The following is a 72089-nucleotide window of genomic DNA, read 5'->3' as shown; positions in this document are numbered from 1 at the left end:
TTACAATTATTAGTATGTCCTAAACATTGTCACAATTTTTCGTGCTTAAGTGGACCACAATACCGGCGATCGACCAGACAAAGACGTGAAGATAGAAGGTACCGACAAGCGGATAAAGGTTGTCTAAAAACTTTGATCCCAAATCATTCTTAAAGTTAGATATCATTTTATTTTTGTTAAATTTGTTCATAGTTTCTTCTAATTTAAATATTAAGGGAGAATTAAAAAAAATTAAAAACCAAACAAAAATCAGAAAATTAAAAAAAAAATAGTGCTATTTATGTTTTATTTCTTGTTCAAGAAAATCAAAAATCCAAAAAAATATTTTTGTTTCTGTGCTAAGTTTTCTTTTAGTTTTATTTTGTCTTGAAAAGTGATTCCAGGTATAGATAAGACTCATAATGTTTGTGTCGAAGATTTCTGAGCCAAGGCTTCATCTGTGAGCATCGAAGAATTCGCATTCGAAGGAGCAAGAAATGAAGATTATTCTTTAGACATTCAATCTTTCAAACCGAGAAGCAAGGTGAAGCTGTAATTGAATATTATGTGACAGATTGCATTGAAGCCTCCTCAATCAGTTTGTTGGTATCTTTGTACCTGCTGAAGTGATCTAGAAGTTCAGTTCTCTCTGATGTTCTCTCTGAAGATTCTCAAGCTGAAAGCGCTATCTTTCAAGAATCAGTACGTCAAGCCTCCTCACCCGACGTGCGTTCAAAGCCAAACTCTGAAGAAAGCTGTGAAGAATTTGAAGATTAATGCTGAAGCCAAGTTCCCAATGAAGATTAACAAGAAAAGCCAACTACATTTTAGGGGGAGCTTGTTGGGTCATTTAAGAAAAGAAAAGAAAGCTATAAACCAAGGGAGAGATTGTTGGGTCAAAAATATGGTTTATACTTTGCTTTTCTAAGCATTTATTGTTTTTATTATTTGGGCCAAAATAGTATAGGATTAATTGTAGTTTGGACCGAGCATTGGATTATTTGTATTTTGGGCTTGGCCTTAAGTCCATATATATATATATATATATATATATATATATATATATATATATATATATATATATATATATATATATATATATATATATATATATATATATATATATATATAGGGTGAAGAGTGCATGTAAGGGTAAGAACCAAGGAGCCTAAGTGTGTGTATTCTAAGGTGTGACAGAAACTAGAGAGAAGAGTGTGTGTGAACTATGTGTATGGAGCTTCAATCATTTCATTGAATACATCATAGATTCATCTTCTTCTTCTTCTCTTTCTCTTCTATTTTATCTGACATCATCCGTTTGATTGGGATTCCACACCATCAAACGGATCTGATTGATACACAAGCAGATTAGGGACTTACAGTTGACCAAGAGCACCTATTTCCTAGCCATACGGGAGAGTACATTGGCATAGAAGTTGGCCGACCAGTACGTCGGGGAGATTGTCTCTCGCCATGGGGTTCCAGTTTCTATCGTTTCCGATCGAGATGTTAGGTTTACTTCCCGTTTTTGGCAGAAGTTCCATGAGGAACTGGGTACACGATTGCAGTTTAATAGGCGTTCCATCCGCAGACTGATGGGCAGATTGAGCGGACCATTCAGACCCTCGAGGATATGTTGAGGGCGTGCGTTACTGAGGATTTTGACTTTGACCAGGGGTTGACTAGTGGTTTATGGAGTACCTTGTAAGGTTAAGGACTTATGAGTATGATATATTATGATGATAGGTGGAGGAACCTGTGTCATGTGATCCGAGAGTTGGAGTTTACCTTTCGTGTCGACATCTGCGAGGTGAGTTATCCTCACTATATCGATAGGGTCTACGGCACCAAGGCCGGCCCTTTAGTTGTTGTTATGGTATGTTGCATGTGGTTATGATTTGTTAGTTCGGAATCGAGGTAGACAGTATGTCATGCTTTTATGATCCGTAGGGATTGGTGTGTTAGTGACCTGATAGGTCGGTACTCTAGTTACAGGAGAATTCTATGATTATGATCAGTGAGATAGATATGCTTGATGTTTGTATATGCCAGTATATGATAGCTATGACCACATGGTTATTTGCTTGTTGGTTGGGTTGAGGCGGTCATGCTTTGTGCTGAAGGCCAACATACCCTATGAGCGGTCCAGGGAGATTGTAGGCCCACATGGCGGACCAGTCATGCCGAAGGCTCGGGATAGATTCAGACAGACTGTAGGCCCAGTAGGGCGGTCCAGTCAGGCCGATGGCCCAATATGCATGATGATTGATTGATTATTACTGATATGGTATTGTCAGTGTAGTATTGGTATTTTGGGGGTAGCTCACTAAGCCCTTGGGCTTACAGTTTTTAGTTTATTGTTTCAGGTACTTCAGGAGTCCATGGAAAGGCGAAGGCGTGACCGTACCTCTCCGCATCCTTATGTTATGATTTTTGGGACCCTCTGATGGAAAATGATTTGAAAACATTTTGTAAACGATGCTTTACGGTTTTTATTTATGATTGAAAAAGTTTAAATTTGACATAAAATTTATGGATGTTACATGTTCGCAACAACATCATTCTAAATATTCTTAGTGATATGAATATCCACTACTACAAAAATACCCTTTAATGACATGCATTGCATGTCGTAAAAGTTACATCTGACACGCAAATGTATGTCAAGGAAGGCCTTGTCATAAAGAAAGATGACACGCTTTTGCGCATCGTAAATTTACGACGCGCAATTACAACACGCATTGCATGTCATTGAAGCCCGTGTCATAATGGAAGATGACACGCATTTGCATGTTGTAACGATGCACATTTACGACTCACATTGTGTATCATTAAAGCCCATGTCATAAAGAAAGACGACACACATTTTTGCATGTCATAATTTTGTATGTTTTAAAACTATATATTTTGATAGATTTAGTAATTTTCAAATTAAATAACACATTAAAAGTTTCATAATACAAAATAAAATACCATAAATAACAAAGATAATTCATTTCACTAATATGTCAAATACAAATAATTATTCCAATAGTAAGTAAATGTAATACATTGCTAATATTTATTATAAAAAAACAAAACAAGTACCACATCAAAAGGAACCCATGAGTAATTTCTCCTTTGACAATCTCCATGACATCTTTTAATCCTTGCAACTTCACCACTTGTGCTTCTATCTTGCAAAAAAGAAATATTAGGGTAAAATGGTCATTTAGTGATTTAGTCTCATGCAAACACTTTGTTGTTTATTTGGACTTGAAAAGAAACAGATGTAAAAGTGCTATATAAACAAACTAACAAAGAATGTTTCTTTTTGGGACTGTATGAAAGATATGAATATGAAGAAGGTAAAATGACCATTTTACCCTTCTTTCTAGACAAAAGAAACCTGTAACCAGTCTCATTTGATGCTCTACATGACATCCAGAATTGTATTAAAATCATATAAAACCTATTGTGATAGCCTTCATATTTCTTAGTTAAGGATTATGATGATAAGATGTAAATCTTCATTATTTCTCTTATTAATGAACTTTAGTTCCACTTCATCATCTTCATCAAATATAGACTTCCAAAATAATCTGAACATTAAAAGAAACAAGAAAATATAAGCTCACCTATAATCCCATCATGCAAGTCGGCTGGCTAAAAAGTCTATCACCTCATGTATTGTCCTTGGTATATTATTACCACCAGCAAAAAGAAGTTCCTAGATAAAGGGTAGGTTGTTAACTAGCTAAAACCAAATAAAATATGAGGACAAAAATAGAAAGGCAAATTGGTGAAGGTTTAATTATTGATTCAGAAAAAACAATACTTAACACGGGTCCCTGAGACAACATCAATACCATTTCTGGCAATACACAAACAACCATATGCAAAAGAAGCAAAATATATTCCCTCAGTCAATATTGTTGGGTTTTGGTCCTAAGAACATCCTATGTGCTCATACAAACCCTAATGCTTGGATCTAGGTTTCTCTATTGTACATGTAAGTTATCCAAGACTATAAACCCTAATTCTAGCATACAAGTAATCATATTAACATAAGAATAGGTTTAAGATGTTACCTTGATTGTTATGTAGTAATAACAATCCCAAATCTCCTTGTATTGACTTTAGAAAGCCTAGAGTCACAATTGTCACTCCTCTAATGGTTCACAAACACCATAAACAAGAGGATGAAGAGGAGAGAGGATGGAAGCTGCCCAAAAACGTCTACAAACCCTAGAGGAGTCTTACCCATGCTTTTAGGTCATAAGGGATCTATATATATAGGAGGCTCTTAGGGTTATCTAACAAGGAAACCCTAAATTGGATGCTTAAGCCCTAAGCAACCCATGGAGCCTTTTTCCTTAAGGCCTTGGACGATTTTGATGGGTTTTGAGCATTCTAACACTTCCTAAGTGTACATGCAACCCTAATAACCTTGGATCTATGTTTGTCTAATTATCATGCAAAGTTGAATTCCAAGGTTATATTCCTATCTAGCATACATGGGGAACAATTTTAACTTGAATCATAGATAGAATAACTTACCTTGTTGTTGCTTGTGTTCCTTGAAACCTTGTGAGCCTAGCACCCCAAGTGTGATGCCTCAAATGCTTCACACAACACCAAATGCTCTTGGAAAGACTCTTGAGATAACACACACTTCTCAAAATCAGCCAAGCCCTCTAGTTTCTTAGTAGTGCCGTTTTTGGTGGAGAATGGGATCCTTATATAGTGTTGACACATCTAGGGTTACACCATGTAAACCCTAATGTGTCATGACTCTTCATTTCCATGACCCATGGGTTTGTAACTCCCATGGAGCATCCATGGAGCATCCTATGGGTAGAACCCAACTTGATAATCCATGGAGCCTCTTAGCCCACTATACAAGATATGGATGAACCCATATATTTAATTAGTTAACCTTTGATCACTTAATTAATTCCAAATTAATTCTTGATCAAACTAATCAAATAATATTATTAATATATTAGAACTTATAATATATTAATAATCTCCAAGTGTTATTTCTCTCATTTAGTCTAACCAATTGCATGGTGCCATGCAACCCAAATGGACCATGCCGGGTCGGGTCAAGTACAAGCCCGAAATAGTTATGGACTTAGACACCTTATCCAACAGTCTCCCACTTGGATAAGTCTAATAACTATATCTCTAGTACTTCAGGAACCGACCGGCAATCGTAGCTCTTTCAAGGTCTCTCGGAACTGAGAAGATGATGGTACGCCATTTAAGATAAGTGATCATATAATCCTCCGTTCTAGATATCAGCCGGACAAATACATGGAACATTGTCTTGCTTATTGTCCAGCATTTGTTTCCCGATTTCCGATTTGTTTGACATAGAACTTAATTGAACACATCAACTTAGTTCTGACCGGGCCCGGTACATGGGTCAAAACAAAATCATCGAGGGGCCCAGATATCAGCTTCTAATCCAAGAAGGAACAGATAAACTTCGACTCATATGTTTGTTCTACCACTCATTGAATTACACACAAAAGTACGTTTTATAACATCGAGTTACCAATGCAGTTTCGTACAGTCAATGCATAACCAACTCGTAAGTAACAAATCATATCTCTAGGTTTGAAGACTTATATGATATTACCGTCTCACGATCACTCGAGATAGAATTCCATGAAGTGATTCCAGTGAGCGTGGGTTGAGTCCAATGCTCAGAACATATGAGCACTCATGATTGTTGTAGCCTTGTCCAACACCTTAGACCTCTACAACCAATCATGACAGTCTTGATTCATACCTACTTCCGACATATGACCGACTGTGGAGGTTTGAATAATATGTTACACCAAACAAAATTATTCTGGAAGTCAAAACATGCAAAAGAAATATAGTAAACGATCGACAAGAGATAGCAACACTTTACTCATAAATAAAACTCCTTTTATTCATCATCAAATGTCAATTACACTTTACAAATTTCTGGGTTATCTAACTACTAAAACTTATATCATCCTTCAGCCCTATGCTCCGAGCATGCTGGAGATGCTTAACCCTACTCAGTCCCTTCGTGAGGGGATCTGCTGGGTTCTCATCCGATGATACCCTCTTTGCCACGAGGAGTCCTTCTTCGATCCGATGTCTAATGAAATGGTACTTTCTGTCGATGTGTCTGGATCTCCCATGATCCCTTGGTTCCTTAGCTAAGGCAACAACACTTTCACTATCACAGAAAATTTCCATTGGCTCTTTAATAGCTGGTACAACTCCAAGGTCTCCAATGAAGTTCCTCAGCCATATCGCTTCCTTTGCTGCTTCGCTAGCTGCAATATACTCTGATTCACAAGTAGAATCAGCCACTGTCTCTTGCTTGGAACTCTTCCAAGAAATTGCTCCTCCGTTTAGGGTAAAGACCCAGCCCGACTGAGAGCGGAAATTATCCCTATCAGTCTGAAAGCTAGCATCACTATACCCTACAACTCTCAAGTCATCACTTCCACCAAGGGTAAGGACCCAGTCCTTAGTCCTCCGTAGGTACTTGAGGATATTCTTTACCGCAGTCCAGTGTGCCTTGCCAGGGTTCGCCTGATACCTGCTAACCATGCTCAAGGCAAAAGCTACATCGGGTCGAGTACACGTCATAGCATACATGATCGATCCTACAGCCGAAGCGTAAGGTGTTCGACTCATTTCTGCTATCTCAGCCTCAGTGCTAGGGCTTTGTGTCTTACTCAATCTGGTGTTACTCTGGATGGGTAACTCTCCTTTCTTGGAATCCTGCATGCTGAATCGCTTCAGCACTTTATCCAAGTAGGTACTCTGACTAAGTCCAATTAGTCTTTTACTCCGATCTCTCAAGATTCTTATCCCTAGAATATAGGCAGCTTCACCAAGGTCCTTCATAGCGAAACACTTCCCAAGCCAGGACTTTACTTCCTGCAGGGTTGGAATGTCGTTTCCTATGAGTAGTATGTCATCCACATACAATACCAAAAAGCTAACTATACTCCCACTAGCCTTGACATACACACAAGATTCATCTTCACTCCTAGAAAAGCCAAATTCCTTGACCTTTTCATCAAAGCAAAGATTCCATCTGCGAGGTGCTTGCTTCAATCCATAAATGGATTTCTCAAGCTTACACACTCTATTAGGGTACTCGTTGCTGACAAAACCCTCTGGCTGACTCATGTAAACATCTTCAGCCAACTTCCCATTAAGGAAAGCGGTTTTGACATCCATCTGCCATATTTCATAATCATGAAATGCAGCTATGGCTAACAGAACCCGAATAGACTTAATCTTGGCTACCGGAGAAAAGGTCTCATCATAGTCCACTCCAGGAATTTGAGAGAAGCCCTTTGCAACCAGTCTAGCCTTATAAGTGTGTACTTTACCATCCATGTCGGTCTTCTTCTTGAAGACCCATTTGCACCCTACTGTCTTACGACCTGGTACATTTTCAACCAAGTTCCAAACTTGATTGTTATACATGGATTGTATCTCGCTATCCATAGCCTCTTTCCATTTAGCAGACTCGGGGCCTGCCATGGCTTCCTCGTAGCTGTTAGGGTCATCTTGACTTACTAGTGTTTCATCACTAATAAGTGTCTCACCTTCTGCAGTAATATGGAATCCATAGTAATGCTCAGGTGCACTCCTAACTCTCGTGGAACGTCTCAGAGGTACAGATTTGTCAATTTGCTCAACAGGAGTTTCCTCCTCAAGTTGAGGGCTAGAGTTTGAAGATTCTTGAATTTCTTCAAGATCAATTTGCCTCCCACTGTCTCCTTGGCTTATAAACTCTCTTTCTCGAAAGACTCCTCTTCTTGCTACAAAGACCACATTGTCACTAGGTCTGTAGAAGAGGTAACCAAAGGAATGCTGTGGGTAGCCGATGAAAATACACCTCTCGCTTCGGGGTTCGAGCTTATCATGAGTCTCGCGTCTCACGAAAGCCTCGCAGCCCCAAATCTTGATGTGGTCTAGTTTAGGTACTTTACCAGTCCACATCTCGTGAGGAGTTTTGGCAACTTTCTTTGTAGGGACTAGATTAAGAATATGGGCGGCAGTCTCTAAGGCATACCCCCAGAATGAGATTGGTAGCGAAGCTCGACTCATCATGGAACGAACCATATCCAACAAGGTTCGATTACGCCTCTCAGCCACACCATTCAACTGTGGTGTCCTGGGAGGTGTCAATTGTGAGACTATCCCACATTCCCTTAGATAGTCGAGGAACTCTGAACTAAGATACTCACCACCACGATCGGATCGAAGCATCTTAATATTCCTGCCCAATTGATTCTCGACTTCCTGTTTAAATTCCTTAAACCTCTCGAAAGTCTCTGACTTATGCTTGATCAAGTAGACATATCCATATCTACTATAATCATAAGTAAAAGTCAAATAATAACGATTAGCATCCCTTGTGGCATGTTTGAATGGTCCACACACATCCGTGTGTATAAGGTCCAACAAACCTTCACCCCTCTCACATGAACCTGTGAAGGGTGACTTTGTCATTTTTCCAAGTAAGCATGATTCGCAACTATCATTTGACTTTAGGTCAAACGACTCCAAGACTCCATCTTTTTGGAGTTGGCCTATGCGTTTCTTGCTTATATGTCCAAGACGACAATGCCATAAAGATGCTTTATCCAAGTTATTATTAGTAGAATCAATGCACAAAACATTATTTCCCAAGTTATCTACAACAGATACAGCTTCATACACACCATCACAAGGTAATGCTTTAAAATAAAAGACATTATTATAGAAAACATCTATAGAACCAACTTCATTATTAAATGAAAAGGTAAACCCTTGTTTGTACAAAGCATGAAAGGAAATAATATTTCTTGCCATTCCTGGCGAATAACAACACTTATTCAAATCTAAACTAAACCCACTACTTAGCGATAAAGTATAAACTCCAATCTTGGTAACAGGTATAGCTTTCCTATTCCCCATGATCAAGTTTATCCTTCCTTGCTCCACATCCTCACTTCTTCTTAGTCCCTGCAAGTCACAACAAATGTGAATACCACAACCGGTATCAAGGACCCAAGAATTAGAATGGGGTGAGTTATTAGAAATGATAGTGTAAATACCTGCATGGTTGGGTTTAACTTTCCCATCCTTCACATCTTGCTGGTATTTTGGGCAGTTCCGCTTCCAATGAGCTTTTTCATGGCAATAGAAGCATTCAGCCTCTTTTGGGTCAGAAGAAGGAGTAATGAAACCTTTCTTGGTTCCACTTGAAGAAGAGCCATCAAGGGTCCGAACCTTGGTACCCTTAGAAGAGCTCTTTCTCTTCCTCCCTCGACTTTTCCCGATTGCCAAAACCGGAGTAGAGTTTTGAGTAGGAGTGATAGCAACCGACTTCCCCTTAAGACCTGATTCTGCGGTCTTGAGAAGTCCCTGAAGTTTGCTGAGTGTGACTTCTTCCTTGTTCATGTGATATGTCATGCGGAATTGATCATAGCACGATGGTAAGGAATGCAAAATAATATCTATTGCAAGATCCTCCGGGAAGTTCACATTAAGCTTCAGCAAACGATCCACATACCTTTGCATTTTCTGCATGTGGCTCGTGACGGATTCCCCGTCCTTCATCATGGTTGTTATCATGGAGCTGATGATTTCATACCTCTCTTGTCTTGCACTTTGATGGTATCTTTCCATCAAATCTTGGTGCATTTCATAAGGGTAGAAATCCTCATAAGACTTTTGGAGTTCTGCTGTCATCGTGGCCATCATGATACAAGCCACTTTCGTAGCATCCCTTTCATGTGCCCGAAATTCAGCGACCTCCTGAGGAGTTGCAGTGGACTCATCAGTCTCCTTAAGCTCCTTGTCAAGGACATATTCTTTGTCCTCGTAGCGGGTAATCATCCTGATGTTTCTGATCCACTCATTGAAGTTGGATCCATCAAAGGTGACTTTCCCACACAAGTTCATAAGGGAAAAGGAGCCATTAGGATTAGAGCCAGAAGCATTGTTGAAAGACATCTGAAGGAAAGAGGACAAGATTAGTTTAGATATAAGAGAGTCCTTAATAAAACACCCAAATGTAATATTAAGGCTAGGATCCAATCACAATATAATATAACTTAGAAGAGGTATGCCGTAATCTAAGCTATATCATATTTGAAAGGTAGGTGAATGACGATTCACCAATTTCCACCACGAAAACCGCAATATTTTAGTATTAGGTTTTTGAATGGTTCTTAGAAATTCCTAGATTCTTTGAGATTCAATGAACTTTTCAAAGGCATGTTTCAATCTCGAGTGTGCCCTCCAAGTTTTGTGACTGGGATACCGAGGATCACAAAACGAAGTGTGAAGTAACCATGCAAATCACTTGGTACCCTTAAAGTTTATCACTCAATCGATGTGCCGGTTAACCACACACGCTCCATCGATACTATAATAAACCCTAAGTCACCCTTTACCTACCTTGTTAAGTCCAAGTTAGTGTGCCGGTTAACCACACACGCTCCACCAACGACTTAATCAAAGTGTAAAGTGTAATTTCATGGAATAGCACCTTATTCACATTTTTCCTAAAGTAACTAAGATTGGGAATTTAATAAAACATTTAGTTACTTTATAATATTCATCATACTTTGAATGAGAATTAATAAGACCTTGTCTTACCCGTTCGGCTAACGACCCTCCACCGATCAAGCAAGCGGTGGGTGAGAGTGGACACCCATTAAGTCACCATTTTATAGGCAACAACCTTATACCCACCTTATAGACCGGCTTCGTGAATGAGGCGTACTAGCGGTAAGACGACTTTGTTCTTATACATATATATATAATTATTAAATCATAATAATATAAGTATAAGGGTTGAATTTTAACTTTTAAAATTCTAGGGGTTGGAACTAAAGTTTTAACTTAACTTTACTTGTTCCAAAACTTGAGGGCAAGTTTTGTAATCTTTCAAAACTTTTCATTTCTTGTAACTTATGAGTTTAATAGAGTAATAAAATGAGGACTTTTCATTTTTCTAACTCTTGTGTTCTTTTAATGGTTTTTTTTTAATCCAAGAGACTTTTGGTTTTCCATAACTTGAGGACAAGTTATGGACTCCATTAAAACACATTATGATCATGAATTAATCTACCACATAGGTTACAAATAATTCCTATGATCATCTAAACATCATAAGAACAAGAATATGAATATGAACACTTTCAAGAATCAAAATCACATTTAATCTTTGTAATTTTGATAATTTGTTGTTGTAAATGAGTTAGAAAGACATTACACCTTCTAAAATAAGTTTTCAAGTACCTAAACATTTTAGGGTAATGATTCTAATCCATTTCCAGCAACACAAGTCGAAATTCTGCACTCTGTCGACCCTACTCGCCGAGTGCATAAACCTTATACTTATATTAAATCATAATAATATAAGTATAAGGGTTGAATTTTAACTTTTAAAATTCTAGGGGTTGGAACTAAAGTTTTAACTTAACTTTACTTGTTCCAAAACTTGAGGGCAAGTTTTGTAATCTTTCAAAACTTTTCATTTCTTGTAACTTATGAGTTTAATAGAGTAATAAAATGAGGACTTTTCATTTTTCTAACTCTTGTGTTCTTTTAATGGTTTTTTTTTAATCCAAGAGACTTTTGGTTTTCCATAACTTGAGGACAAGTTATGGACTCCATTAAAACACATTATGATCATGAATTAATCTACCACATAGGTCACAAATAATTCCTATGATCATCTAAACATCATAAGAACAAGAATATGAATATGAACACTTTCAAGAATCAAAATCACATTTAATCTTTGTAATTTTGATAATTTGTTGTTGTAAATGAGTTAGAAAGACATTACACCTTCTAAAATAAGTTTTCAAGTACCAAAACATTTTAGGGTAATGATTCTAATCCATTTCCAGCAACACAAGTCGAAATTCTGCACTCTGTCGACCCTACTCGCCGAGTGCATAAACCTACTCGCCGAGTAGGTTGAAGATACACATGAACTCGTCGAGTCCTCCCCATGGACTCGCCGAGTCCATCAGTCAGACAGCAAGATTTTCGACTTTCTTCAACTTTTAAGCACAAATAACAAACAAACAAGCCTAGGCTCTGATACCACTGATGGGTTTTGAGCATTCTAACACTTCCTAAGTGTACATGCAACCCTAATAACCTTGGATCTATGTTTGTCTAATTATCATGCAAAGTTGAATTCCAAGGTTATATTCCTATCTAGCATACATGGGGAACAATTTTAACTTGAATCATAGATAGAATAACTTACCTTGTTGTTGCTTGTGTTCCTTGAAACCTTGTGAGCCTAGCACCCCAAGTGTGATGCCTCAAATGCTTCACACAACACCAAATGCTCTTGGAAAGACTCTTGAGATAACACACACTTCTCAAAATCGGCCAAGCCCTCTAGTTTCTTAGTAGTGCCGTTTTTGGTGGAGAATGGGATCCTTATATAGTGTTGACACATCTAGGGTTACACCATGTAAACCCTAATGTGTCATGACTCTTCATTTCCATGACCCATGGGTTTGTAACTCCCATGGAGCATCCATGGAGCATCCTATGGGTAGAACCCAACTTGATAATCCATGGAGCCTCTTAGCCCACTATACAAGATATGGATGAACCCATATATTTAATTAGTTAACCTTTGATCACTTAATTAATTCCAAATTAATTCTTGATCAAACTAATCAAATAATATTATTAATATATTAGAACTTATAATATATTAATAATCTCCAAGTGTTATTTCTCTCATTTAGTCTAACCAATTGCATGGTGCCATGCAACCCAAATGGACCATGCCGGGTCGGGTCAAGTACAAGCCCGAAATAGTTATGGACTTAGACACCTTATCCAACAGATTTCATATGGGCTTCCCCCATAGAATTCGTCCACCTTATAATATAAGGCAATCCATGGCCCAAATTGCAATTATCTTATAATTACAATTCCAGTCCCTTAAGTTTTATTAATCCCTTTTAGTCACAAAACTAATAACTAATTAATTATTGACTAATATTAATTAAACAATATGATTTCTCCTTTAATATATTATTCTCATAATATATTAATAAATCATATTTAATCCTTTCTCTCCATAATTCATCCTATCAAGTTGCTTTGGTGAAGGCAACCCAAAAGGACCATGCACAATCGGGTCAAGTACATACCAAAATAGTTATGGACTTAGACACTAATCCAACAGTCTCCCACTTGGATAAGTCTAATAACTATTATGCGTATTACTTCAGATCCTGATCTGTAATCGTAGCTTTCCAAAGCCGTTGTCAACTCTTATCCTATCAGATACGCATGTCCTTTAGATAAGGGATCATATATTCCTCCATTCTAGATATCGTATAAGACATGATTTCTAATCATTCTCTTTGTACTATATCTCGATTCCCGATTTATGATGACTGACTAATTGAACAAATCAAATTAGCCCTAGCCCGACCGAGCATTTACGTTTGTCATCACTAAATCATCTAGGGGCCCAAAGATATCGCTTTTATCCTACTTTGGATAAAAGGAACCAATAAACTTTGATACAATGCTTGCTTGCACTCACTCACCGAATCACACACAACAATATGTTTTATAACACCAAGTTACTAGTGCGTTTACATATTATCAATGTGCAACCGATTTGCAAGATACAACTCACACATCTCGGTTTCAAGAATATAAGATGTTATCGTCTCACCAATCACTCGTGATACAATTCATGGAGTGATCCAAGTGAGCGTGGGTTTAATCCAATGCTCAAATCATATTCATAAGCACTCATTAACGTTGCAGCAAACATTTGCTTATGTCTAATACCTTATAGACACACCAATTCACGACAGTCTTCATTCATATCTACTTCTAACATATGAACGACTGTGGCCCGTTCGAATAATTCGATTATTCTTAATAAACTCAATTATTCTGGAAGTCAAAACATGCAAATTGAAACACAAGAATCAACTTCTTACTTGAATTACAACACTTGTCCCATGCTCCTAGCATGCACACAATGTTTACCTATGGTTCTTACTTTGTGAAATAGATCAAATTGAACACATTTCCAATCATTCTCATTTCTCAACTTCAAATCCTTTTCATAAGTGTAAGAATATCAAATTCTTGCCACTTATGGAATATGCTAGATTCTAACATTTTATGCAACGATCCATTTGTAATATCACTGCATCAAAGTCACAAAGACTATTGCCAATGATATTAAAAAGTCTTCTATCGGAGATTGTTACAATACAATTCCTTAGATATGATGTCTCTTACTCAAAGTACATTCCTTTGAACATCCTTTTGCATAAAAGTTTCTAATCTAGTCATAGATTTTCAATATTCAATTCCCAATATGGACACATTTCCATAATTTCCATATGACAACTTATTCTTAATAGAATCTTATCTATTCATAATAATGTCGATATGGTCCATCCAATATGGAAACATTTCCATATTTTCCATATGACAACTCATTCTTAATAGAATCTTTTCTATTCACAATAATGTCGATATAGTCCATTCAATACCATGCTTCCAACTACTCACAAGCAACCAATCCTCGTCGAACTTTGGATCGTCCTTTGATAGTTGTTTAATTATTTTAGTCAAAACCGATTCTAGTCCCTTTTACCTCTAAATGCGCTAGACATTTGGAAAATTTTAGAATGGTCAAATATTAAAGCATTTGCAATCGATCCTATACCCAAAGCGTATGGGACACGATGCATAATGTCTTACATAAAGATTTGATACTTTATCAATCTTCTGCCATAATATTTTATTTGATATGTTCTCAAAATTCGAATTATGAAGAGGAATGTCGTAATCATAATCGAAATTTATGAACACACTATGTACCTTTGACTAAATTTATTAACATTCCACAACCTAAGCCTTTAGATTTGAAATGAAGCATAATATTCTCCCCCTTAATTATAGCAAAACAACTATTCCATCCTTATAACTTTGCAAAGAATGACTCTTGTTTTCTATAATTAATATTGCTAACTTGCAATACTTGCCATAATAATCATACAATCATAACATTTATTCTCCCACTATCATGATGATTATTATAAACATAACACTTATGCTCCCACTAGCTTTGACATGTATTCAGAAACAGCTTAACTTTCAGAAAAACAATGCTTATTGAATTTATGAAGTTCATGTTTCTAATACTTAGTGCTTTGATAATCTTTTATCAAGGCTTCTTGAACTTATACACCTTTGCCTTAGATAGTTCATATGTGTGTGTAAAAAATTGCCAAACCTCACAATTCAATGTATGGAAAGGGATACTGTAACCATAATCGAATTCGAGAATGCAATTTTACAATCACTATCTAAAATCTTTCTTAGTGAAAGTATTTCCTCACAATCATTTTCATGAAGGAGGAAATCTTATGACACTTAGATTTAAACGGTGTATTTGTTCCTATCCATGTGAATTTGTCAAAAGCAAAGTTTACGACAAATTCAAACTCATATGGATCGAACTTTCTTAATCTTGATTTCTTGCCTTATGGTAGCACAGCTGCCCACCATGTCTTCCAAGTAGTTAAGCAGCTCATCCTTTCCTATCAATGTACCTTTCATTGATTAAGGTGCCTTGCCTTTTATGCGTTCAAAATGAGAACTCATAGAACTCACATGCATAATTAACTTAATTGGAACAGCACAGAAACAAAATAATATCAACACGATAGATTGCAAACCTCAACTTGTGTGCTAGTGATGATCGATAAGGTTTATTTGATTTGTTCTTGAAATCTTTCAAGACCATTAAGACTCCCACTTACTCCTTGACATATAAGATTCTCTTGTTAATAACCATTTCTTGACAAACAAATATTCAAGAGTTAGCATAGTTTTTATCAGAACATTTCATAAATTGGTCCTGTTGGTCTTTGTCTTATTCAAGACATCACAACTTTTCCATATTTGATGAATTCTATAAACCTTCTTAATACTTATCACTCAATGTCGCAATCTTAACTCTAAGACTTGTTTTGGAACGAAGTATGATTGACTTCTTGATTTAACCATTTCTCCAATCCTTGATTCCTCTTCTTAAACATATAATTGTACTAAGACTCACTTAGAGGATCAATTGAGATATGGTTCTTAATCATTAAGACCTATCATAAAGCATAAAAGCTACTCTCCCTTCTTCTTAGAATGGAGAACCTTTTATCTTTCTGCCTACTTGATTCTTCTTATTCATTTTGCAATTGATTTAAACCTTTTTAATCAATTCCGAATTACACTTAATATTATAAGTATAATCATATTTACTAAACCTTTAGTAAATCATGATGAATATCTTTGTTACTCTTATGGTGGACTTGATCAACAAGCAATTTTGTGTATTCGATCTCCTAGTTCTTCACTTGACACTTTGTCAATGAATTAGTCTAATTTCCAAATATGAAATTTCTCATTCATCATGCAACCAAGTTGCATGATTCCAAGTTTCTGTCAAATTGAAACTTGGGCGATGAGAAACTCTCCATATTTGGTAAACTCTCGACTTTCCATAAATAACATAATAAGAATCAAATCCATTATTGCTAATAATAGAAACATTCAAACATCAATTTTTCATATATGCCATTGCAAGGATAAATAAATAATATAAAATCAAAATTTATTTTATTGCGGAAAAATTTTGTCCTTACAATGAAATTCATTGAAAAACTATGCTAATACATCTTTCTTAGCAATCTAATTCTAACTCTAAGTAGTAGCTCAAGAGTCTAATCTTCGAGAAATGCGATCGAAATCCATTCCTTCACGGTTAGATTTTGCTCACTTCTTCCCTTAAGCTTCCTTTCTTTTCTTCGATCCTACAAAACATCAATTGTAATCTTATCACATTATGTATCTAGAAGCTTAAAAGAGTTAGTTAATGGATTTTACCTATATTAGAGCCATACGTTTCGACGCTCCCATCTCTTAGATCTCTTAGGTAAATGGGGCAGCTTCGTTTCCAATGCCCTTTCTCTTGGCAATAAAAGCAAATTGAATCTTTTGGAACATGACATGGAACTACTTCAGACATTGCCTTTCTCTTATGATCAAACTTTTCGATCATAACATGTCTTTCGTTGCCATTGTCTATATCCATAGAGGTCTTGAAGGCAGATTCACCAATCAACTTTGCTTTTCTATTGCGCCAAACCATTGCTGATTCAGCAGCAATAAGCATATAGGTGAGATCTATAAGGGTCACGTCGCGGTTCATCATATAGTACTCTCTTACGAACTTACTATATGAGTTAGGAAGTGACTGAAGAACCCAATCAACATCCATTTCCTCACAGACAACGGATCCCAACATTCTTAACCTATCAATGTGTGACTTCATCCCTAGGACGTGTGCACACACCTGCTTCCCTTCTTTATGTTTACTTGCCAAAAGCGCTTGAGTGATCTTGAACTTTTCAAGCCTTTGAACTTGTGGGTTAGGGAGAATAATTTGAGGAGGAGGAGGAAGTGAAGCATGATCTCTTGTTCCTCGATCGAGTCGTGGAATATCATCTTCATGTGGAATGCTTGTTCCATGAGATTTGAGAGGACCATAGTTGTCAAACTTCGACATCTACAAAACGGGAGAAAACGAATTCAAGTTAGTTGATTGATTGAGTCCTTAGTAAATCACCCAAATGAGATACTAAGGCTAGGACCCAACACAATATTCTACAACTCGGGAGAGGGATACCGTAACCCAAATTGCAGAACATTTGAAAGTAAGTGAATGACGATTCACTAATTTCCACCACGAAAAACGAAAAAGAATTTAAGTTTTAAATCTATGAAAACTCCTAGATCCTTTGAGATTCATTGAACTTTCAATGGCATGTTTAAATCTCGATATGCCCCTCTTGTTTGTGACTGGGATGCCGAGGATCACAAAGCGGGTGTGAATAACCATGCAAAGTACATGGTGCCCCCACATGTTACAGTCACATATTCGATGTGCCGGTAAACCACACACGCTCCACCGAACTATGACAAACATTGAGTCACCCTTTGCTACCTTTGCTTAGAACCATTTAGTGTGCCGGTTAACCACACACGCTCCACTAACGTCTTCGCAAGGGCACAAAGTGTATTTTCATGGAATTGCATCAATTCACTTTTGCCTAAGTAACTAAGATTGAGAATTTTATGAAAACATTTAGTTACTTTTATACATTATTATACTTATAATGGAAGGTTTTGTCCTATCCTACCCGTTCGGCTAACGACCCTCCACTACTCAATTTCCTTAAACACCCTTATAGACCAGCTTCGTGAATGAGGCCTACTAACGGTAAGACTGACTTTTACTCATACATATATATAATGTTAGACTTTTAATGTTATACATAGTATAGGGTGTATTTTATACTTTCAAAATACTAGGTGGTCTAATTTAACAATTATACTTTTAATTCAATTACATTGTAAACCTAAACTTTTATGGATTTATTAAACCTCTTTTAATTATACACCTTAATTAATTAATAAAACCATAAGGGTGTGATTTGAAATTTTTCAAAACTATACTAGAGTTTTAGAATTTAACATTCCTAATTAAACTTTTAATCAACTTTTAAATTCCAAAACTTGAGGGCAAGTTTTGAAACATTTCAACACATTAGGGTTTAAATTTAAATATACATCAAAATTAAACCATTTAATAAAAATTTAAATTCCAAAACTTGAGGGCAAGTTTTGAAACCTTTTTCAAAACATTAGGGTTTTAACTATTTAAATTTCAAAACAACAAAACTTTTGGGTTCAAATTTAAACTATAAAACCTAAAGGGGAAAATATGAAACATTTCATAACAACAAGGATCAAATAACAAATAATCTAAATTAATAATTAATCACATAATTATCTATATTTGATTTATTTAATGATTTCTTGCAAAACAATTTATCAATTTAGTCAAAATAATTAAACAATTATCTTATTAATTGATAAATATCTTCAATTAGATCAAGAATATAGTCAAATATATCATAAAATCGGATTTATATTGATCTAATATGATAAGGTAACAATCCCAAAGCAAAAACAGCAAGAAATCCTGAGATATACTCCATCTGACGAGTCGACTCGTCGAGTCAAGCTTGGACTCGTCGAGTTTGCATGGACTCGGCGAGTTCAGCTATGGACTCGGCGAGTCCAGCCTCCAGAACATCAAAAATCGAATTTTTTGAACATGTAGTGCATCAATACAATTGAAACCAGTCTAGGCTCTGATACCACTGATGGGTTTTGGTCCTAAGAACATCCTATGTGCTCATACAAACCCTAATGCTTGGATCTAGGTTTCTCTATTGTACATGTAAGTTATCCAAGACTATAAACCCTAATTCTAGCATACAAGTAATCATATTAACATAAGAATAGGTTTAAGATGTTACCTTGATTGTTATGTAGTAATAACAATCCCAAATCTCCTTGTATTGACTTTAGAAAGCCTAGAGTCACAATTGTCACTCCTCTAATGGTTCACAAACACCATAAGCAAGAGGATGAAGAGGAGTGAGGATGGAAGCTTCCCAAAACGTCTACAAACCCTAGAGGAGTCTTAGCCACGTTTTTAGGTCATAAGGGATCTATATATATATAGGAGGCTATTAGGGTTATCTAACAAGGAAACCCTAAATTGGATGCTTAAGCCCTAAGCAACCCATGGAGCCTTTTTCCTTAAGGCCTTGGACGATTTCATACGGGCTTCCCCATAGAATTTGTTCACCTTATAATATAAGGCAATCCATGGCCCAAATTGCAATTATCTTATAATTACAATTCCAGTCCCTTAAGTTTTATTAATCCCTTTTAGTCACATAACTAATTACTAATTAATTATTGACTAATATTAATTAAACAATATGATTTCTCCTTTAATATATTATTCTCATAATATATTAATAAATCATATTTAATCCTTTCTCTCCATAATTCATCCTATCAAGTTGCTTTGGTGAAGGCAACCCAAAAGGACCATGCACAATCGGGTCAAGTACATACCAAAATAGTTATGGACTTAGACACTAATCCAACAAATATTCACACCAAGGTTGTAAAAATCGCTTGACGGTAGCTCGACGGTCGACTGGTGTTAAGGGATTAATCGGTCTTGGCGGGGATTAATCGGGGACCATAGATTATTAATAAAATATTAAAATTAATTAAATATTAATAAATCTTAAGAAAAGCAAGTACTTCAAAATTAGAAAACAAGAAAAATTGTTATTTGAAAATCTGGAAATACGAAAATATGAATATTTTGGTATAATATTTGAAATTTTGAAAATTTGAAAATTTTGGAGTAAAAAGAGAAAGTTGGTTTTTTGAATTTTTAAAAAATTTTTGACTTTTTTTTGACATTTTTTAAACATTTTTTCGACTTTTTTTCAATTTTTTGACTTTTGTTGACCAATTAATCCCGCCAAACCCGATTAATCCTAAATTTCCGATTAATGCCCTAATCCTCGACGGTTGGAGAACGCCAAGCGATTAATCGCCGATTAATCCCGATTTCTGCAACCATGATTCACACACATGCAAGATGATCGTCCATCAATTAAGTGCTATCTCAATGTATATTTTTTGTACAAAATAAGAAGAAACTAGAATCCTAAAACCCTCTGGTGATCCCGTAAGAATTGTGTCAAAATCGTCCACACTACTAGAAAAACAACATTTTATGACACACAATGCGTGTCGTAAAACGCTCAGACGACGCGCAAATGCACGTCAAGGAAGACCCTGTCATAACGAGAGACGACACGTTTTTGCGCGTCGTCTATAGACGACGCGCATTTATGACACGTAATGCGTATCATTAAAACCCCTGTCAAGAAAGGCCATGTCATAAATGAAGTTGACACACATTTTTGCGTATCGTAAATTTAAATGTTTAAAAAAAATATAGTTATATATTTATTAATTTTTAAATTAAATTTGCATTAATGTCTCATAATAGAAATAAAATGCCATATACAAAAAATACAATCCATTGCATAAAATTTAATGTCATACAATTCTATTTTTTACAATATATAAATTTGCATTCATCTAATCTACTCTGTGTTTCATACTAACAATTGAAATAAAGAATGCGACACTTGCATTTGTAGCATCTTATCTCTTTCAACTTAAGCTTTATTTTCCTCTTCTAACTCCAGAGCTATTCGCTTTCATCAAACCTGTAAACACAACACAAAATCACTTGTCATTTTCATTCTACTTTTAAAATTAATTCTTATTAGGACATTCTACTTTTAAACCTACCAATCTTGAAAAAATTTCAAAAAATATAATTTGTAAATTTTTTATGGAAAGTACATTGCTATTTCTTGAATACAAGATGTTACAAATCAAGAAACTTACATGGACTGTTGACCACCCGTTTCCTGTATCATCTTATTTTGCCAAAGCAACCTATTTCACATCAAGTTAAAACTGATTTTAATCAAATTTGTATTATAAAAATATTAGTCTTATTTTGATAACTAAAACAGATGGACTCACCACTACTAGGCAGCGACCTTCTCTTCTTTCCCTAATTACCCGAAATTAAAGATCTTTCTTTTGGATTGTTGTGGGATCTTGAACTTGAGCTCCCTTCATTGACTTCAATAAGTAATAAGTTATCCACCATGGCAGGTGGTGGTTCTTGCATGTTACTTGACTTTATAGGTGAAGAAGAATCAAATCCATTAGATTAAGATTGTCCCATTTTGTCATTTGTAAGTTCTGATTGGATACTTTTCTTTCCATTAGATTTCATTAACTGATTCTTGATGTTGTCATATTTATCTTGTGTAGAAGAAGAATTCATCTTGACTCCATTGATGTCAAGGAAGCGATTCTCCCATGGACGAACAACCATCCATCTTTCCAACCACTTCCATCCCCAATTTGTTTTATCTGGTTCAAATCCAGATACAGCTGTCGCTTGTTGTTGTTGTCTTGATCCTGCTTGCCACATTATTTTCAAGCGTATTTCAATAATTTTAGTCGAAAAAGAAATGATATTATTATTATTATTATTATTATTATTATTATTATTATTATTATTATATTTACCTGTTGAGCAAGAGCATATGTCATGGCTCTTTCACGTTTAGCAGCTGCCTCCTGTCTCTTGATTAACTTTGCTTGAATTTGTTTAACAGATCCAACACTATCACACCACCCTCACAAGAGCCTGTAGCCTCACCAATCCTTTTAAAGCTCGTAGGGCCCGCCTAGCCTAAACATATATTATTATAACAAATATAACTCCAACAAGGTTGATGCATGATGGAAGTATTTTACTATTAATTATGAGTATATAAATGGATAGAGGTTTATTATTAAGTACCAAAATTCCTAGAAAAGCTGTTTGGATTCGTATAGCTGCCCACTCTTGTGTAGTTTGGAAATTAGTTTGAGATGAATTTTGTATTTGAAGTGAAGTGGAATGAGAGTCATCAATAACATCTTCAACTAATTCAGCAGGATTCTGGTGGAATTTGTTCTGAAATCATTAAAAATTTCATATCAGATCTTAACTGCAATCATTAAAAAAATCATTAAAAAATACCCCTTATCATTTGATCCCCAACTATGGTATCAACACAAATGTCCAATCCCAATAACTGTAATCATTAAAAAATTCATATCATATCTTAACTCATTTTCTGTATGTAACTATAGAAATGTTGTATAATTATTATATCTTGAGAGTATAATCTGTGACCACACTAGCTTCTTGCCCTACTGTTGCAGCAGCCTAAATAATAAAACAACAATCATAAGATTTTGATAATATTCATGATAATATTCAGAAACTCGTTATTTACCTTCATGTAAATATCGATGTCAGGATTAAGCTTAATATTTGCATCTTTTTCTCTTCTTAACAACTCTGCCAACATCTCTGTAATTCATATGATAAAACATTATTAACCATTCTTGAAATATGATTTATTTTTAAATATTGTAACACGATGGAAAATGAAGCCATGAAACTAACCATAACGTGATCCAACCCCTAGGTCAAGGCGCTAATGTGGGCCAAAGTCAAAGACCTTGGAATTGTTTCATTTGGAAAATGATTAGAGGCATTCATCCTTCAGTCGTAAGGCATGTCAAAGCCAGGGGCTTTGTAATAATTGCTTCATGAACCGGACCCCACCAAATCAAAATCTCCTCCTTGGACTTCTTGACTGATTCCCACGAGGTGATTTGAGCACATTAGCTACAAAAAATGAAACTTAAAACATGAATTTTATTTCATGTGTTGAAAACATAACAAGAAAAGGAAATAAGAACATATATACCTCCTCATATTGTTTCTTCATTTGAAAGGACCTTTACTGAATGCCCAATCAACATTCACATTCTGAGTCAGCAACTCACCTCCATCCATTGCAGCTATAGCTTTCTCTGCTTCCTCAAAGCTTTCATACTCAATCAGTGCATACCCCTGTTGCAGTATAAAGCCAAATTACAACTTTGCCACTTCCATACTTTATACATCAAGAAAATACAACTTACTACAAAATAATATCACAATACCTTGACAAAACCAGTCCTACGATCAAGATTTATATGCAAGTTCTTAATCTCACCAAACTCCCCAAATGCATTTTGTAAGTCGTCTTCTTGGGCTTCATCATGTACCCCTGTAACCAGAATAATCCACCCCTCAATTGCTGCAGATATTCGTAGATTTATTATAAACAAGATAAAAAAGGGTTGCTAAATTGCCTCATAGACTCCATACCAACTTACTAAATGATCCTTTTACCCTCAAATAACAGAAAAAACAACAACAAAAAAAGCCACAAATCTTTTCAGCATAAATCGTGAAATCTATGAATCAAAATAAATGGTACCTGAACTTGATCAGCGTTGATTAAAAGGTCCAGTTAAAGCAAGCTCTTCGATAATTTTCAGCAACTCCAGCTGAAATTTTGGAGTAAAGAGCAACAATGAACGAATGAGGACCTTCAAAGCACTAGCATTATATATCCACTCAATCAGCCCTTTATCTCCTTAGAAACTATGAAGCGTTGTTAGGAGAAGAGAAAACCCAATGACTTCACCAAATACTCTCTGAGCATAACTATTAGCTCCTAAAACCCTCCATAAAGCTCCAAAAACATCACATTTTGCATCATATTGAAGGCGATATTGAGATCCCAAATAACTGGTAACCATCCCACTCTTTGATACTTCAACCAGCATGCTCAGTTCCTCTGAATGAACCTAATTAATATACAACTTTTGGTCAGTAAGAAACTTAACAAAAGATTAAAGGTTAGAAAAGTATGCAAAGATTTAGATTTAAATTTAGACTACCTGTGAAGAATCTTCAATAATTAAACATGATATGACACGAAGGACACCTGGACGATGGATATCGAAGACCAAAAATGGTAGAGGTGTAGTTACACCATTTGCAGCTCGGAATGTTACTTGATTCAGTTCTGCTTTCTTCAGTAAATAGAACAAATAATTCCAAGAAGTTGAGATTGTGGCTTCTGCTTCAAAAAGAGAGAGAGCTTTCCAGAACCAGAACCCAATGATCGAGAAGATGCAGCAGATGCAGGCGCTGTTGTGGTGCGATGTTGGAACGGTGGAGTCCGAGAGAAAACACAAATTGTGATGGGTAGCTATCGTTGTTGGTGATGTCCGATTCATTAAAAGCCCTAGTTCTTCGGTCAATTGTCTATTTTGTTAAATAATATATTACCATTGAAAATGTGTTATGTTTGATCAGGGTTTGCACAGAGAAGGAAGTGAAAGTTGATTGTAGAGGAAGGGGTTTGCAGAGAGAAGGAAGGGAGAGAATGAAGTCGATCTGGTGGGTGTAGAGAGTACATAGGAAGAGGAAGCGGGTGTTCAAAATTTTGTGGGATTTCATTTTCCCCCTTACTTGAGTCCCAGAAACGCGCGTTTAATAAAAATTATAAAGTGACATTTGTAGAGGACACGCTCTTTATGAGAGGCGCCCTCCGTCTTTTTCTTTTTTTTTATTAGACATTAATTTTAGGGCGCGCAAAAATACGTGTCCTCTATCCTTCACATTTTGGAAGGCTGACATTATTTTTAAGGTCACACAAAAATGTGTATCGTAAATCAGTAAATGCCATTGTTTGTGCGTCATTAAAGGGTATTTTTCTTGTAGTGCCACTAAAAGAGTGGGAGAATTATGAAAAAAATGCAAAAAGTTGGTTGCCTGAGTTCAACTTTGGCCTTTTTATTTAACTTAAAATGCAAGCGGTCTACTACAACAAAAGTGGTGTTATATCGTACAAGTGATGATACATGATGCCCCATTTGTGGGACCCTAGCATTCCCATATGCACATAATGACAACGTAACTAGTTCAATAAAAAAACATTGTGCATACAAGCACTTCATTCCCTAAGAAAGTATATTATCAAGTATGGTTTAGAATGAAAGCCAATGTATGGCTCTTACAGCATACAATACAAGTCAAAGTCAAATCCATGCATGAATCCCAGATTTGTCTATTGATGCTATACAAATTACATTCAATAATAATTCGTACTATATCCGTATGTCACCACCCAAGCACCCATGAACACAATAAAAAAACAAAAACAAAATCAACATTTACAAAAAACATGTTGAGAAGATCCGAAACAACATATACGATTACCCAGCTAGTCTGATCCAGGTACTTCCAGATCGTTAAATGAATCGGGTGGCGGATGTGAATGTGAAGTAAATGGGCCAGATTGAGATTGGAGTTTCTTGATTCGGACCAAAATCATGGTCATATTACCACACCCTTCCCCAGCAAAGTTCAGTGCTAAACACCTATCAAATACCTTCTCACACACCCCTAACAGCTTACTTTCCTACATCAATCATGACATAACATAAAAGAACAAGTTGTACTGTATTTGAATGAAACTCGTACTCATGTCAATGGGACAACATTTTGAAAAAAGTGGGACACTTGACTCACTCTCTATCTCGTCTATGCAAAATATAATGTCTTCCTCATCCTCATTCTCATCATAGAAGTTAGAAAATATAATGTGAAATACAACATTAATCCATGTCTTATATCAAAACTTATAGATTTTTTCCAATTGTTTCATTTGTTATAGTGGTAGTTGCTAAAGTTTAGGTTGGCTGGAAATTAAGTCCCTGACACTAATGGTGTACCTGGGATGAACTTTGCAACAAAACCAAACTTTAATGAACACATTTGCAAGAAATGAAATATTTTGACTAAACCCATAACTTTTGACATACCACAGGAACTAAACTTGTAATTTCCTCTAAGGAGTTTGTTTGGTGTGGTCATGTGTAATAAAAGCAAAGATTCTAGTTTAATTTGATCTCATTTATAAGTATAATGTTGTGTTGATGGACTTATAGTTTTTTAGTTGTTCGTGAATAAAGTCTACAGGTTGCTAGCTTGACATGTAGTCCTTCTATAATAAATAAATAAATAAATAGACTTTAAGTAATACATGTAGTTTATAATATACTGGTTATGAGATCTAGCAAAATGCAATTGTAGACTTAAAGCGCAAGTTTTATTGACAAAATTTTGTGTAATCATATTGTAAGCTAAAATCTAAAAATGAATGAAGTAAAACAGAAAAAGATTACTATATTCCATCATAGGCAAGAAAAAGAAAATCATCATCATCACTAACCTTAACCTAGTTGGAGGAAGAATGGGAAAAGCAAATCATATTATCTGGACCCACAATCATAATCATTTGATCAACAAATTTTATGTTTTTAAGCAACTTATGATGTTAATGCAGGGTTTTGAGCATTCTAATACTCTTAAGGTGTCCATGCAACCCTAGAAACCTTGGATCTATGTTTGACTAAGATACATGCAGAATTGATTTCCAAGGTTCATAATCCTATCTAGCATACATGGGGAACTTTTCAAAGTAAAAGTTAGCTAGAGAACATACCTTGTAGTATTTTGGATTCCATGAAAACCTTGAGAGCCTAGCACCCCAAGTGTGATGCCTCAAAAGTCTCACACAACACCAAATGCTTTTGGAATGGCTTGAGAGAAATGTCACACACTTAGAAATTGGCTATGCCCTCTCACTCTTGCTTAAGTGCCCGATTTTGGTGAACATGTTGATCCTTATATAGTGTGTTACAATTAGGGTTACACCATGTAAACCCTAATTGTCATGACCTTTCATTTCCATGACCCATGGGTTATATAACCACCATGGTGCATCCATGGAGCATTAGCCCATTATACAAGTATGGATGATTTACACAATCAACCCACATATTTAATTATCCACCTTTTGATCATTTAATTAATTCTAAATTAATTATTGATCAATACTAATTAAATAATATTATTAATATATTTGAACTTATAATATATTAATAAACCATAAGTGTTATTTCTCTCATTTTAGTCTATCCAAATGCATGATGCCATGCAACCCAAATGGACTGTTGAGAGAAAAACTTTGAGACACACTTGAACAAACGTTAGAACAAGTATATTGCAGAATGGTTAATCTTGAAGGATATGAAAGCTCAACAATAATATTTAGAGTTAGATGTTAGAGAGTTAGTTGCGGAAAAGTAAAGAAATGGAAAATGACAACAATTGTTATATCAAGTATACACTTAAGTTGATTCATAACGAGGAATGCATTTAAGCCAAGTTAATATGTGAGATCAAACTTAGTGATTAAGTCACAAAAGACTTGCTCCAAAGAGAGATTGTAATTGATTATGAAAGTAAGAAGAGTGAGTAAGAGAGATAGAAAAGATAACTTCAGAGATGTGTATTCAGAATTAGATCCGTTATTTGATACAAGAGAATGAGCTCTATTTATAGAGACTCATGAAGTATACTAGATTACGTCTCTAAGAGTAGCCATGCAAGGCATACTAGAGAATAGAGAGTATTATAATAAAATATAAGTAAAGTAATCTAGTAAAAAGGACTGCGGTAGATAGAGACTGTGGTTGCGGTTGCTGATGAAGACATTTGACTATGGTGGCATGTCGGTTGCGGTAGCTGAAGTTCAAGAAAGGGTCACTTTTTATGATTCAACAATTTCCCCCTAAGTGACCTCTTTAACTTTTGATCAGCTATCAAGTTTAAGAAACTTGATCAGGATCCACCAAAACTTCCTGATGTTCTCCAACCAGATGATTCTTCTTAAGATCTCGAACTTGACTTCTGCAGTAGTGTGCTTTGATTTTTCAACTGCGTTTCGAAAGATATCAAGTTGTTTCCTGGTGAGGCGATGCATGGCAGTCATAGGAATGAAGTATTTGACATTATCGGTTTTCCTTTTGAAGATGACTCCAAGTTCAGGATAGTTGGTTGCACCTAAGGATCTTTCTTCATAGCCTTCGGTAGGCATTGGTGCGGGGTCAAATGGTGTCAGATCGGATTTGTTGGCAATGGTGGGGTAGATGTCTGCGTCAATTTTAGCAAAATCACAGACTGTTTCCTTCAAGAAAGTATTAGCCCTTTCAAGTGCAATCTTCATCTTCGGGTGCTTCTCCGACTTGTGTTGAAACACCTTTGCAATGAGAAAGACTTCTTTCGGGTTCATACTGGGAAAATCAGCCTGGGTGCGGACATAATCGTGTTCCCTTCTAGTCAGAGTGTACTAGATCAAATCAGCCTTCATGAATTTTCTGATTTTGTAGTTCTTGACTGCGGATGGTCTATCGTTACACCATATATTCTCAATGGGAGAGACATACTTAGCATAAAATTGACTAAGTCTCTCAAATTCCATTGGCAGACTTTTTGAGTCTGCAAGGTGGCGGTCGGAATGCTCAAATACTGTGAAGTATCTGGCATTCGGAGAGATTGGAACATCCCAGTAGCCATCTGTAGGGGGTCCCGCATAGGTGAGGTGAGGAGTGTAGTCATCATCAAGCAGTCTGCGGTGCGGATTGATCCAAGAATTTATCAAGACTCATCCATGATGGTATCAAAACCACATAGTCTCCATACTTCTTCAGCAAGTTTGGCTGCCTTCCAATCTTTTTTCCTTTGGATGGTAGCAGGAGAATCATTGGAGCTCGGAGAAGACATGTGCTCCACAAGGTTTTTGAAGTGAGGGGGAGTCTCTGGTTTCTCTGGAGTGTTTTCCTGTTGTAGTGGAGAGATATGAGGTGGAGTGTGATGAGATGGTTGCGGTGAAGGTTGTGGTGTAGGAATTTTTTCTGTAGTGATAGGGGGAGTTTGATGTTGTGAGATGGAGTGGTTGGAGTGATGGACTTCTTCTTCACTTCCCCCTCTTGAGGAGTTCAGACCCAGAGCCTCCTCAAGCCATTGACGAAGGCCATCAACTCTGGCAAAACTTCTTGGAATTTAGCTTTGAGGGCTTCGTCCAGTTGTTGATTGTTTGGGATGGTGGGGTTGAAGAGTAGTCTGTGAATCTCCTTGGTGAGATGAAGGATTTCGGGCCCATGGAAATTTGTGGACAAGGATCTATGTAAGCGGTTGATCGTAGTTTGAAGGACTGAGATTGTGGACTCATAGGAAGTGTGAATCTCAGCAATTAGCTTTTCAGAGTGGGAGGCTTGATCTGCAACGACTGCTTGAAGATCTGTCTTGATTGCGGTTACCTCAGAGATGAGGCGTTCCGCAGAAGCCATGAAATCCTTGTGATCTTCTTGTCTATTGTTGTCAAGAGACCAGATTCCCATTTCCACCTTGAGTGAGATACGCTCCACAACCAATCTCTCACGTGTTTCCAGGCGATCAATCCGTTCGACCAGTGACTACGATCCAGGAATATCTTCTGGTTGCGGTTGACTTGGCATGACCACAACAAGGATTTGATCAACCTTGGCTTGAAGACTTAAGAATTCTTTCCTGGTGACATCATTCTTCTTCTTTTTCTTCTTCTCTTTGGGCTTAGAAGTTAAATGATGAGAGCCACGAGATTCTTTTTCTTCATCGAACATCATGAGATCATCATCAAAAGGAGAGGGTTTGTTTACCTCTTGCAGTTCATCATCATCAAATCCGAAGGTGGGAGCAGAGCTCACTTCGATTTCGGGTCCTTCGTCTTGTGATCCTTCAGCAGTGGGAGTGAGAGGAACTTTGGAAGCATGGTGGTCAGCAGTTGCTTCCTGAGTTTGTGGAAGGTTTCGACGATGTCAGTAATCCAGTCTTAAACTTTTAGTATGGTGGCTACGGTATTGGCATTATTAATTGCATCTGCCCAATACTAAGCCACTGCTTGGATTTCTTGTTCCTTTAGTTGTTGTTGCTTGATTTGTTGATCCTTGTGTGCTTGGAATGCCCTACGAAAAGCGGCATATTTCTTTGCTTCAGCTTCATTAGAGGGTTGATACTTACTCCATGAATCAGTTGAGTCACCATCGTCAATTCCTTGAAATTGCACCGAGGTGTCCCTCGGGTTCACGTATCCTTTCACATTTGTGCTCACCGTGCCTAAACCACCTGTTACCAATGTAAGCAGAGTAGGATTTCCTGAGCTTCCTTGGTCTCCTTGACCCGTGGTCAAGTTTAGCCTCGACTCAGTTCTGGCATGGGCGGAAGAAGTGCCCTGCGGTTGGTAATGTGTTTGCAGTGTATGGGTGACATTCTAAAGGATGGAGTTCAACTCCTCAGGAGAAAAGATATGCAGTCGGGAACCCCTAGAGACTTTAGGGAGAGAACCAGTATTATCCCCTTGGGATTGTACTGGGGGGGAGTCTCCTCGTTGCTGTGAATCAGACTCACTTTTTGAGTCTGATAGATAGAAGATGGTAGTTTCAAATGGATGTGCAGGCATCCCAAGGACTACCGGAGCCTGTAGAGAGGCTGAAGTATCTGTCCGGTCACGCATATGGCTAGAGGGATCGGTTTTGCGTTTCTTGAGGATTGAAATGGGTTGGTTATCCTCTTCTGAATCATTGTTGGAGTCATGTTGGCTTGGTTCCACAGTAGTGATTACTGGTGGTGTTTTCCTTTTCTTGGAAGGTTTGGAAGGTATGGAAGCATCATTTTTAGGAGTTCTTGATTTCTTGGTATTGCGGGGGCCATGAAGTGTAGAAACTTTATGCTTACGTCTTTGGGTATGAGGAATATTAGAGAGAGTTGTGGACGAAGGGACTGTGGTGCCTTCAGGGTTAATGATTGCAGATGGATTTGGAAGAGGTGGGGTAGGAAGGTATGGGTCAATACCTTCCGTAGCCTCAATTTGGTCTGAGACATCAGCCGTCTCAAGACCGAGGGTAGAAAGAATATGGGTAGGAAGTCTGCAGATAGGTCCAAACATTGATTGATCGGAGGAAGGGTTGTACCTTTTGAGATCCTTGGTGACAAAGAAGTTGATGTCACTGCCCATGTCGATCCCTGCGTCCGCATGTAGGTCTGAAATGCAGAGGGACTAGAACCTAGCAAAGGTAAGTTCGGTTGGGTTCTCCCTTGGGCTCTCTTTGGGAATGTATTGAAGAAAGTCATCCCAAAGGATCTGTCCGTAGTTCACATCGTGTCCTGTGAAGATGCTCCACACCAGTTCCAACAACTTGAGTCCCATGTTATCCGTGCCTCCAGTTCTGCCGGATAGACTGCGGATGACGAAGTGGCACACGAATTGCCAGACCGTAGGCAATTGGTTCTTCTTGAATTTTCCGATTCCTTTGATCTTTTTTTGATAACCCATCTGGTAGAGTGCTGAAGTAATGCCCGCCATTGTTGGGGTGAAAATCTTGATGGAGGGATGAACAAGGAGGTTAATGGTTGTGAGAAACTTCTCTTTGGACAGAATGACCAAAGAATCATTGATTAGGTTTAGATGAACTTCTTGGGGGTTATCGAGTGGGTGATAGGCTGAGAAGGCACATTTAAAGAGGGTTGAAATTGGAACAACATCTGTGAAAGCATCGAATGGACCAAACAGAGGGTGATTCTTCAAGAATTTGATCATGAGTTTTGTGGGAGCATTGTAAGAAGGGTTTTCTTCAAAGATGGCTCTGAAATTGCTTGAAGCAATTGTGGGAGAGTCTAAACCAGTAGGGTTCACTGATCCAAAAGCCTTGGATTGTTTCTTTGATACACCGGATTTCACCATTGTTGTGAGTTTGAGAAAGCTTTGAAGAATGCAAGAAAAGGTTGAGGGTTTAGAGAGTGTAAACTTTTCTTTGTGGAGAAGAAAGGGGTTTTATAGTGGCTTAAGGGAGTGGGAAACGTTTTTGACCTAAGTAAATTTGGGTAAAAACGTTTGGGTTTATCTTTTGAATTAGCAACTTTAATCTCAGCCACATATTGATAACAGAGGGATTAAATCTGAAATTGGGATTTACCAAAAAGGGTTTGCATTTAATGAAATGTCAGATTTGATACCACGTCTGGTGAACGTGTGGTGAGGGAGAGTGATGCAGCGCAAAAAAACAACACAAAGATAACCAAGAATGAACCTGTTGATTCTAAAAGAATAGCCAGGACAATCTCTTCAAAACCACGTTGATTCTACGAATACCGTGGGATTGGCTTCAAAATCTGGGTTAACACACAGAATTTGGGAGAAAATCGAAAGTTCATAAAATTGATGATTGACCATCCAAATTACATCAAAAACAGTTAAATAAGAAGCAGAAATTAAAATGAAACCCTAAAAGTCCATGGGCCAAATACAAACCCAAAAACAAAACCCAAAAATTAAGGAAAAATAACAAAAATTGCTCATAACTCCATTTAGAAAGCGATTTACGGACTCAAAAATGGGTAAGTCCCCAATGGGGACTTATCTAGACGTGCTCCTTGCTCCAAGCTTCGATTTGACTGGTCGTAGGCCCAAAACGGAGATTCGTAGCCAAAGTTATGGCCATTTTCGTGAAGCCCCTTTAGTCACACGATCGTGGGCCTCTAGGAACGCAAGGGCCCGATCCTCCACACTAGGGCCCGCATCATCCCCTCCCGGGTAGACAAAATTCGACCTCGAATGTGCACCATGGTCATCATCAGAAGAATCCCCATAATAATGAAGCAAATGCTTTACATTGAATACATCGGAACAACGAATGTGGCTTGGCAACTGTAGACGGTAAGCATTGGAATTAATCTTCTCCACAATCTCCACTGGTCCAATCTTCTTAGCTGATAGCTTGTTGTACTCACCAACCGAAAAACGATCTTTAGTCAAAACAGCCCAAACAAAATCACTTACTTCAAAATCAACTTGTCTGCGTTTTTTATCTGCATCTTGCTTGTACTTGGAGTTAGCTCGGACCAAGTTGTCATGAACAGCCCTATGAACATCATGTAGTCCTCCAACAAAATCCTGCACTTTCTTTGGAACTACCCTAGAAACAGGCAATGACATCAAATCAAGTGGTTCCCGTGGCTGAACAGAATAGACCACCTGGAATGGACTATATCCAGTACTTCGGTTGATAGCATGATTATGAGCAAACTCAGCTTGACAAAGCTTCTGATCCCAGGTCTTCACATGATCACCCACTAAACACCGCAAAATATTACCAAGGGATCGATTGACAACCTCTGTTTGGCCATCCGTTTGAGGATGATATGCACTACTAAAATTGAGCTGAGTGTTCACCATTTTCCATAGGCTACGCCAAAAATGACTCAAAAACCTAGTGTCTCGATCTGATACAATAGAAGACGGTAATCCATGCAAACGGTAGACGTCTCGAAAGAATAGCTGGGCTACATTAACTGCATCTGTCGTCTTTTTGCATGGAATAAAGTGCACCATCTTAGAAAAACGATCAACAACCACAAATATTGAATCATTTCCCCGTTGAGTACGTGGTAAACCCAACACAAAATCCATACTGATGTCTACCCAAGGTTGTGATGGAACAGGCAAAGGCATATAGAGTCCTGCATTGGTAGATGTGCCCTTTGACACCTGACAGATTCGACACCGTTTAACATATCTATCCACCTCCTTGCGCATTGTAGGCCAAAAATAAGATGATTGTACCAACTGTAAAGTGCGATCTCGGCCGACATGCCCTTCACCATGCAGCTCCCTAATGATTTGAAGGCGGAGACTTGAATCAGGGATGCACAATTGATTGCCTTTGAAAAGAAAACCTTCATGCAGTAGAAAATCAGACATCTGTCCAGATTGTATACCCTGCAGAACAACAGAAAAATAAGGATCAACCGTTAGCTGCTCCATGAGGACATCCATCCCCGGCACACCAACCCTCATGGAAACTAGCAAATTACTTCTCCGACTCAATGCATCAGCCACCCGATTTGACATCCCAGACTTGTGTTTAACCACGAAAGTGAATTTTTCCAAGAACGACATCCACCTCCCATGTTTGTGTGACACCTTATCTTGACTGCGAATATGTCTTAATGAATCATGATCTGTGAACAAAACAAATTCCTTATGAAATAGATAATGGCGCCAATGCTTTACAGCTTGGACCACTGCATAGAACTCAACATCATAAGTGCTATAACGCAGCTTTGGCCCCGTCAACTTCTCACTAAAATAGGCAACCGGTCGTCCTCCTTGACTTAGAACTGCTCCAACCCCAACCTTGGAAGCATCCGTGTGTAATTCAAACACTTGAGAAAAGTCTGGCAATACAAGAATCGGTGATGTAGTAAGCTTCTCTTTTACTAATTGGAAAGCTGATTCTGCTGCTTCGGTCCAAGTAAAGGTCTTCCCTTTCATACAATCAGTCACCGGTGCCATAATAGAACTAAAGTTTGGAATAAACCTCCTATAAAATGAAGCAAGGCCATGAAAGCTTCGAACTTCAGTGATGGTAGTTGGACTTGGCCATTGTCTGACAGCTGCTACTTTAGACTCGTCCACCTGTATTCCTTCCCCAGAAACAACGTACCCCAAGAACAAGACTTTAGGAACCATAAACACACATTTCTTCATAGCTGCATACAAACTATCCCGTCGAAGTACAGTCAAAACCTGCCTCACATGGTTGACATGCTCACCAAAAGTAGCACTGTAAATAAGTATGTCATCAAAATAAACGACTACAAATTTACCAATAAAGGGCCTGAACAACTGGTTCATCACACGCATAAATGTACTAGGAGCATTTGATAAACCGAAAGGCATCACCAACCACTCATACAATCCTTCACGAGTCTTGAAGGCAGTCTTCCACTCATCCCCAGGCCTAAGTCGAATCTGATAGTACCCGCTCTTCAAGTCCAGTTTCATAAAGATAGAGGCACCACTAATCTGCTCAAGTAGGTCATCAAGTCAAGGAATTGGAAATCTATACCTCACCGTGATCTTGTTGATGGCGCGACTATCAACACACATACGCCAAGTACCATCCTTTTTAGGAGTCAACAAAGCAGGAATAGCACACGGGCTCATGCTCTCTCGAACATGACCTTTTGAAATCAAATCCTCCACCTGTCGTCGCAACTCCTCATGCTCTCCGGGACTCATTCTGTAATGTGGCCTATTAGGCAACTGAGCTCCTGGTTGTAAATCAATATGATGTTGGATATCACGTAAAGGTTGCAAACCATCAGGCAATTCATTAGGGAAAACATCAGCGAATTCCTTGAGCAGAGGGACCATAGCCTCAGGAATTTCAACCTCCTTAGCGACTTCCTTCCCGAGCAATACAAAAATTTCACCTTCCGCCTCCAACTCGTCTTCAAACTGATTAAGGGTTAGTAGAGTACCCGAAGTTCTCGGAACTGGCTCAATTGGCTTACTGGGAACCAATGTTATCTTCACACCACCAAACAAGAAACTGTAAGTGTTAGTCCGCCCGTTATGATCTATGTTACGATCATACTCCCAAGGTCTGCCCAACAACAAATGACATGCATCCATAGCAACCACATCACACCACACATCATCTTTATACGTGGTACCAACAGAAAAATGAACAAGGGCTCGTTTAGATACAGTGACCTCGCCACCCTTCTTAAGCCACTGTAGCTTGTAAGGCTTAGGGCGATTTTCTGTTTTCAAAGCCAACTTTTGAACTGCTTCTTCAGATATAAGGTTATCACAACTTCCTGAATCAATAACAAAAGTACAAACCTTTCCCAAAATAGTACATGTCGACTGAAAGATGTTGTGTTTGAGCCAATCATCACCAACAACTTTTGGTGTAAAACAAGACCGCCTTACCACCAAATTTACCCCCACATCTCCAGTTACAACTTCCTCCTCGCATTGATGCTCTTCGTCATACACAGGGGGATCTTCGTAATTTTCACCGGCATCATCATTTTGCCAATCATCTTGCTCAGCAAACAAATGACGTTTTCCGACCTTCTTGCACTCTGATTGTCGGTGACCTATCTCCCCACAACTAAAACACTTCAAGCTGCTACTAACAGTTGTCCTAGGGTTTGGTCCAACACTGTTAGATGTCGGTCTTTGTTGATTAGGAACAACACGGGGTACCATACCACCCGTCCCGGGACTTCCTCCAATATTGGCAGTTGAAGACGAACCGCCCACCCGACGACTTTGTTTCTCAAAAGCCAACGCCCGTTGGTGCGCTTCAGAAATAGATACCGGGTCAAACATATTTACAGAGTCCATGATTTGGACCCGTAGACCCCCAATATATCGAGCAACGAGTTGTTCCTCTGTCTCCTGGATATCGTTTCAGGCAATCAATTGGTAGAACTCAGTTGTGTAATCGTCAACTGATTTGGCACCCTGCTTCAGATTTTGCAACCGTTGGTACATCAACCTTTGAAAATTATGGGGTAGGAAGTTGGATCGTAAACACTTCTTCATCTTCCTCCAAGTCACGACCTTTGACTTTCCGAGCCTGTCTCGTGTCAGTTTCAGTTGTTGCCACCATGCAGATGCCCTACCACGTAACCTGGTAGCAATCAATGACACTCTTTTGTTTTCAGGGACTTCTTTGAACTCAAAAACTTCCTCAACAGTAGCCAACCAGTCGATGAACCCCTCTGGATTCAAACTGACCCCGTCGAATTCTGGGATATCAATTCTCATTCCGGCCTCCCAACGCCTATTGTCACCTCTATGATCACGCCTTGGCCGCCTTTCTAGATCATCTTCAGAATATGAACCGTCACTGCCGCCGAACGGGTTCCCAAATTCACCATCTTCCACTTGAGAATGTGTTCGAGACCTTTGCCCTCCTCGATTCATTAGTTCGACCATCCTATCAGTCAGTTGGTCAACCATTTGATCCATCCTCTCCTCCATTCGTGCCATAATACGTTCTTCTAGTTCTTGCTCATGAACATTAGCGGGCGTCCTGTTTCTCCTCGGAGGCATTTTGAACCAGGAATTCGGCTTTGATACCAACTGATGCAGCGCAAAAAAACAACACAAAGATAACCAAGAATGAACCTGTTGATTCTAAAAGAATAGCCAAGACAATCTCTTCAAAACCACGTTGATTCTACGAATACCGTGGGATTGGCTTCAAAATCTGGGTTAACACACAGAATTTGGGAGAAAATCGAAAGTTCATAAAATTGATGATTGACCATCCAAATTACATCAAAAACAGTTAAATAAGAAGCAGAAATTAAAATGAAACCCTAAAAGTCCATGGGCCAAATACAAACCCAAAAACAAAACCCAAAAATTAAGGAAAAATAACAAAAATTGCTCATAACTCCATTTAGAAAGCGATTTACGGACTCAAAAATGGGTAAGTCCCCAATGGGGACTTATCTAGACGTGCTCCTTGCTCCAAGCTTCGATTTGACTGGTCGTAGGCCCAAAACGGAGATTCGTAGCCAAAGTTATGGCCATTTTCGTGAAGCCCCTTTAGTCACACGATCGTGGGCCTCTAGGAACGCAAGGGCCCGATCCTCCACACTAGGGCCCGCATCAGAGAGATTAATCCGTTGGGTAAATGGGAAGTTGTAACGGATGTGATGTTTTAGGGTAATAGGAAAGGACATATTAAAAGGATTTGATTTGGAAAATCTTTCTTTTTGTCATCATACCTAAAATAGGTCTGACACGAGGTTTAAAGAAAAAAGAATGAGATAGTTTCTCAAAGGAATGTTTTTATTTAATGTTTTATTTAATGTTTTATTTAATGAATGATCATTAAATAGCACACCATGTTTTTTTGTTTTTCAAAAGAATGAACAGTCTGAAAATCAATTAATGTGGCTGTGGATGAACACATCATTGCGGATGGATCATTTACCATTGCGGATGACTATGGTGGAAGAAACTGAGAAGAGCACTTGTACAATAAGTTAGTAATAACAAACAAGAAGGACCAGTGAAAGATAAATATAATATATGGTTGTTGTACATAGACTGTGGTACACAGGATATACCAAAACCATTTATTATAGATAACTTTCAGTTAGGACCGCAATGGAGACCAAGGATGGTCTGCGGTACCTATCAATTCAAGAAGAATTGAGGGTCCGGATTCATCATTCCTAATATTTTCAAGAATGAATTGTATTTGATGGAGTCCAGTGCTTTTGTAAATACATCAGCAATCTCTTCATGAGTAGGGACAAAGATGAGTTCTATGATACCTTTCAGAATGTGGTCTTTAATGAAGTGATATCGTAGTTCAATATGTTTCGTCTTGGAGTGCTAAATAGGATTATGAGAAATCGCTATAGCACTTTAAAAGTCACCGTAGATTGGTATCTGCAGCATTTTTTATCCGTAGTCTAGAAGTTGTGTCTTCATCCAGAGGACTTGAGAGCAACAGCTGGCTGCGGCCACATATTCGGCTTCTGCGGTAGACAATGAAACACAACTTTGTTTTCTTGAGGACCAGCAGATGAGTCTACCTCCCAGAAATTGACATCCACCTGAGGTACTTTTTCGATCAAGTTTTCATCCGGCATGATCCGCATCTGTAAATGCTTGAAGACTGAAATCATTGCCTGAGGGGTACCATAAACCAAGAGATTTTCTTCCTTTCAGGTACCGAAGAATTTGTTTGGCTGCGGTCATATGTGACACTTTTAGGTCAGCCTGATACCTTGCACATACACCAGTTGCAAAGACAATGTCTGGTCGGCTTGCGATGAGATACATTAGAGAGCCAATGATACCTCTATAAGTCTTGTGATCCATAGATTCCCCAGAGCGATCGGCATAGATCTTATAACCAAAGGCCATGGGGACCTTTGCCGAGGAATAGTTGTCCATAGAATATTTCTTCAATAGTTCAGTGGTGTATTTCTCTTGATGAATGAATATCCCTTGCTGAATTTGTTTGACTTGAAGACCTAGAAAGAAATTAATCTCTCTATTCATGCTCATATGGAATTTGTTTGTCATGAGCTTAGCAAATTCATCCACCATTCCTTGATCAGTCGATCCGAAGATGATATCATCCACATATATTTGTACATGCATAAGGTGGTCACCATTTGCTTTTCTAAATAAAGTGGGATCAATCACTCCTCTTTTATAACCTGAAGAGACTAGAAATTCATAAAGAGTCTCATACCAAGCTCTTGGGGCTTGCTTCAGACCGTAAACTTCCTTTTGAAGCTTGTAACAGTGGTCAGGCAATTCAATACTTTCAAAGTCGAGAGGTTGCTGAAGATAAACCTCTTCTTTTAATTCCCAATTGAGAAAAGCACTCTTAACGTCCATTTGGTGTACCTTAATGTTTTTGTGGGCAGCATATGCCAAAAAGATTCGGATGGCTTCCATTCGTGCCACCGGAGCATATGTTTCATCGTAGTCAACACCTTCAAGTTGACTATACCCCTTTGCAACTAGTCTTACTTTATTTCTGATGACCGCACCAGATTCATCTAACTTGTTCTTGAACACCCATCTTGTACCAACAATAGTGTGGCCTTGCGGTATGGGAACGAGTTGCCACACCTTGTTCCTTTTGAATTCTTCCAGTTCTTCTTGCATTGTAAAAATCCAATCAGGTTCCAATAATGCTTCTTTGATCGATCGTGGCTCGACTGCAGACATAAATGTTGCGTAGTGACAATGATCAGATAAGTCCTTGGCAGATCGAGTTTGGATACCTGCGGATGGTTTGCCAATGATTTGACCTGGTGGGTGGTCCTTTGTCTATACATGAAGGCGAGGCATCATATGATCAGCGGCTGTAGTAGAGGGAATGTCTTCAATATCAGAAGTTTCTATGGTTGAAGATGGCAGTTCCCCCTATATTTGAGAACATCCTGCGGAATCATCTTGGCTTGTTGGAACGAGAATGGAATTTTCTTGAGCAGTTTGGAGAGGTTCCCCCTGGATTGCTGATGGGAGTTCCTCTGGAACCTGAGAAGGTTCCGCCTGGACTGCGGATGGGAGAGTGAAAATCCTAAAATCGGTTCTAGTGTCAATGTTCTCTATGAGTTCATCATCCGAATCCGAAGATACGTTTGAAGGTAATGATTTTCTGTGGATAGGAACTTGAGCAGCATCAAGTACTGGAACCTCGATGTTTGTTGCTTGATCCGGAGTAGAGATTTCCCCCTTAACCGGAGAGGTGAAAGTATTGAGAGAGGCTACTTCGGATAGAGATGGACCAGAAACATCGGTGTGTTGTTGTTGAGCAGCTGGAGACACAAGAACTTCGGATAGTTTCGCCGTTTCAACAGGGTTGAAAAAATCGTCAACTAGATTTAAAGGACCTAAAGAAGCAGGAATATCGCTTTCCATGATTGCGGTGGTTTCAGTGGATGGAGGGGCATTGCAGATGTGAGAAAAATCAAATTTCACATCGAAGGTTTCAATGATTAGCCTTGTACGTCTGATGAGAACCCGGTAAGCAACCTTGTTTGTGGAGTAGCCAAGAAAGATGCCTTCATCTACAACTTTGGTGCCTTGTTTGTATTCTCTTGGCTTCTAATATCTTATTTAAAATCGGTTTATAACTTTGAAAGTATATCTGAATCTTTGATCTCTATTTTCTTTCTTAATACAACTCATGGGCAGTTTTCTTTTTTACTTAATGGGCTTAATGAGTTCAACACTTAAATTTGGACAACTATGGTTGTTTCTTTTTTACTTATCTAAATTTATAAAAAGTTCAATGTTGTAATCACATGTAAATCACATATGAATTACGTGTGATTCACATGTAAATCACATGTAATTCACATATGAATCACATGTAAAGCATATATGAATTACATGTAATTCACATATGAATTACATGTGATTCACATGTAAATCACATATGAATTACATGTGATTAAACATATGAATTACATGTAATTCACATATGAATTACATGTGATTCACATGTAAATCACATATGTATTTTTGTGAGTGTTTTCACATCAATCATTTTTTTCAATTTTCTTATAGATTTGAAAGAAATTGTGGTGAATATTGAAGAGGTGAAAATGATACATTGAAGAAAATATGAAAATATTGACACGAAGACATGAAAAAGCTTTGAAATTTTGTAGCATTTTTTTTTTGTTTTTTATATTTTATTTTGTATCGAATGATATACTTATTCTATTGTGTTTATAGATTAGTAAATAAATTGAGTTTTCTTATGATTTCCATAAAAATATTATAGTATATGAAATATGCATATATGCATTTGTAAAATTATGCATATATGTACCTAAAATGTTGATTTTTTTTTGTTAAAAAATTATAGTATTTTTTAAGTATTTCATTTTTTAAAAATTTTATTGATTTTTAAATGCTTTTAAAAAAATAACATTTTTTAACAAAAATATTTTTTCAGTTTTTTTTTCATAAATTCATGTTTTCTATAAAAAATTAAAAAGTCTGTACTTTTAAAAAAATAGAAAAATACTATTTTTTAAAAAATCCGAAAAACTGATTAATTATGTAATTTTTTTTAGACATTTCTATTAATATTTCCAATAACATAAAAAATTAAACATTAAATGAGATTGATATAATTACCATCATGTCTTTAATAAATTAGTTTTAATCTAATGTTCCACTTTTTGTTCTCGGGAAACTATAGGTTCTCAACCGATCACACTCATATATATATATATATATATATATATATATATATATATATATATATATATATATATATATATATATATATATATATATATATATATATATATATATATATATATATATATATATATATATATATATATATATATATATATATATATATAGACACCAATCTGTTTGAGATATTTTCTTAATGATTTAACATAACTGATTTATTAAATTATACTATTCTATGTAAATCTTAAATAATATGAAATAAAATATCTAGATTTTTATATTAAATTATTAAAAAAATACATCACATGGACGGGTATTTGGATATGATTGTATCTTATGATTATCCTAACGGTATTAAGTCTTTACACAAGTACCTATTTCCTAAAGGATCGTGGGTTTTTGTTGTTGTAAATGTACTCTTTGGAAGTAGAATTCAAGGAGTGTATACTTGCCGTTTAAAAAAAAAAATACCGACTATAGACAAAAAACTGGGGAAATTTAAAAATTTAGTCACAAAAAAAAAATCCAGCTATAGACATGAATTATGCGGAGGGCCCTCTACGGACCTCCGCAGAGAGGGGCATTTTTGGTATTTCACATTCATCTTTTCCACAAAACCGGACCCTCCTCTTTGGTCCCCCCACTGGTCCCCCATTCCTCGTTTACGAAGACGAGCCTCCGCATCGACTCACCACCGGCTTCTCCGACAGCACTCCGGCGACCGACGACGACGATTCTCCAACAGCACTCCGGCAACCGACGACGAAGACGAAACCGGCGACCACGATCGACTTCCGATAGTAGAAATGGAGGAGAATCTACCCAATATTTTGAGCGATGGTTTAGGCTCCCGGGTAATTGTCACTTTCCCTTATTTCGATTAATGTAATGTTACGAAATTGTTGAAAACCGGTTAGATTAAACTGAATTCTCAAAAAAATTTGATAAGAACTGAAAAAATAGGGGGTTTAGGGTTTGATGGTAGGAAGATCCATTCCGCGGTGGGGAAGATCCATTCCGCGGAGGGTTATATCAGTCCGTGGAGGACCCTCCGCGGAGTGAACCAATGCTCCACAAAATATAGAAAAGAGGCTCCGCGAAGGGTGGAGGTCTATCCGCAGAGGCTTCTCCGCGGAATGACCTATAGTCTCCACGGAGTGAACCAATGCTCCACGAAATATAGAAAAGAGGCTCCGCGGAGGCTGGAGGTCTATCTGCAGAGTCTTCTCCGCGGAATGACCTGCCTCCGCGGAATGACCTTAAAAGTGATTTTGTAAAAAAAAATTATCTTTCTGTTATATGAAATTAAATTTAAATATTATGTTTTGCAGCACTTAGACCTCAATCAAAAGGTTGATTTAACTTTAAAAGGTGTGGTGGGTACCATCATTAATAAGTATTTTCCGCGGCTAACACAATCACAACGACAATTATTCGAAGCTTCGCCGTTTGGAATATTTTTAGGGATGCATATCCCACATGGTGATCCGTTACTTGTGCATCTGATGATGTTGCACGAAGTAAGGACTCAAGAAGTATTTGAAACGGGAAGGTTTTTATTTAATATAGAAGGGAGGCATTTGGAATTTGGTGAAACGGAATATATTCTCATTTGTGGTATAAAAGTTGGTCGTTATGTGGATTTACTCTACGACGAAAAGGCCGGTCAAATTCAAGTCTTCGTGCTCGTTTGTTCCCAGACATTTCTGATGCACGTTTGCGGTTGAAAGATTTGGAAGACTTCATTATGTCTCCTAAATATTTGGAAGTTGAAGATGAAGATGCTGTGATGCTTATCCAGCTAGTGTTTGTGTTGAAGGGACTCCACGGACGCGACGTAAAAACGTGCATTCCCGCTGCAATATACAATCTTGCTGATAATAGAGATGATTGGAAAAGGTATTACATTTAAATATTGTGTATTAATATAATACAATAATAATAATAATAATAATAATAATAATAATAATAATAATAATAATAATAAGTATAATATTCATATTGTAGGTTTGCATGGGGTACGTATCTTTGGAGGTATACTTCGCGGATGATGCGTGGAATGTTTAAAAAAATAGTAGAATTTAGACAATTCAAGGAGGCCAATCCCGAATCCAAGAAAATACACAAGTATATCGTTCCTGGTTTTATGTTGCCATTTAAGGTTATTTTCTAATAAATTTAATTACTTATCATTGTTTTGTTTTTATACGATAATAACATTCAACTTCTTTCTATAATTCTGGATTTTGGAGACGTTCCCCGAGGCAACCAAATTTTATGTACGCATCCCAACAGAATTGCCAAGGATGAGGTATTGGAGAAGTAAATCAGCGTTATCTTGGGAGAACTGTTGTAGAATAATCAACGTGTCTGTGGTATGCTTTTTATATTAAGGATTATTTATACTTACAAATTCCACGTATTTTGATTTTAAAGTAACAATTTGATTTTAATTTTAAATTTTTGCAGCCTAACAACCAACCTATTCAAGTGGTGGCAAACGAGACAGAGCTGATGTTGCCCTTTTATGTTCGATACGTGAATTGGACTTTTAACCATGAAGAGTCTCCTCCACCGCAACAGTCTCCTCCACCGTAACATAGTCTGGTCTGAAATAGTCCACCTGTTGTTCAGTCGCCTCCTCGTAGAAGTAAATACAAGTCGGATACATGTTCGACTGAATCTTCCACAAATGCTTCTTCCTCGCAACAGCCTGAAATAGAAACGAGGGTGGTAAAGAAGAGGAAGAGTAGCACAAAGGCATTAGTGAAGCGTCTACTAGGCGTCGTGGCTGAATTATCATCTAAAGTAGACCGTGTATTAGAAGAAAAAGATGAGCCAAACAAACGGTTTGTAGAGGATGAGGAGGAAGAGGAGGAGATGATAAACGAAGAGGGTGAAGAAGCATATTGCCATGATACGCAATTCGACTATGCTGGTTTGGAGGAGAAAGTTGCGCCTACACCTATGGAGCCATCACCAGACTTGGGTGAACATGACACAAAAATAGTGACTCCTATTGGTAGGCCGCAACGAAAGAGGGCTCCAGCATGGTATCAGCTTACTCCGTTCACAGTGGTAAAAAACTCATATCTTAAACTTGGTATTTTTAAAAAATACTACATTATTTATAATGATTAAACATGTTGATTTTTTAGGTGCAATCAACACCGAAAGTAAAGAAAATCAGCAAGACAAGGAAGAAAAAAATAGAGGAGAGTCCTAAAAAAACAAATGAGGACATTGTCAATGCAGAGAGTAGTGACGTTCCTTCAAACAATCTCTTGTTGGACAATATTTATACTACTAGTCCGATGAGTTTTTGGCAAGAATGGAGTTTAATCTCTCCCAAACTGATCACTAAACATAGGTTGCATATCCTCCCACTAGATATGGATTTTTGGGCGAGGTCACTTTCTGTTAGTGACAAAGGATGGTTAGTTTCTACGGTAAGATTCCTTTAATTAAAATTTTAACTATTTTTTATACAAAAATCTATATAAATAATTCTAACATTTTTATATTAAAATATACAGCATATTGCTATATGGAGATCCCTGTTGATGGAAAGGCGGCCGACGAACGCTCGGTGGACTTTATATCCTCAAGGAATCAATTTGGAACCCGGAAAATCATATTTATTTAGGAATGTAGCAGATGGTTTTGGAGGTTGTCCTAAATGGAAGGATGTGGATACGGTTAGGTAAGTTTAATAATTATTATTTTATATATAATATTACTGAAATTACTAGTATTTAATTTATATTTTTTTGCAGGTTATATTTGTAATAAATGTTGTGCATGCCCATTGGTTTTTGGCGGTTCTACATTTAGATACTTGGAAAGTAGAAAATTTTGATTCAGCACGAGTTGCGGGTTACTTCTCAACGTACAACACTAATGGAGAATTCAAAAGTTTTGGAGATAGTATTATCTCAGAGTTGGATGCCATTAATTATTGGAGCCATTTCCCCATTGGACACAGAGACAAAGCAAAGGTCGAGTTTGTTGATGTTGTAGACGCCCCACAACAAGAATATAGTCTTGAAAGAGGGGATTGTGGAGTATTTGTATGCATGTTTATGGAAATGATTGTTTCTGGGGTACCAGTGGCGATTTCAAGGACATGTAAAGAAGCTGCATTTCTCTACAGAAATAAGATGGAAAATGTTATTTGGGATACTATATAAGTTGATATTAGGAACTTTGTATATATATTAATATTAAATACTTGTTTCTAGTATATAATCGTGTCACTTCTGGTAGTATGTAATCTTGTAATTATCTTTTATATTTTTTAAACATAATTCACCAACAAATGTTACAAAACCATACATTCAAACAAAATAAACATTACAAATAACATGAATACATTATAATAGAGTCATCTACATAAAAATAAGTTTTCTTACGACTAACAAACATTAGATAAAACATTGGAAATAAAATACTCATCTACATGAAAAAAGCTTTATCTCTTACCAGATTCCAAACGTCCGTATACTCGAAATCATGTCCATCAAACTCGCATAGGTAATATCCATTCACATCTTCAAGAAGTTCTTCATCATCTGCTTGAGAGCGTCGCATTTTCTCACGATTGTAGCATCGATTGAACCATGTGACCTTAAACTTTAAATCCATCCATTTACTAACAATATCAGGTTTTAGTCGTTCGTGTCCTTGCCCGACCTGATAGTTGAACAAAGCTATAAGGCGGGACCATTCATCACCTACAAGGCAATTCAGGGGAGCCACTACTGGTAGACCCTCGTAAATGGTAATCCAGCTTTGTATTAGGACCAACAACTCTGTTGGCGTCCATGGAGATGTACAATTTGTTGGAGAGGCTGCATTAGATGGATTTGTTGCATTCGAAGAACTTGGTACATTGGACGCCATTTCTTAATTGATCTACTATCAACTAAAGAATTGAATTTCGTATAGACACTACGTTTAATATATATACAAACATATGTTATACAAAGATATGTCAGTAACGCGGACTGACGAGTCAGTAACGCGGACTTACGAGTCAGTAACGCAGACTGACAACGATTAATATATATAAAAAGTTTCTTAACGCGGACTGACGAGTCAGTAACGCGGACTTACGAGTCAGTAACGCGGACTGACAACGATTAATATATATATATAAAGTTTCTTAACGCTGACTGACGAGTCAGTAACACGGACTTACGAGTCAGTAACGCGGACTGACAACGATTAATATATATCAAAAGTTTCTTAACGCGGACTGACGAGTCAGTAACGCAGACTGAGAACGCAGTAACGTGGACTAACAAGTGTATATAAAACGACAAACAACAATGTATCACTTCATATAAGGTATTTTAGTTCATGTGCTTTGTATGTTTTACAATGGGTTTAAACCAATGGACCGCTAATGAGTATTTCCTTCTAGCTCGTGCATATATTAATGTCAAAGAGAACACCAGTTTGGAGGATAGAATGTTTTTCGTCCAACTAACGAATACCTTCAACACTGACGCTGAAACCACCATACAAAACCATCACAACACGCTTGATATAGCTGCAAAATGGTATGAATTGAAAACGGAAGTTGTGTTATTCAACGATCTTTATAATAAGATTGAAGACGATCGTGTCAATGATACTGAGGAAGAGATCTTGGAGGTGGCTAAAGAAGAATACAAATCCATTAGCAACGGACAGAGTTTCGAGTTTGAAGCCCTTGGAATCTTTTTAAAAATGTAGCGTTTTTTTAAGTAGAACTGCATTTTGTATTGTTCTTGTATTTCTTTACTTAAATGTAATATGGTATTTATCCTTTATTTTAAAAAAAAATATTTGACCAACAAATGTTACAAAACCATACATTCAAAAACATTATCTGACAAACAGCTTACGCGGACTGACAAATAAGCTACGCGTAATGACAACACATTTACGCGGACTGACAAGTAAGTTCTGCGGAATAATGTATACTAATTCCTTATAAATTGGACAACCATGACGAAAATTTACAAGGTGTCGAAAGTTGTGAAAGTGAGTTCAGTCAATCACATATTAAGGAAAAGTTTCTCCAGCCTACCGACTTTTTTCCATAATCTGCAAAGAAGTAATCCTACCACCTTCACGTACATTACGAAGGATCAGTACAATCATTTCCAAATTTGTTTCATGGCATTGGGATGCGTGGTATGTAGTCCCTTATAGTAAATAAATATTTAGTTATTTCAAGTTGTTATATGCCTAATATTCTTATGTTGACTTACAGATTCGTATGTTTCTCACGTCTATGATACCAATCATATTCGTTGGTCAAGTACCTCTAATTGGGGCGTATGTAACATCCATGTACATTCTTGTTGCTTTAGATGGAAATCATGAACCCCTTCTCAAAGCGTTTGCCTTGGGAACCATAAATTGTGACAATTCATGGTTATGGTTCACGAGGAGGCTTAAAGACTGTTTAGGTGACAATACAGAATTTGGTTTTATAAGTCATATGTCTGATTCTATAGACTTTGCAGTCCAAAGAGTCTACCCTGATTCATATCATGGCTATTGTTGTAAAAATATAGCCGAGAAAATACGTGCTTCCATCGGAACCAATACAGTCGTAGAATAGTTGTTCTGGAAGACGTGTAAAGCATATAATTTATCTCAATTTTATGCATGTTTGAACAATTTAAAAAATGAGGTAAATGGGAATGATCTTCATTGGCTTGACAATATTCCCATTGCAAAATGGGTACGGGCTTGTTTTCCAAGAGTATGTTTCAATGTTCAATTCATTGACATTCCCGATGTTGTCAATTGGTTTAAAACAAACACGCATGAGTTTCCAATAACAACAATCATTGAAATGGTTCATGACTCGATTCAAGCAGTGTATCTTCGACATGTTGCGTTTAAAGGTAATTATAAGTTATGACATCATTAAAATGGTGAATTGATATGTTTATTATACGTTATGACATTATAATTTTTTTTATTGATTCAGTTGATTTCACAGGGGATTTCCATAATCTTCTAACCTGTAACACCAAAAATTTCAAAACAATTTTTTGTTTAAAAATAATCGTTTAATTCTTAAAAACACTTTCCTTAAAATCTCATTCATAATCGAATTACAAAACATAACTCCATTATCACTTGCATAATAAACCAGGATCCTCAAAACATGACTCTTTCTCTGGTGTGTACAATCGAGCCGGTGCCGTCCCGTGATCCTGAGAAAAACCTGAAACACATAACACAAAACACTGTAAGCACGAAGCTTAGTGAGTTCCCCAAAATACCACACATAACACATATTAGCCACTCGAGGCTATAACTCTGTCGGTCCGTGGGCCCTACTCTGTGAACCTTCCGGTTCTAACTCTGGGAACCTTCTGGTTCTAACTCTGTAAACATGCACAGCATAAATCACATAGAAATAATGCAGTACAACACATAACATACATAGCATACAAATACTATGTCACATAACTTTGGTTACCTACTCAAGGTAAAGTATAGTGAGAAGACTCACCTGGCAATCAGAAAGCAATTATCTGCACATGCGAAGCTCGGACTCGCCACCGCCTAACACATAAGGCAAATATCTCTAGTTAATACTCAAAGTCCCAAGTCTAATTAATTGGCGATTACTCTTTCCCTCTCTAGTCAGGTAATGGGTAAAAGACCATTTTACCCCTCCCTGACCTCTATTACCTCTGTTGACCAAAACTCCCAAAGTCAACATAAGACAACTCAAGTCAACGGTCAACACTGACTAGACTCGGCGAGTACACAAGAGTGACTCGGCGAGTCCATGCGGGTTCTCTAAATCCTTTTTAAACCTCTTAGACACGACGAGTTCCCTCTCCACTCGTCGAGTTACTCGGCAACGAAACGCGGGGTAACCCCAACTCAACTCGTCGAGTCTGCCTATGGACACGGCGAGTTGCTCCCATGACAACCCTCATCTGACCTTCTGAGGTCAGATCTGCTTCACCAAACCATAGATCTAACTCCTTCAAAGCCAATAACCACAAAAAGGTCAAACCTTGGGCACTCATGCAAGGTTCTACAAGCTCATTTGGGTGAAACCCTTCATTACATAACAACCCTAGCTCAAAACTCCAAATAGAATGCATAAAGCAGGATGGAAGGGACTCTCTGGACCTCTTTGTGTCCAGATCTATGGCTTCACACTCAATGGGACACTATACTCCACAAATCAAGCCATAAAAGAAGCTAGAAAACCCTAAAATCACCAATCTTACCCAAAACAGAAAAGGGAGAACGATTTGATACCTCTATGGTGAAGATGCAAGCTCAGAAGCTCTTAATCGACACCCCTCTTGACCTCCCTTTGCTGGAAATGACTACTCCATTGCACAACCACCTCAAGAATGCTCCAAAATGGCTCTTCTTCACTCTCTCAGCTCTCTGGTTCGATAGGAGTCTCTCAAAGCTATATGTGGCCGCCACTGAAGGCCATAAGGGCCTTTAAATAGGTCCCAAACCCGGACAATTAGGGTTTTCCTTGACAGCGCCGACTCGGCAAGTCCAAATACCCGACTTGTCGAGTCCCTTCATTAAACTGGTCCCCAAAACGCGATTCCACTCGACGAATTGAGGCGTCAACTGGCCGAGTCTCCTCATTCCCCAATATAAAATACTCAAATTCCCATACCTGGATATCCGGATGTTACAATTCTCACCCACGAGAATCAGACTTCGCCCTCGAAGTCTCACTCTGGAAACAACTCCGGATGCTGCTCACGCATCTTGCACTCCGGCTCCCAAGTAAGCTCTGACCCATTCCGGTATTGCCACTGGACCTGCACCAGAGGCACCTCTTTGTTCCTCAGAACCTTGATCTTTCGATCCCGAATACCCACCGGTCTCTCAACGTAGTTCAGGCCCACATCCACCTGAATATCCTTTAATGGCACTACTGCCGACTCCACGACTATACACTTTCGTAGCTGCGACACATGGAAAGTGCCATGGATCTGACCTAGCTCTGCAGGTAGCTCCAACCGGTAGGCTACCCTGCCTACCCTCGCAATCACCCGAAAGGTCCGATATATAAGGGATGCAACTTGCCCCTCTTCCTGGATCAGATCACTCCTTTCCAAGGAAAGACCTTCAGGAGTACAAAGTCACCGACCAAAAATTCGAGCTCGGACTGGCACTTGTCCGCATAACTCTTCTGGCGACTCTGAGCGGTCAACACCCTCTGCCTGACCTGTTGTATCTGCTCTGACGTTTGAAGAACGATCTTTGTACTTCCCATCACACGTTGCTCTACCTCTCCCCAGCAATTGGAGTCCGATACCCCCTTCGCTACAACAGCTCAAAGGGTGGCATACTCATGCACTAATGATGGTTGTTGTTGTAGGAAAACTCTGCCAAGGGCAAATACAGGCCACAATTTCCCCTCGAAATCTAATACACATGCCCGAAACATATCCTCGAGCGTCTGAATCGTTCGCTCGCTCTGAAGTGTCCACAGACATCACCATGGTAAACTCTAGCTCATTTCTCATATTCATCTTCGATACCGAGCACCAGGTCAACTTTTGGCCCCACAGCTGAACCCCCAAAGGTCACACATAACATGATCCAAAATATCTCACTAACTTCCTCCCCGTGACCACTATCACGGCCCAGTGACACGTAAGTCACGAAATTCCCTTTTCGTCATAAAAAAATACAATCCAATCAAAGATCGACTCAGCTCTAACCTCTGGCGTCTGCTGCGCATATTCTCCCGCGCGCCTCGCTGACCCTCCCGACAGAGACGGAGACCCCAGTCTCGCCCCGGTTTAACCACTAGGCTCCAAAAACTCAAAACTAGGGCTACTCAAGCCTAAAACTCTTCTCCATCATGCACTTATCGGAGAACACTCCATCATCACACTCTCTTGTCGTCTAGTGGGTACTATGGCTTCCCGCAAAATTACGACAGCCTCTGACTAGTGAGTACTACGGCTCCCCGTAGTACCACGACTCCCTCCCTCTGACTTGTGAGTAATACGGCTCCCCGTAGCATCACAACACCCTCTGACTAGTGAATACTACGGCTCCCCGTAGCATCACGACTCTCTCTCTCTCTCTGCCTTGTGAGTACTACGACTCCCCGTAGCATCACAACACCCTCTGACTGGCAAATACTACGGCTCCCCGTAGCATCATAACACCCTCTGACTGGTGAATACTACGGCTCCCCGTAGCTTCACCCTATACTCTCATTCTCATTACAACGCCACACTATGTTCACTAACTCATGCACCGAAGACTGTCATAGATAGTTACACACTTGCCTCGATATGTATTACAAACTCTGGCGGCAACCGCCATAACACAGAACATACCTCTGCGGAGATCCACTTCCTTAAATAATCCCTCTTGATGACAATACACGAAGGGGTCCCACTGGAACCGTGGATACATGATACATCACTATTCATCTTAAACCCAAGACTCTAAATAACTCCGAAATCGTGATGCTATACGCGGAAACCACGGAACACCCTAACAGAGCATCACAATGTCTTGCCTCTACCACTGATTCCCTTACTCCTAGCACCATACACATACAACAATACATTTCCTCTGAATCCCATAATAATTTCCTATTTCACTCAATACGCAACTTCAGTGCATCCAAACACTCAATTGGAATACAAGGAAGGCGCTAACTCTTCAGAACACACTGATGATCCTCCGAAACCCTTTCCACTACTGCTCAAAATCCAAGCAAGAATACACATCCCAGCCCGGGAGTTGCCTACTCGACAATCTTCTACCCATATTTCAACCCAGAAGTTCTCAATTGCCTATGTCATCATTACGAGTCTTCCAATTGAAACGAATCTGACCACCACCAGATTCCTGGCCATTGACCACCCGCCGTAGAGACACCCATCCTTCTCTGAGACATATACCACATGTATTATCTCGCCCTGCACCTTTCCTTGATCACCAATGACCCTGATCTCATGAATTCAAGCCGCAGGTTTCTGTATCCAACCCCTAACCGCTCTTGCACAAATCTCTGGTTCTCTCAATAAACCACCCGGTTCTCCTCCACTTGGTTCGAACCATCACTATCTGACACATCAACAACCTCACAAACTATTTTCACCAGCAATAACGCACCTGCCCCTGGAAAGTGCTATGCAACGCCCGATAATCCCCTTTAAGGAAATCAATCGATCTCATAACTCTGAACCTCAGATGAAATCCTCAAGAACTTCTCGTCACGACTGCCTCTAGTCGTTCCAAGTGTCGTACCAATACAATACCAAACAACTCAATTGTCCAATAACATCACTGACTCATAGACTGGACCATGAAATCATCATACTCCCCCACCTCGACTCATCAACTGATGTTCCAACACATGGATCATCCCAAGAACAGGGACCCACTCCCATATTCAATACCCAACATAGATAGAAAAACCACTGCACTGATTAACTCGACTGGACTCCCCACTGATACCTCTATAATACGCCCTACTATACTCAAATCTCAGTCCCAACTGACTATCTGCTCATGGTAAATCACAGCCTCGCGGCACACATGCTACCTGATACTCTGATGGAAAATCATCATCAATGACAACCTGCAGGGTTTACCCTCAAACCCAAAACTTAAACATCATGCCTCTCATGTTCCGCACACGAACATAAATAGCACCACCCAGGTCATAGAAGGTGACATCTCCTCTATCGACTGATTGCTCAACTCAGACCGAAATTCTCCCCTCCCTCTGACTCCTTACCAAAATACTCTGAAAGGCTCTCGACCTCCCTCTCAAGGGACGCCTCTTCGAACTCAATCATGGCCCATAGGCCTAAAACCCATAGCGTCCAATCTCTACATCATCAATTGTGACCGGATAACCGGAGAACCACAAGCATCATTCACTACGAACCATGGTACTCATCCCATGACATCTCTTCTCAATATGCTCCGGTGTATGGTACCCGAACCATAGCATCACTCCTCCATCTGCTCCGATGTATGGTACTCGAACCATAACATCATTCCTTCATCCGCTCCGATGTATGGTACTCGAACCATAACTTCACTCCTCGATCTGCTCTGATGTATGGTACTCAAACCATATCATCACTCCTCAATCCGCTCCGATGTATGGTACTCGAACCATAACATCACTCCTCAATCCGCTCCGATGTATGGTACTCGAACCATAACATCGCTCCTCAATCCGCTCCGATGTATGGTACTCGAACCATAACATCACTCCTCAATCTACTCCGATGTATGGTACTCGAACCATAACATCACTCCTCAATCTGCTCATTAGAACCTTCAGAATACTCCCTGTATCAAGTATATATGGGTCCTCTGCTTTCAATAGTACGGGCCCATACTACCTGCCACATCTACCCATACTTTCCACACGGACTATCCCGGAGCTCCTAAGTAGCTGCTCGACCTTCTCGTTCACCAATTCCGTCGCGCGCTCGCTTCCCAGTGAAATTCTCTACTCTGCCAGCGCACTCATCTGGCTAAGGTTACTTCCTAGGCTCTTCCTAGATTCCCACACTTCTCTGCCATCAGCTGCTGAAGAGCTCCTAATGATGCCAGCCATCTACCTCCTGAATATCGTCATATTCGCTTGGTGGCTGACTCCCATCATCGAGAGTTCCACAAAGCACGAAGCAAGCAGCATTCGAGCATCGAAGAATATATATGACTCACTCTGGGTGATAACTCCGCTTGCTCTGCTCATCCTCGAAAGTACCATCGAACTCTACAACTCTTCCCCTCGCGGGTTCTAACTATTCTTTCGCTAAGTACCACGGTACTTATCTAGGTATCTCCCCTAGCTTACTCCTCTACTCAAATCCCCTAAAGGATTCCAACTAAATATTCTCACTCATCACATACTCAAAAGCACATCGCATATAACAGCAATTCCTAGGCTAAGGCATCACAAATCAGGCCACTCTAGTCCTAAGATATGAAATACCTAGCCTGTCTCTAGCATGCAATAATATCTCATAAAGTGCATCATAAATATCTCATAACACAAAAGTAAGGGTATTTTGGGAAATCACCGTTCGGGCTCTGGCTGATTGTACACACTGCTCTTTCTCGCTTTCTCTTTGAACTCTTATTCGCTTTAGAAATTACTTCTTTGAAAACTTTTCTTACTTCCTCAGTTTGAGTCCAGATTTACCCAAAGGCACATTCAAATCCCTCAAACCAAGGCTCTGATACCAACTTGTAACACCAAAAATTTCAAAACAATTTTTCGTTTAAAAATAATCGTTTAATTCTTAAACACACTTTGCTTAAAATCTCATTCATAATCGAATTACAAAACATAACTCCATTATCACTTGAATAATAAACCAGGATCCTCAAAACATGACTCTTTCTCTGGTGTGTACAATCGAGCCGGTGCCGTCCCATGATCCTGAGAGAAACCTGAAACACATAACACAAAACACTGTAAGCACGAAGCTTAGTGAGTTCCCCAAAATACCACACATAACACATATTAGCCACTCGAGGCTATAACTCTGTGGGTCCGTGGGCCATACTCTGTGAACCTTCCGGTTCTAACTCTGGGAACCTTCCGGTTCTAACTCTGTAAACATGCACAGCATAAATCACATAGGAATAATGCAGTACAACACATAACATACACAGCATACAAATACTCTGTCACATAACTCTGGTTACCTACTCAAGGTAAAGTATAGTGAGAAGACTCACCTGGCAATCAGAAAGCAATTATCTGCACATGCGAACCTCGGACTCGCCACCGCCTAACACATAAGGCAAATATCTCTAGTTAATACTCGAAGTCCCAAGTCTAATTAATCGGCGATTACTCTTTCCCTCTCTAGTCAGGTAATGGGTAAAAGACCATTTTACCCCTCCCTGACCTCTATTACCTCTGTTGACCAAAACTCCCAAAGTCAACATAAGACAACTCAAGTCAACGGTCAACACTGACCAGACTCGGCGAGTCCATGCAGGTTCTCGAAATCCTTTTTAAACCTCTTAGACACGACGAGTTCCCTCTCCACTCGTCGAGTTACTCGGCAACGAAACGCGGGGTAACCCCAACTCGACTCGTCGAGTCTGCCTATGGACTCGGCGAGTTGCTCCCATGACAACCCTCATCTGACCTTCTGAGGTCAGATCTGCTTCACCAAACCATAGATCTAACTCCTTCAAAGCCAATAACCACAAAAAGGTCGAATCTTGGGCACTCATGCAAGGTTCTACAAGCTCATTTGGGTGAAACCCTTCATTACATAACAACCCTAGCTCAAAACTCCAAATAGAATGCATAAAGCAGGATGGAAGGGACTCTCTGGACCTCTTTGTGTCTAGATCTATGGCTTCACACTCAATGGGACACTATACTCCACAAATCAAGCCATAAAAGAAGCTAGAAAACCCTAAAATCACCAATCTTACCCAAAACAGAAAAGGGAGAACGATTTGATACCTCTATGGTGAAGATGCAAGCTCAGAAGCTCTTAATCGACACCCCTCTTGACCTCCCTTTGCTGGAAATGACTACTCCATTGCACAACCAACTCAAGAATGCTCCAAAATGGCACTTCTTCACTCTCTCAGCTCTCTGGTTCGATAGGAGTCTCTCAAAGGTGTACGTGGCCGCCACTGAAGGCCATAAGGGCCTTTAAATAGGTCCCAAACCCGGAAAATTAGGGTTTTCCTTGACAGCGCCGACTCGGCGACTCCAAATACCCAACTCGTCGAGTCCCTTCATTAAACTGGTCCCCAAAACGCGATCCCACTCGACGAATTGAGGCGTCAACTCGCCGAGTCTCCTCATTCCCCAATATAAAATACTCAAATTCCCATACCTGGATATCCGGACGTTACAATTCTCACCCACGAGAATCAGACTTCGCCCTCGAAGTCTCACTCTGGAAACAACTCCGGATGCTGCTCACGCATCTCGCACTCCGGCTCCCAAGTAAGCTCTGACCCATTCCGGTATTGCCACTGGACCTGCACCAGAGGCACCTCTTTGTTCCTCAGAACCTTGATCTTTCGATCCCGAATAGCCACCGGTCTCTCAACGTAGTTCAGGCCCACATCCACCTGAATATCCTTTAATGGCACTACTTCCGACTCCTCGACTATACACTTTCGTAGCTGCGACACATGGAAAGTGTCATGGATCTGACCTAGCTCTGCAGGTAGCTCCAACCTGTAGGCTACCCTGCCTACCCTCGCAATCACCCGAAAGGACCGATATATAAGGGACCCAACTTGCCCCTCTTCCTGGATCAGATCACTCCTTTCCAAGGAAAGACCTTCAGGAGTACAAAGTCACCGACCAAAAATTCGAGCTCGGACTGGCACTTGTCCGCATAACTCTTCTGGCGACTCTGAGCGGTCAACACCCTCTGCCTGACCTGTTGTATCTGCTCTGACGTCTGAAGCATGATCTTTGTACTTCCCATCACACGTTGCTCTACCTCTCCCCAGCAATTGGAGTCCGATACCCCCTTCCCTACAACAGCTCAAAGGGTGGCATACTGATGCACTAATGATGGCTGTTGTTGTAGGAAAACTCTGCCAAGGGCAAATACAGGCCACAATTTCCCATCGAAATCTAATACACATGCGCGAAACATATCCTCGAGCGTCTGAATCGTTCGCTCGCTCTGAAGTGTCCACAGACATCACCATGGTAAACTCTAGCTCATTTCTCATATTCATCTTCGATACCGAGCACCAGGTCAACTTTTGGCCCCACAGCTGAACCCCCAAAGGTCACACATAACATGATCCAAAATATCTCACTAACTTCCACCCCGTGACCACTATCACGGCCCAATGACACGCAAGTCACGAAATTCCCTTTTCGTCATAAAAAAATACAATCCAATCGAAGATCGACTCTGCTCTAACCTCTGGCGTCTGCTGCGCATATTCTCCCGCGCGCCTCGCTGACCCTCCCAACAGAGACGGAGACCCCAGTCTCGCCCCGGTTTAACCACTAGGCTCCAAAATCTCAAAACTAGGGCTACTCAAGCCTAAAACTCTTCTGCATCATGCACTTATCGGAGAACACTCCATCATCACAATCTCTTGCCGTTTAGTAGGTAATATGGCTTCCCGCAACATTATGACAGCCTCTGACTAGTGAGTACAACGGCTCCCCGTAGTACCACGACTCCCTCCCTCTGACTTGTGAGTAATACGGCTCCCCATAGAATCACAACACCCTCTGACTAGTGAATACTACGGCTCCCCGTAGCATCACGACTCTCTCTCTCTCTCTCTGCCTTGTGAGTACTACGACTCCCCGTAGCATCACAACACCCTCTGACTGGCAAATACTACGGCTCCCCGTAGCATCACGACTCTCTCTCTCTCTCTCTCTGACTTGTGAGTACTACGGCTCCCCGTAGCATCATAACACCCTCTGACTGGTGAATACTACGGCTCCCCGTAGCTTCACCCTATACTCTCATTCTCATTACAACGCCACACTATGTTCACTAACTCATGCACCGAAGACTATCATAGCTAGTTACACACACACTTGCCCCGATATGCATTACAAACTCTGGCCGCAACCGCCATAACACAGAACCTACCTCTGCGGAGATCCACTTCCTTAAATAATCCCTCTTGATGACAATACACGAAGGGGTCCCACTGGAACCGTGGATACATGATACATCACTAGTCATCTTAAACCCAAGACTCTAAATAACTCCGAAATCGGGATGCTATACGTGGAAACCACGGAACACCCTAACAGAGCATCACAATGTCTTGCCTCTACCACTGATTCCCTTACTCTTAGCACCATAAAAATACAACAATACATTTCCTCTGAATCCCATAATAATTTCCTATTTCACTCAATACGCAACTTCAATGCATCCAAACACTCAATTGGAATACAAGGAAGGCGCTAACTCTTCAGAACACACTGATGATCCTCCGAAACCCTTTCCACTACTGCTCAAAATCCAAGCAAGAATACACATCCCAGCCCGGGAGTTGGCTACTCGACAATCTTCTACCGATATTTCAACCCAGAAGTTCTCAATTGCCCATACCATCATTACGAGTCTTCCACTTGAAACGAATCTGACCACCACCAGATTCCTGGCCATTGACCACCCGCCGTAGAGACACCCATCCTTCTCTGAGACATATACCACATGTATTATCTCGCCCCGCACCTTTCCTTGATCACCAATGACCCTGATCTCATGAATTCAAGCCGCAGGTTTCTGTATCCAACCCCTAACCGCTCTTGCACAAATCTCTGGTTCTCTCAATAAACCACCCGGTTCTCCTCCACTTGGTTCGAACCATCACTATCTGACACATCAACAACCTCATAAACTATTTTCACCAGCAATAACGCACCTGGCCCTGGAAAGTGCTATGCAAAACCCAATAATCCCCTTTAAGGAAATCAATCGATCTCATAACTCTGAACCTCAGATGAAATCCTCAAGAACTTCTCGTCACGACTGCCTCTAGTCGTTCCAAGTCTCGTACCAATCCAATACCAAACAACTCAATTGTCCAATAACATCACTGACTCATAGACTGGACCACAAAATCATCATACTCCCCCACCTTGACTCATTAACTGATGTTCCAACACATGGATCATCCCAAGAACAGGGACCCACTCCCATATTCAATACCCAACATAGATAGAAAAACCACTGCACTGATTAACTCGACTGGACTCCCCACTGATACCTCTATAATACGCCCTACTATACTCAAATCTCAGTCCCAACTGACTATCTGCTCATGGTAAATCACTGCCTCGCGGCACACATGCTACCTGATACTCTGATGGAAAATCATCATCAATGACAACCTGCAGGGTTTACCCTCAAACCCAAAACTTAAACATCATGCCTCTCATGTTCCGCACACGAACATAAATAGCACCACCCAGGTCATAGAAGGTGACATCTCTTCTATAGACTGATTGCTCAACTCATACCGAAATTCTCCCATCCCTCTGACTCCTTACCAAAATACTCTGAAAGGCTCTCGACCTCCCTCTCAAGGGACGCCTCTTCGAACTCAATCATGGCCCATAGGCCTAAAACCCATAGCGTCCAATCTCTACCTCATCAACTGTGATCGGATAACCGGAGAACCACAAGCATCATTCACTACGAACCATGGTACTCATCCCATGACATCTCTTCTCAATATGCTCCGGTGTATGGTACCTGAACCATACCATCACTCCTCCATCTGCTCTGATGTATGGTACTCGAACCATAACATCATTCCTTCATCCGCTCCGATGTATGGTACTCGAACCATAACTTCACTCCTTGATCTGCTCTGATGTATGGTACTCGAACCATAACATCACTCCTCAATCCGCTCCGATGTATGGTACTCAAACCATAACATCACTCCTCAATCCGCTCCGATGTATCGTACTCGAACCATAACATCGCTCCTCAATCCGCTCCGATGTATGGTACTCGAACCATAACATCACTCCTTAATCTGCTCCGATGTATGGTACTCAAACCATAACATCACTCCTCAATCTGCTCATTAGAACCTTCAGAATACTCCCTGTATCAAGTATATATGGGTCCTCTGCTTTCAATAGTACGGGCCCATACTACCTGCCACATCTACCCATACTTTCCACACGGACTATCCCGGAGCTCCTAAGTAGCTGCTTGACCTTCTCGTTCACCAATTTCGTCGCGCGCTCGCTTCCCAGTGAAATTCTCTACTCTGCCAGCGCACTCATCTGGCTAAGGTTACTTCCTAGGCTCTTCCTAGATTCCCACACTTCTCTGCCATCAGCTGCTGAAGAGCTCCTAATGATGCCAGCCATCTACCTCCTGAATATCGTCATATTCGCTTGGTGGCTGACTCCCATCATCGAGAGTTCCACAAAGCACGAAGCAAGCAGCATTCGAGCATCGAAGAATATATATGACTCATTATGGGTGATAACTCGGCTTGCTCTACTCATCCTCGAAAGTACCACCGAACTCTACAACTCTTCCCCTCGCAGGTTCTAACTATTCTTTCGCTGAGTACCACGGTACTTATCTAGGTCTCTCCCCTAGCTTACTCCTCTACTCAAATCCCCTAAAGGATTCCAACTAAATATTCTCACTCATCACATACTCAAAAGCACATCGCATATAACAGCAATTCCTAGGCTAAGGCATCACAAATCAGGCCACTCTAGTCCTAAGATGTGAAATACCTTGCCTGTCTCTAGCATGCAATAATATCTCATAAAGTGCATCATAAATATCTCATAACACAAAAGTAAGGGTATTTTGGGAAATCACCGTTCGGGCTCTGGCTGATTGTACACACTGCTCTTTCTCGCTTTCTCTTTGAACTCTTATTCGCTTTAGAAATTACTTCTTTGAAAACTTTTCTTACTTCCTCAGTTTGAGTCCAGATTTACCCAAAGGCACATTCAAATCCCTCAAACCAAGGCTCTGATACCAACTTGTAACACCAAAAATTTCAAAACAATTTTTCGTTTAAAAATAATCGTTTAATTCTTAAACACACTTTGCTTAAAATCTCATTCATAATCGAATTACAAAACATAACTCCACTTTCACTTGCATAATAAACCAGGATCCTTAAAACATGACTCTTTCTCTGGTGTGTACAATCGAGCCGGTGTCGTCCCATGATCCTGAGAGAAACCTGAAACACATAACACAAAACACTGTAAGCACGAAGCTTAGTGAGTTCCCCAAAATACCACACATAACACATATTAGCCACTCGAGGCTATAACTTTGTGGGTCCGTGGGCCCTACTCTGTGAACCTTCCGGTTCTAACTCTGGGAACCTTCCGGTTCTAACTTTGTAAACATGCACAGCATAAATCACATAGAAATAATGCAGTACAACACATAACATACACAGCATACAAACACTCTGTCACATAACTCTGGTTACCTACTCAAGGTGAAGTATAATGAGAAGACTCACCTGGCAATCAGAAAGCAATTATCTGCACATGCGAACCTCGGACTCGCCACCGCCTAACACATAAGGCAAATATCTCTAGTTAATACTTGAAGTCCCAAGTCTAATTAATTGGCGATTACTCTTTCCCTCTCTAGTCAGGTAATGGCTAAAAGACCATTTTACCCCTCCCTGACCTCTATTACCTCTGTTGACCAAAACTCCCAAAGTCAACATAAGACAACTCAAGTCAACGGTCAACACTGACCAGACTCAGCGAGTACACAAGAGTGACTCGGCGAGTCCATGCGGGTTCTCGAAATGCTTTTTAAACCTCTTAGACACGACGAGTTCCCTCTCCACTCGTCGAGTTACTCGGCAACGAAACGCGGGGTAACCCCAACTCGACTCGTCGAGTCTGCCTATGGACTCGGCGAGTTGCTCCCATGACAACCCTCATCTGACCTTCTGAGGTCAGATCTGCTTCACTAAACCATAGATCTAACTCCTTCAAAGCCAATAACCACAAAAAGGTCGAACCTTGGGCACTCATGCAAGGTTCTACAAGCTCATTTGGGTGAAACCCTTCATTACATAACAACCCTAGCTCAAAACTCCACATAGAATGCATAAAGCAGGATGTAAGGGACTCTCTGGACCTCTTTGTGTCTAGATCTATGGCTTCACACTCAATGGGACACTATACTCCACAAATCAAGCCATAAAAGAAGCTAGAAAACCCTAAAATCACCAATCTTACCCAAAACAGAAAAGGGAGAACGATTTGATACCTCTATGGTGAAGATGCAAGCTCAGAAGCTCTTAATCGACACCCCTCTTGACCTCCCTTTGCTGGAAATGACTACTCCATTGTACAACCACCTCAAGAATGCTCCAAAATGGCTCTTCTTCACTCTCTCAGCTCTCTGGTTCGATAGGAGTCTCTCAAAGGTGTACGTGACCGCCACTAAAGGCCATAAGGGCCTTTAAATAGGTCCCAAACCCGGACAATTAGGGTTTTCCTTGACAGCGCCGACTCGTCGAGTCCCTTCATTAAACTGGTCCCCAAAACGCGATCCCACTCGACAAATTGAGGCGTCAACTCGCCGAGTCTCCTCATTCCCCAATATAAAATACTCAAATTCCCATACCTGGATATCCGGACGTTACAATTCTCACCCACGAGAATCAGACTTCGCCCTCGAAGTCTCACTCTGGAAACAACTCCGGATGCTGCTCACGCATCTCGCACTCCGGCTCCCAAGTAAGCTCTGACCCATTCCGGTATTGCCACTGGACCTGCACCAGAGGCACCTCTTTGTTCCTCAGAACCTTGATCTTTCGATCCCGAATAGCCACTGGTCTCTCAACGTAGTTCAGGCCCACATCCACCTGAATATCCTTTAATGGCACTACTTCCGACTCCTCGACTATACACTTTCGTAGCTGCGACACATGGAAAGTGTCATGGATCTGACCTAGCTCTGCAGGTAGCTCCAACCTGTAGGCTACCCTGCCTACCCTCGCAATCACCCGAAAGGACCGATATATAAGGGACCCAACTTGCCCCTCTTCCTGGATCAGATCACTCCTTTCCAAGGAAAGACCTTCAGGAGTACAAAGTCACCGACCAAAAATTCGAGCTCGGACTGGCACTTGTCCGCATAACTCTTCTGGCGACTCTGAGCGGTCAACACCCTCTGCCTGACCTGTTGTATCTGCTCTGACGTCTGAAGCATGATCTTTGTACTTCCCATCACACGTTGCTCTACCTCTCCCTAGCAATTGGAGTCTGATACCCCCTTCCCTACAACAGCTCAAAGGGTGGCATACTGATGCACTAATGATGGCTGTTGTTGTAGGAAAACTCTGCCAAGGGCAAATACAGGCCACAATTTCCCATCGAAATCTAATACACATGCGCGAAACATATCCTCGAGCGTCTGAATCGTTCGCTCGCTCTGAAGTGTCCACAGACATCACCATGGTAAACTCTAGCTCATTTCTCATATTCATCTTCGATACCGAGCACCAGGTCAACTTTTGGCCCCACAGCGGAACCCCCAAAGGTAACACATAACATGATCCAAAATCTCTCACTAACTTCCTCCCCGTGACCACTATCACGGCCCAGTGACACGCAAGTCACGAAATTCCCTTTTCGTCATAAAAAAATACAATCCAATCAAAGATCGACTCAGCTCTAACATCTGGCGTCTGCTGCGCATATTCTCCCGCGCGCCTCGCTGACCCTCCCGACAGAGACGGAGACCCCAGTCTCGCCCCGGTTTAACCACTAGGCTCCAAAAACTCAAAACTAGGGCTACTCAAGCCTAAAACTCTTCTGCATCATGCACTTATCGGAGAACACTCCATCATCACACTCTCTTGCCGTCTAGTGGGTACTATGGCTTCCCGCAACATTACGATAGCCTCTGACTAGTGAGTACTACGGCTCCCCGTAGTACCACGACTCCCTCCCTCCGACTTGTGAGTAATACGGCTCCCCATAGCATCACAACACCCTCTGACTAGTGAATACTACGGCTCCCCGTAGCATCACAACTCTCTCTCTCTCTCTGCCTTGTGAGTACTACGACTCCCCGTAGCATCACAACACCCTCTGACTGGCAAATACTACGGCTCCCCGTAGCATCACGACTCACTCTCTCTCTCTCTGACTTGTGAGTACTACGGCTCCCCGTAGCATCATAACACCCTCTGACTCGTGAATACTACGGCTCCCCATAGCTTCACCCTATACTCTCATTCTCATTACAACGCCACACTATGTTCACTAACTCATGCACCGAAGACTATCATAGATAGTTACACACACACTTGCCCCGATATGCATTACAAACTCTGGCGGCAACCGCCATAACACAGAACCTACCTCTGCGGAGATCCACTTCCTTAAATAATCCCTCTTGATGACAATACACGAAGGGGTCCCACTGGAACCGTGGATACATGATACATCACTAGTCATCTTAAACCCAAGACTCTAAATAACTCCGAAATCGGGATGCTATACGCGGAAACCACGGAACACCCTAACAGAGCATCACAATGTCTTGCCTCTACTACTGATTCCCTTACTCCTAGCACCATACACATACAACAATACATTTCCTCTGAATCCCATAATAATTTCCTATTTCACTCAATACGCAACTTCAGTGCATCCAAACACTCAATTGGAATACAAGGAAGGCGCTAACTCTTCAGAACACACTGATGATCCTCCGAAACCCTTTCCACTACTGCTCAAAATCCAAGCAAGAATACACATCCCAGCCCGGGAGTTGGCTACCCGACAATCTTCTACCCATATTTCAACCCAGAAGTTCTCAATTGCCCATACCATCATTACGAGTCTTCCAATTGAAACGAATCTGACCACCACCAGATTCCTGGCCATTGACCACCCGCCGTAGAGACACCCATCCTTCTCTGAGACATATACCACATGTATTATCTCGCCCTGCACCTTTCCTTGATCACCAATGACCCTGATCTCATGAATTCAAGCCGCAGGTTTCTGTATCCAACCCCTAACCGCTCTTGCACAAATTCTGGTTCTCTCAATAAACCACCCGGTTCTCCTCCACTTGGTTCGAACCATCACTATCTGACACATCAACAACCTCACAAACTATTTTCACCAGCAATAACGCACCTGCCCCTGGAAAGTGCTATGCAACGCCCGATAATCCCCTTTAAGGAAATCAATCGATCTCATAACTCTGAACCTCAGATGAAATCCTCAAGAACTTCTCGTCACGACTGCCTCTAGTCGTTCCAAGTCTCGTACCAATCCAATACCAAACAACTCAATTGTCCAATAACATCACTGACTCATAGACTGGACCATGAAATCATCATACTCCCCCACCTCGACTCATCAACTGATGTTCCAACACATGGATCATCCCAAGAACAGGGACCCACTCCCATATTCAATACCCAACATAGATAGAAAAACCACTGCACTGATTAACTCGACTGGACTCCCCACTGATACCTCTATAATACGCCCTACTATACTCAAATCTCAGTCCCAACTGACTATCTGCTCATGGTAAATCACTGCCTCGCGGCACACATGCTACCTGATACTCTGATGGAAAATCATCATCAATGACAACCTGCAGGGTTTACCCTCAAACCCAAAACTTAAACATCATGCCTCTCATGTTCCGCACACGAACATAAATAGCACCACCCAGGTCATAGAAGGTGACATCTCCTCTATCGACTGATTGCTCAACTCAGACCGAAATTCTCCCCTCCCTCTGACTCCTTACCAAAATACTCTGAAAGGCTCTCGACCTTCCTCTCAAGGGACGCCTCTTCGAACTCAATCATGGCTCATAGGCCTAAAACCCATAGCGTCCAATCTCTACATCATCAATTGTGACCGGATAACCGGAGAACCACAAGCATCATTCACTACGAACCATGGTACTCATCCCATGACATCTCTTCTCAATATGCTCCGGTGTATGGTACCCGAACCATAGCATCACTCCTCCATCTGCTTCGATGTATGGTACTCGAACCATAACATCATTCCTTCATCCACTCCGATGTATGGTACTCGAACCATAACTTCACTCCTCGATCTGCTCTGATGTATGGTACTCGAACCATAACATCACTCCTTAATCCGCTCCGATGTATGGTACTCGAACCATAACATCGCTCCTTAATCCGCTCCGATGTATGGTACTCGAACCATAACATCGCTCCTCAATCCGCTCCGATGTATGGTACTCGAACCATAACATCACTCCTCAATCTGCTCCGATGTATGGTACTCGAACCATAACATCACTCCTCAATCTGCTCATTAGAACCTTCAGAATACTCCTTGTATCAAGTATATATGGGTCCTCTGCTTTCAATAGTACGGGCCCATACTACCTGCCACATCTACCCATACTTTCCACACGGACTATCCCGGAGCTCCTAAGTAGCTGCTCAACCTTCTCGTTCACCAATTCCGTCGCGCGCTCGCTTCCCAGTGAAATTCTCTACTCTGCCAGCGCACTCATCTGGCTAAGGTTACTTCCTAGGCTCTTCCTAGATTCCCACACTTCTCTGCCATCAGCTGCTGAAGAGCTCCTAATGATGCCAACCATCTACCTCCTGAATATCATCATATTCGCTTGGTGGCTGACTCCCATCATCGAGAGTTCCACAAAGCACGAAGCAAGCAGCATTCGAGCATCGAAGAATATATATGACTCACTCTGGGTGATAACTCCGCTTGCTCTGCTCATCCTCGAAAGTACCATCGAACTCTACAACTCTTCCCCTCGCGGGTTCTAACTATTCTTTCGCTAAGTACCACGGTACTTATCTAGGTATCTCCCCTAGCTTACTCCTCTACTCAAATCCCCTAAAGGATTCCAACTAAATATTCTCACTCATCACATACTCAAAAGCACATCGCATATAACAGCAATTCCTAGGCTAAGGCATCACAAATCAAGCCACTCTAGTCCTAAGATATGAAATACCTAGCCTGTCTCTAGCATGCAATAATATCTCATAAAGTGCATCATAAATATCTCATAACACAAAAGTAAGGGTATTTTGGGAAATCACCGTTCGGGCTCTGGCTGATTGTACACACTGCTCTTTCTCGCTTTCTCTTTGAACTCTTATTCGCTTTAGAAAATTATTTCTTTGAAAACTTTTCTTACTTCCTCAGTTTGAGTCCAGATTTACCCAAAGGCGCATCCGAATCCCTCAAACCAAGGCTCTGATACCAACTTGTAACACCAAAAATTTCAAAACAATTTTTCGTTTAAAAATAATCGTTTAATTCTTAAAAACACTTTGCTTAAAATCTCATTCATAATCGAATTACAAAACATAACTCCATTATCACTTGAATAATAAACCAGGATCCTCAAAACATGACTCTTTCTCTGGTGTGTACAATCGAGCCGGTGCCGTCCCATGATCCTGAGAGAAACCTGAAACACATAACACAAAACACTGTAAGCACGAAGCTTAGTGAGTTCCCCAAAATACCACACATAACACATATTAGCCACTCGAGGCTATAACTCTGTGGGTCCGTGGGCCATACTCTGTGAACCTTCCGGTTCTAACTCTGGGAACCTTCCGGTTCTAACTCTGTAAACATGCACAGCATAAAGCACATATAAATAATGCAGTACAACACATAACATACACAGCATACAAATACTCTGTCACATAACTCTGGTTACCTACTCAAGGTAAAGTATAGTGAGAAGACTTACCTAGCAATCAGAAAGCAATTATCTGCACATGCGAACCTCGGACTCGCCACCGCCTAACACATAAGGCAAATATCTCTAGTTAATACTCGAAGTCCCAAGTCTAATTAATCGGCGATTACTCTTTCCCTCTCTAGTCAGGTAATGGGTAAAAGACCATTTTACCCCTCCCTGACCTCTATTACCTCTGTTGACCAAAACTCCCAAAGTCAAGATAAGACAACTCAAGTCAACGGTCAACACTGACCAGACTCGGCGAGTACACAAGAGTGACTCGGCGAGTCCATGCGGGTTCTCTAAATCCTTTTTAAACCTCTTAGAAATGACGAGTTCCCTCTCCACTCGTCGAGTTACTCGGCAACGAAACGCGGGGTAACCCCAACTCGACTCGTCGAGTCTGCCTATGGACTCGGCGAGTTGCTCCCATGACAACCCTCATCTGACCTTCTGAGGTCAGATCTGCTTCACCAAACCATAAATCTAACTCCTTCAAAGCCAATAACCACAAAAAGGTCGAACCTTGGGCACTCATGCAAGGTTCTACAAGCTCGTTTGTGTGAAACCCTTCATTACATAACAACCCTAGCTCAAAACTCCAAATAGAATGCATAAAGCAGGATGGAAGGGACTCTCTGGACCTCTTTGTGTCCAGATCTATGGCTTCATACTCAATGAGACACTATACTCCACAAATCAAGCCATAAAAGAAGCTAGAAAACCCTAAAATCACCAATCTTACCCAAAACAGAAAAGGGAGAACGATTTGATACCTCTATGGTGAAGATGCAAGCTCAGAAGCTCTTAATTGACACCCCTCTTGACCTCCCTTTGCTGGAAATGACTACTCCATTACACAACCACCTCAAGAATGCTCCAAAATGGCTCTTCTTCACTCTCTCAGCTCTCTGGTTCGATAGGAGTCTCTCAAAGGTGTACGTGGCCGCCACTGAAGGCCATAAGGGCCTTTAAATAGGTCCCAAACCCGGACAATTAGGGTTTTCCTTGACAACGCCGACTCGGCGAGTCCAAATACCCGACTCGTCGAGTCCCTTCATTAAATTGGTCCCCAAAACGCGATCCCACTCGACGAATTGAGGCGTCAACTCGCCAAGTCTCCTCATTCCCCAATATAAAATACTCAAATTCCCATACCTGGATATCCGGATGTTACAATTCTTACCCACGAGAATCAGACTTCGCCCTCGAAGTCTCACTCTGGAAACAACTCCGGATGCTGCTCACGCATCTCGCACTCCAGCTCCCAAGTAAGCTCTGACCCATTCCGGTGTTGCCACTGGACCTGCACCAGAGGCACCTCTTTGTTCCTCAGAACCTTGATCTTTCGATCCCGAATAGCCACCGGTCTCTCAACGTAGTTCAGGCCCACATCCACCTGAATATCCTTTAATGGCACTACTGCCGACTCCTCGACTATACACTTTCGTAGCTGCGACACATGGAAAGTGTCATGGATCTGACCTAGCTCTGCAGGTAGCTCCAACCGGTAGGCTACCCTGCCTACCCTCGCAATCACCCGAAAGGACCGATATATAAGGGACCTAACTTGCCCCTCTTCCTGGATCAGATCACTCCTTTCCAAGGAAAGACCTTCAGGAGTACAAAGTCACCGACCAAAAATTCAAGCTCGGACTGGCACTTGTCCGCATAACTCTTCTGGCGACTCTGAGCGGTCAACACCCTCTGCCTGACCTGTTGTATCTTCTCTGACGTCTGAAGCACGATCTTTGTACTTCCCATCACACGTTGCTCTACCTCTCCCCAGCAATTGGAGTCCGATACCCCCTTCCCTACAACAGCTCAAAGGGTGGCATACTGATGCACTAATGATGGCTGTTGTTGTAGGAAAACTCTGCCAAGGGCAAATACGGGCGACAATTTCCCCTCGAAATCTAATACACATGCCCGAAACATATCCTCGAGCGTCTGAATCGTTCGCTCGCTCTGAAGTGTCCACAGACATCACCATGGTAAACTCTAGCTCATTTCTCAAATTCATCTTCGATACCGAGCACCTGGTCAGCTTTTGGCCCCACAGCTGAACCCCCAAAGGTCACACATAACATGATCCAAAATATCTCACTAACTTCCTCCCCGTGACCACTATCATGGCCCAGTGACACGCAAGTCATGAAATTCCCTTTTCATCATAAAAAAATACAATCCAATCGAAGATCGACTCAGCTCTAACCTCTGGCGTCTGCTGCGCATATTCTCCCGCACGCCTCGCTGACCCTCCCGACAGAGACGGAGACCCCAATCTCACCCCGGTTTAACCACTAGGCTCCAAAAACTCAAAACTAGGGCTACTCAAGCCTAAAACTCTTCTGCATCATGCACTTATCGGAGAACACTCCATCATCACACTCTCTTGCCGTCTAGTGGGTACTATGGCTTCCCGCAACATTACGACAGCCTCTGACTAGTGAGTACTACGGCTCCCCGTAGTACCACGACTCCCTCCCTCTGACTTGTGAGTAATACGGCTCCCCATAGCATCACAACACCCTCTGACTAGTGAATACTACGGCTCCCCGTAGCATCATAACTCTCTCTCTCTCTGTCTGCCTTGTGAGTACTACGACTCCCCGTAGCATCACAACACCCTCTAACTGGCAAATACTACGGCTCCCTGTAGCATCACGACTGTCTCTCTCTCTCTGACTTGTGAGTACTACGGCTCCCCGTAGCATCATAACACCCTCTGACTCGTGAATACTACGGCTCCCCGTAACTTCACCCTACACTCGCATTCTAATTACAACGCCACACTATGTTCACTAACTCATGCACCGAAGACTATCATAGATAGTTACACACACACTTGCCCCGATATGCATTACAAACTCTGGCGGCAACCGCCATAACACAGAAACTACCTCTGCGGAGATCCACTTCCTTAAATAATCCCTCTTGATGACAATACACGAAGGGGTCCCACTGGAACCGTGGATACATGATACATCACTAGTCATCTTAAACCCAAGACTCTAAATAACTCCGAAATCAGGATGCTATACGCGGAAACCACGGAACACCCTAACAGAGCATCACAATGTCCTGCCTATACCACTGATTCCCTTACTCCCAGCACCATACACATACAACAATACATTTCCTCTGAATCCCATAATAATTTCTTATTTCACTCAATACGCAACTTCAGTGCATCCAAACACTCAATTGGAATACAAGGAAGGCGCTAACTCTTCAGAACACACTGATGATCCTCCGAAACCCTTTCCATTACTACTCAAATCCAAGCAAGAATACACATCCCAGCCCGGGAGTTGGCTACTCGACAATCTTCTATCCATATTTCAACCCAGAAGTTCTCAACTGCCCATACCATCATTACGAGTCTTCCACTTGAAACGACTCTGACCACCACCAGATTCCTGGCCATTGACCACCCGCCGTGGAGACACCCATCCTTCTCTCAGACATATACCACATGTATTATCTCACCCTGCACCTTTCCTTGATCACCAATGACCCTGATCTCATGAATTCAAGCCGCAGGTTTCTGTATCCAACCCCTAACCGCTCTTGCACAAATCTCTGGTTCTCTCAATAAACCACCCGGTTCTCATCCACTTGGTTCGAACCATCACTATCTGACACATCAACAACCTCACAAACTATTTTCACCAGCAATAACGCACCTGCCCCTGGAAAGTGCTATGCAATGCCTGATAATCCCCTTTAAGGAAATCAATCGATCTCATAACTCTGAACCTCAGATGAAATCCTCAAGAACTTGTCGTCACGACCGCCTCTAGTCATTCCAAGTCTCGTACCAAATCAATACCAAACAACTCAATTGTCCAACAACATCATTGACTCATAGACTGGACCACGAAATCATCATACTCCCCCACCTCGACTCATCAACCGA

At 40.2% G+C, this 72089-nt stretch overlaps 1 protein-coding gene and 1 pseudogene across 1 annotated transcript; both read right to left on the bottom strand.

Annotated features, from left to right (window-relative positions):
- Positions 1 to 21199: 21199 nt before the first annotated feature.
- Positions 21200 to 23254, bottom strand: LOC111878331 (protein IQ-DOMAIN 5-like; annotated as a pseudogene).
- Positions 23255 to 23348: 94 nt separating this feature from the next.
- On the bottom strand, positions 23349 to 23774 carry LOC111878329 (RNA-binding protein Y14A-like). Its single transcript, XM_052763867.1, has 3 exons — positions 23762 to 23774; positions 23578 to 23714; positions 23349 to 23485 (listed from the first exon to the last, which is right to left on the bottom strand). The coding sequence occupies exons 1-3, from the start codon at positions 23772 to 23774 to the stop codon at positions 23357 to 23359; spliced, it is 279 nt and encodes a 92-aa protein (XP_052619827.1). The 3' UTR covers positions 23349 to 23356.
- Positions 23775 to 72089: the final 48315 nt, after the last annotated feature.

This window comes from Lactuca sativa, chromosome 5 (assembly GCF_002870075.4).
Source record: "Lactuca sativa cultivar Salinas chromosome 5, Lsat_Salinas_v11, whole genome shotgun sequence".
Taxonomy (NCBI): domain Eukaryota; kingdom Viridiplantae; phylum Streptophyta; class Magnoliopsida; order Asterales; family Asteraceae; genus Lactuca; species Lactuca sativa.
The sequence above is the reverse complement of the archived record's forward strand: the minus strand, read 5'-3'. Positions and strand labels throughout refer to the sequence as shown.

Excerpts from the sequence above, each read along its gene's own strand:
- LOC111878329 (XM_052763867.1), bottom strand. Across the intron at positions 23,486-23,577 it reads GTAGGACTGGTTTTGTCAAG|GGGTATGCACTGATTGAGTA; the intron begins GTATTGTGATAT and ends ATACTGCAACAG.